The 70347-nt window shown below is 43.7% G+C and overlaps 4 protein-coding genes and 2 long non-coding RNA genes across 10 annotated transcripts in view; 3 read left to right on the forward strand and 3 right to left on the reverse strand.

The window, feature by feature from the left end:
- Positions 1 to 4230: 4230 nt before the first annotated feature.
- On the reverse strand, positions 4231 to 6090 carry LOC115253172 (MYCBP-associated protein-like). Of its 3 annotated transcripts, XM_029850183.1 has the most exons (6): positions 5923 to 6089; positions 5665 to 5758; positions 5012 to 5334; positions 4753 to 4940; positions 4544 to 4666; positions 4231 to 4469 (listed from the first exon to the last, which is right to left on the reverse strand). In XM_029850183.1, exons 2-6 carry the CDS (start codon positions 5739 to 5741, stop codon positions 4308 to 4310), a joined length of 873 nt encoding a protein of 290 aa, XP_029706043.1. In that variant the 5' UTR covers positions 5742 to 5758; positions 5923 to 6089; the 3' UTR covers positions 4231 to 4307. The 3 variants fall into 3 exon arrangements, with proteins under 3 accessions (XP_029706043.1, XP_029706042.1, XP_029706044.1); XM_029850182.1 differs by having other exon boundaries at positions 5665 to 6090; XM_029850184.1 differs by lacking the exon at positions 5923 to 6089 and having other exon boundaries at positions 4232 to 4469; positions 5416 to 5752.
- A 20678-nt stretch (positions 6091 to 26768) lies between these two features.
- On the reverse strand, positions 26769 to 29013 carry LOC115253169 (MYCBP-associated protein-like). Its single transcript, XM_029850179.1, has 6 exons — positions 28799 to 29013; positions 28542 to 28635; positions 28079 to 28211; positions 27371 to 27823; positions 27162 to 27284; positions 26769 to 27087 (listed from the first exon to the last, which is right to left on the reverse strand). The coding sequence occupies exons 2-6, from the start codon at positions 28616 to 28618 to the stop codon at positions 26926 to 26928; spliced, it is 948 nt and encodes a 315-aa protein (XP_029706039.1). The 5' UTR covers positions 28619 to 28635; positions 28799 to 29013; the 3' UTR covers positions 26769 to 26925.
- An 8472-nt stretch (positions 29014 to 37485) lies between these two features.
- LOC115253171 (MYCBP-associated protein-like) lies at positions 37486 to 46148 on the reverse strand. Its single transcript, XM_029850181.1, has 8 exons — positions 45972 to 46148; positions 45714 to 45807; positions 45251 to 45383; positions 44803 to 44995; positions 44544 to 44731; positions 44335 to 44457; positions 44079 to 44260; positions 37486 to 37530 (listed from the first exon to the last, which is right to left on the reverse strand). The coding sequence occupies exons 2-7, from the start codon at positions 45788 to 45790 to the stop codon at positions 44099 to 44101; spliced, it is 876 nt and encodes a 291-aa protein (XP_029706041.1). The 5' UTR covers positions 45791 to 45807; positions 45972 to 46148; the 3' UTR covers positions 37486 to 37530; positions 44079 to 44098.
- A 4138-nt stretch (positions 46149 to 50286) lies between these two features.
- LOC115253173 (uncharacterized) lies at positions 50287 to 55208 on the forward strand. The gene is made up of 2 exons (XM_029850189.1): positions 50287 to 51737; positions 55166 to 55208. The coding sequence occupies exon 1, from the start codon at positions 50422 to 50424 to the stop codon at positions 51223 to 51225; it is 804 nt and encodes a 267-aa protein (XP_029706049.1). The 5' UTR covers positions 50287 to 50421; the 3' UTR covers positions 51226 to 51737; positions 55166 to 55208.
- A 3712-nt stretch (positions 55209 to 58920) lies between these two features.
- On the forward strand, positions 58921 to 61245 carry LOC115253177 (uncharacterized). Its single transcript, XR_003891453.1, has 2 exons — positions 58921 to 59523; positions 59633 to 61245. It is a non-coding gene; the product is annotated as an uncharacterized lncRNA (long non-coding RNA).
- Positions 61246 to 61432: 187 nt separating this feature from the next.
- The window catches only part of LOC115253176 (uncharacterized), an 11413-nt gene continuing 2498 nt past the window's right edge, over positions 61433 to 70347 (forward strand). Inside the window, exons 1-6 of one of the 3 annotated variants that reach the window (XR_003891451.1) lie at positions 61433 to 62256; positions 62862 to 62963; positions 63080 to 63223; positions 63304 to 63486; positions 63819 to 63904; positions 69970 to 70062. This is a non-coding gene — a long non-coding RNA (uncharacterized lncRNA). The remainder of the gene's footprint in view (positions 62257 to 62861; positions 62964 to 63079; positions 63224 to 63303; positions 63487 to 63818; positions 63905 to 69969; positions 70063 to 70347) is intronic. The other 2 variants (XR_003891452.1, XR_003891450.1) reach the window with 2 other exon arrangements.

Genomic DNA, 70347 nt, shown 5'->3' on the forward strand with positions numbered 1-70347 from the left:
TGTTATTTTAGACTAAGTGGCTGCAGTTTATCCAAGACCAGCTGTGATTCTGTGGCCTCAGCTCTGAAGTCCAACCTCTCCCATCTGAGGGTTCTGAACCTGAGCGCCAACACGTTGCAGGATTCAGGAGTGAAGCGGCTCTGTTCTGGACTGGAGAGTCCAAACTGTAAACTGGAGACGCTCAGGTCAGTCTTCATTTTTCTACCTATATACCAGCTGCTAAGATGGTGAAGTGAGGCTGTTCTCAACACTGCTGTGATGCACGACATTAAAAAAATTCCTTGTAATATCGTGAATTCAGGTCTGACCCAACTAAGAACTAATGTAGGTTTAGTACTGACGCAGATAACATGCAGACCTGCACCGTATAACCTTATCCTGCATTTTTCAGATTGATTGACTGCAGGTTATCAGAGATCAGCTGTGGCTCTCTGGCTTCGGCGCTGAGGTCCAATCCCTCCCATCTCAGAGAACTGGACCTGAGTCAGAACCTGCTGCAGGATTCAGGAGTGAAGCTGCTCTGTGGTTTTCTCCACTTTCCAAACTGCCGACTGGAAACTCTGAGGTAAACACCATTCTCAAAAATGTCCATTATTCCATCCGAGGGTCCTCACACTTTCTGAGTGTGTGTGTTGTGCCCAGTTCCTTCAGGAGGGAGGGCCACACGGGGACCACTTATTCATGATAAATTGATTTAAGGACAATGAAAAAGCCCACAGATGGTAACCAAAATTAGACAAAACTACGTGAGGGTGCCTGGTAGACTCCAGCCAACGAGGAGGGAGATGGTGAGGGAGACAGGAAGTCATCTAAGACAGGTTGTGCCTTTAAAGATGAGCCACAGGTGAGATGGATCTCCATGATGAGATGGGAGGGAAAGAGGTGGGGAGAACCTGGGAAGAGTGAGGGCCATAACAATATATATTCTCCTTTGGAACAGTGCAAACCTGAGAGGTTGGAATTGTGGTAATTACATATTACGATCATTTTTTAACCTGTAACTAAATTTAATATTTACAGATCATGCCTTTGATTAACGTTTCAGATTAATACTGGTTTCACTTATAACCTTATAAAAGTTTCCCTTCTGTATTTAGATTAAGGCGCTGCAGGTTATCAAAGATCAGTTGTGACTCTCTGGCCTCGGCGCTGAGGTCCAATCCCTCCCATCTCAGAGAACTGGACCTCAGCTTCAACAATCTGCAGGATTCAGGAGTGAAGCTGCTGTCTGATCTCGTAGAGAATCCACACTATGGGCTGGAGACATTGAGACAGTAGCTGGTTGAAGCCAGTCAACTCCCGCTCATCTGCCGTCTACTCCGTCCATAGATGAAAAATTCAGTTTTTAAAAAGCGGTGGTGGACTTTCAGGAGATCAGTCGATGGTCGACAAAGCAGAAGCAGCTTCGCCTTGAAGTTAAAATAGTTCCTGGTATCATCGGTGTTGTGTGTATATTTAATAACACAATCTCAAGTTGTTTATTTTAAATAAAAGTACACCGTGAGGTCACCTGATAACAAACCAAACTAATTGGGGACTAAACTAATTTTTGTTGCAAGAACTTTGGCTCTTCAGAAATTTCTATGTTGGCTTCCACAGATTGTGCATCCACTAAAAACTCAGTGTTTTTGAGGAACTACCAGGAGTGGCTGGAGTGGAGGCCAATGACGCTATAGCTACATATAGGTACATATAGATCACTGCTATCCTCAACCCAAAAGACCACCAGTTGGCGCAGCAATACTAAAGATAGGAGGTTGTTGTCGTTGCGCAGACGCGGCGTGATATCACGCACAAACGTGCCCTATGTTCTATATACCGTATTTTCGCGACCATAGGTACTGATACTGATGTGTGTATGTCTGTGTGTTATAGTGGAAAAATCACATGTTCATATATCCTCTTTCATATGTTATTAAGTCACATGTTCATATATCCTCTTTCATATGTTATTAAGTCACATGTTCATATATCCTCTTTCATATGTTATTAAGTCACATGTTCATATATCCTCTTTCATATGTTATTAAGTCACATGTTCATATATCCTCTTTCATATGTTATTAAGTCACATGTTCAAATATCCTCTTTCATATGTTATTAAGTCACATGTTCATATATCCTCTTTCATGTCTTATTAAGTCACATGTTCATATATCCTCTTTCATATGTTATTAAGTCACATGTTCATATACCCTCTTTCATATGGTATTAAGTCACATGTTCATATATCCTCTTTCATATGTTATTAAGTCACATGTTCATATATCCTCTTTCAAATGTTATTTGTTGTGGTTCGGTTTCTGGTCGGCACTCGGACTTCTCACCTCCTCCCCTACCTGCAGGAACGGCATTCAGGGGGGGCCGATCTCCGAAGAGCGCTGAGCCTCCAGCGCACCTGCAGCTCGTTACGCCTAAATCAGGAAGACAATAGTTAACAGCAAACGAATTAATTAAAATAAAAAGAATAAGCTTAGAATAAGCAAGGGATTGCGCAGTACACAGTCACAGATTCTCAATTTAATTTTTATGCGCTTTTTTGTGATCTTAGATTTGATATTTTCTTAATTTGAAACTTTACTGTGTTTGCTTATGTGTTTATCTGCTTTGTGTTATGTAGCTGAGGATCAAAACATTTTTACATGTACATTTTGGCAAAAGTGAAAAATACATTTGCGTAATGCTAATAGTTTAATATCATACTGTCGAAATATTTGCATGAGGAAGTTTATGTAATGACTACATTTTGGGTAGAAATAAAGTTGATGAGTCCTTATATTTTCTGTTAAGTTTAAATGTGTTTTTTTTTTTTTACTCTTTATTTGCGTATTTGAATTAAACTTGAACGCAGTTGTCGGCTCCTTTGTTTACTTCCGGTTACTGTCGCTAGTTTCCGGTTTCGTGAGCTAACTCTCGCTAGCTTGTCACTGACGGTGGTTGTCAGCGCAGCATCAGCGAGTCTCCAGCCCGGACGCGGCTGCCTGGACAAGGTGAGCTGGATGACCCGGAGAAGCGTCCTTTTAGTCCGTTTTTGCGAGGATGACAGAAACGGGAACCTTTGGGCAGGTCCTGTGAAGTTGGACACGTCGGTGATTGAGAAGTGGAAGGAAAACGACCCTTAAATAGCTTTTTAGGACTTAAATGACAGATATCACAGAAAAAGAGCTCATCAATAACTGTAAATGAGCCAGACTTGCTGGTCAAACCAGGCTTTTGCAGGAAATCTGGCCTCGTTTTAAGTTTTTTAAATGCATTTCTTTAAACTCTTAGAACACAGAGGAACTCTTGTATTGGGGGCAGAAAAGGTACATTTTTATCTGGTAAAATTCAGTCAAAAGAGCACTAAAAGCATGAATAAACTGAATCATGTAGATTCTAATGACATAAGCTGGAGCTCCTACAGTTACAGCCCATAATGAGGCTGCAACTGTTTCTGTCAAAGTTAACTTTTATACAGTTTACATTCTGCAGATTTCTGTCAAATTTCAATGCAAACATTCACGTTAATCGATATAATAGAAATCTGTTACACATCATGGATCAGTCAGTAATCTTGGACAACAGCAACGTTTAATCCTGGATCACTGCTCAATATATTTAAATGAACAAAGACAGCTGACACTGATTTAAGACAGAATTTGTGCATTTCGATGATCACATTCATTGGATTTTTAACCACTGATGGAAACATATTGATTCATTTAAATCAGGGGTGTCAAAGTCAAATGGACGGAGGGCCAAATAAAAATGTAGCTCCAAGCCGAGGGCCAGACTGATCGAATGTTCATTGAAAAATTTTAAAATGACCGGATATAGTCTAGTGCAGGGTTCACCAACCTTTTTGAAACCGAGAGCTACTTCCTGGGTACTGAATAATGTGAAGGGCGACCAGTTTGATACACACTTCTGAAATAGCCAATTTGCTCAATTTACCTTTAACTAAATGTCATTATTAATACCGTATTGGCCTGAATATAAGACGGTGTTTTTTGCATTGAAATAAGACTGAAAAAGAGGGGGTCGTCTTATAATCAGGGTCGTCTTATATTCGGGCCAATACGGTGGATCCAGTCCATTAGGGCCTCAGTCCGACTGGGAGCTCAGGACGAAGCTAATGCTGGTGCACAACTGGACCTTACTGGTCTGACAATGTTCAAAATCATTTTAAAATACATTAAATATATCAGTCGGTGCACAATGAATTTGACACGGTTTCTGCTTTATCGGTTGAATGAGTGACATTGAATAATTTATTGATCTGATCAAGTGTTGCTCTTTGTTTCCTTCGCAACAGGAAAAAATACATTTCACATTGGAGATGTGGAACCAGAGAAGGATCCAAACGCTGCGGAATAGGCTTCCTCCTCAAATGGGGTGAAATCCGTAAATGTCTGGTCATCGGCAAAGTCGCGGCCCAGGCTTTGGTCGGCCGGGTCCATTTCCCCACTTTCTTGTCTTTCTCGCTCCTCCTGTGAGGGATGAAGGTGAAGAGTGAGAATAGAAGAAATTCTGCTGAGCCAAGAGAACTTGTTGACCACCTCACCTCGGGGCTTCCCATTAAAAACTCTACGAGGGAGCTGGATCTCTCTCGGGTCTGGACCCCCTCCAGGATCTTATACACCATCGACCGGCAGAACTTTTCCGTCACTGTCTTTTCCAGCCTTGTCTGTTTGTGCGACAAGAACGGGGTGAAAATGGACCGGCGGGATGGGAAAAACCCTGAAAGGCTCAAAGGCTTTGATCATACGACACCTCCAGGTGGCGCCGGAGCTCTGCCGTCCTGTCCTCGGACACAGCGAAGCCCATGAGCGTCACCTGCACCGAGGCCCCCTGCAACAGCACCGGGTTGGTTTGGAGCTGCCACGACTCCGTGTGGAGGCCCGGCACCCCGGATTTAAACATCAGGTCTATTTGTTGGGTGACGCCCGGAAGGATCACACCTGTGACGGGAGGACACGGCATGACGGGGGGACGGGGGGACTCAGGACGCCTGGTCGGGGGCCGCACGTACCTGAGGACTGGTTGAAGTAGAAGCAGCTGCGCCTTCTGTGTGAGAGCAGGTGCGACAGGCTGGAGGAGACGTCCAGCTGCTGCCAGCTGTAGAAGATGGACGTGTTGCCCTCGTTGCGCAGCTCCAGGAGGGATGAGGCCACTTCTCCCGGCGAGGCTCCAAAGAAGATGGTGGAGTTGATCCCCACGTCACTCAGGGTGGCGTGCGCGGCCCGGACCTGGTAGTTGGTTGAGTTTCCTGTCCATTGAGCCAGTTGACCGCAGAACCTCAGGGCTGGAACTGGAGGGTCGGTCTGAGCACCATGACACTGCGCTGGTGGATCCCTGTGGAAGTCAAAGGAACCGGTGCTGACGTCTGTACTTTTGAGGAGTTGTTGCATGGGAATTTTCTAGTTTTGCCCTCACTGATTGTGTTTCATTGTGTTTGAGGAGGGAGCAGAAGGTGCTGATTCTTTAGATTAGCCGGGTTCTGGATGGGGTGTCGGTCAGGACACATCAATGAGAAGAGTTCAGTGGGTTCTAGTTCTACAGTTGCTGCTGCGGCTGAAGGCAATGCGTACCAGCAACATCAGTTGTAATAGAATCTAACGCGCTTGTAATGTCTGTTGCTTTCCATCAAAGCTTCTTTGATCTTTCATCCCTGAAAAACCTCACCTGGATTGTTTGGTAGAACCAAGAACCTCCAGCCCACCGCTGTCCAGTACTGAAGAGGAGCTACAGGAGTGGTCCATGTTCGGTCCTAAACCACCTGATAAAAGCACAATCAAGTCAATGCAAACACATTTTGGCCACAAAATTGTAGAAATGTTACATATTTACGTCCCTCTTTGAGGTCTATGAAGCCCGAGACGCGCAGATTACGGCCTCATTTTGAATAGGGCAGCGCTGAGTTGGAGCTTTATCACTTCATACCTGGATGAAGATGATTCGGTAACTCAGTTTCGTTCAAAACGCCCCAGAAATCGAACGCGACTCGCGTCAGAGCGCCGCGCTCAGCGTCCGTTTACCCGTAACTATGGCAACGGAGCGTGGAAAACCCAAAGCAGGAACCGCTACTGCAGTTTATCCCTACCAACCAGGAACAGAAATAAAAACTATTACACACACACACACACACACAGCCCTGGTGTCCCAGGTTGGCCTGCTGGATTACGGCGGTGTGTCGCTGCGCCCCCTGCCGGTTGGCTCCCGCAACTGCTATCGGGGGAGGGAGTTGAGGCGTGCGGGCTGCAGCCAATTAACCAGGTAAACTGCTGCGGTTTTAGTGCCGTTTTCCTGTTACTGCTCATGTTGGCTTCGTTTCTTTTAAGGCTTCTCATAGGCCGCTGTTTGCCCTGTCGTGCCTCTTGGTTTCGTTGGTTTTCTTTTCTGCTGGTGTGTTTTTAATTCTGCGTTTCTCAGACATTTCGGTGGTTCGGTTGCGTTTAACTTACACCCTGACCTGCCCGCGGAGCCTTCTGACCCGTAGGTTAGTACGGCAGTTATTGCGGAAGCCCAATGAGCTTGTACATAGACATGTGGTTGTTTTTGGTTTGACCGGTTTGCATTAGTATCGTTAGTATTTACGGGTGCAGTGACCTTTGTCACCACTAGTGGGCGGACTTTCCCTCTCTATTTAGCTGCAGCCCTGCGGTTTGGACTTTACATCCCTTTCCCGAGCTATACACACTTTCTTTATCAAGAAGTAAATAATTAATTCATTGTGTATTTATCTGTGCCTCAGATGGTGAGGAAAAAGTAGTCTTTAGATGCAAGTCCTCAGGTGATGAGTAGCTTCCTCAAGATCTGCCACTTGCACCTTTGCTGGTTTTGCCACCTGCCAGGTCGTTGACTTAAGTGACCATTTTCTTCCACGGAGCCTCCGTGTTGGCAGTGCAGCATATCTCATATCCTCAGAGGATTTCTGCAGTTTCCCCCCTGTTTATCACCAGCTCGTAAGAGTCTGCCACCTTCTTCCTTTCTTGGAATGGACTCTAAATCTGTGGTCTCCGGTGGTTCAGCAGCAGCCCCTCCATGGTCTTCATCACATGTGGCATTTAGCAGACTGGGAGACTATAAGATGGTTTCCACAGACCCTCTGATTCAGCATGATGTGCTGCAGAAGCCCATTGCACCGACTCTCAGGAGTCGAGCGAAACTCCATCTGGACCTGCTGCTTTGGGATGAGGCCTCCTCAGCTACAAGTAGTTTCACAAAGCTGTTATTGATGGCCTAAACATGTTTCCACCCTCGAAGCGATGAGGCTGAAGGACCATTTACTAGCGATGGCTGTTAAAGGGTAGATGTTCAGATGAGCTCATCTCCAGGCGCCTGGTTCCGTCTCTCTTCCTAGTGATCCTGCTGGTTTTCCTGTCGCTGCTTTAAAAGTCTGCAGTGAAATTTTTTTTCTTTTTAATTTGGAAGACAAAATGTTCAACATGATAATTTTTGAAGAGATGAAAATACGACACTAGAGGTCAGAAGGTTGGGCGGAAGTTTTCTTGTCTTGTGGAAGGATGAAACCTTTTAACTCTGACAGTTCAAAGCTGAAGAATGAGATGATCCTCCCCAAAGGGATGGCGAGGTCCAGACAATAAACCTGAGTGTTTTTGTGTCCGATTATTAACATGTTCCATGCTTTTCCTTCTGCAACAGTTCATCACACCTGCTCAGTGAAACCTCGGCGTAAAGGAGGTGAAGCCGTGCCTCAGTGACTCTACTTTGGTGTTTTAGAAACTAACAGTTATTAGATGAATATACAGTGCGCACGTACGCACAAACGTGTGTATAAACACTTAATACACGTGTGTGCGTGGATGTAGACTTTTTAGTACTTTGGGTTCATATACTTTTTAGTATTTTGCAGATTCGTGTCTGTATATAAACCAGATCCTCCTGTAATAAAGAACTAAAGGCTGACTGTTGTCACGTGACCTGTCTCTGTCTGTTCCATGATGGAACCTGCCTGGAACATCTGGTCTACAGAGAAAGCAAAACAGCTCACAGAACTGGCCCAGTTTAGACCCAAAAATGACAATAAATAATGAAAATGTGTGACACAGTAGAAAAATGGACGAACTTTCTATTGGTCATTGACAGTTTCACTCATCGTCATCAGAATGCATCAAAAATATTTAAACCAACAAACTACACACAGAACCGCAAAGTTTAGAGCTTAAAGGGAGCGACAGGTGAAGATTTAAAGCTCAACGCAGCTGAAGAAGTTCCAAAAAGGAGAAATATCATGTGGTGCTTTACCGCCACCCGGTGGACACGCGTGGAACTGCAGACAATAGTTAAACGCGCTCCGAGACATTCTGACCTCGGCTGCTCCTCCTGGACTCCAGGGCTGCAGAAATATGCTGCTTTTACAAGTCTTTCAAAATCTGTGAAGCATCATAAATCTTATTTAGTTAACTAGGTTGAATAATGGTGGGGAATGGTGTCCGAAAAGCGTCTTTATTTTAAAGTGAACAAGAACAGTTCCGCGTTCACAGAGAGGCGAAGAGACCTCGAGAGAGTCCAAAACAAGTCCGCAAGGAAAACTAATAGTCAAGCCACAGAAGTCAGGGTTTGGCGATGAGGCCGAAAACACTCCGCCGCTGGTAGACGGGAGTTCTGTCCTTAAATCTAACGGCAGATTGAAGAGAGACCGCAGGTGCGTGTGTCTGCGGGGCCAGCTGCGGCTGATGAGCGGCTCCTCCACGCCCCCTGCAGGTAGACACCAGCAACAACGTTCCCAGAAACTGGGAACCCAACAAACGAGTTTTTCAAAGTATTCCTTTCAGACTAAGCAGGGAGACTGAAGACCGACAAGGTGAGTAAACGAAGAGCATTATTGAAAAGAATTGACATTTGTGTTTGGAGATAAAATCAAGATTTGAATCAACTAGACGTTATATTTAGTTTTAGCACAAAACATCATTATACATTATAAATGAATCGGTCTTATTTAACTTTCTTATAGTCTGGCTTTAGTTATAGTTGAATAGTCTTTCTAAGTGAAGTTTAGTTTATGTTTCTGCTCTTTGCTACTGATCCTAAAAGAACTTTAAACCCTCCCAGAATGCTTCAATGGTAGTAATATATACGCCATAAAGCTGTTGATTAGGTAAGTATTCTGTTCAGACGAAGCTGGAAGAGCGACATTTTTGTGACAGGTGAAAAGCTCTGAGAGTTATTAGAGTTGTTCAACAGTCCAGGTTACAGCTGGATATTTTGTTATTACCTGTCAAACAAAATCCAATCGTGTGCAAATTAACATCTCTGAGCCGGACCAATTTAAGACAATAAACTTTCAAAATAACTAAATAAATAAATCCACACAGGATCACAGGACACCAACAGGATTTTTGGTTAATGTTGCACGTTTTCTCACAGTGGTTTATTGTTCTATGTTGTGGAACCACTGTGAAAGAAATGCAGGAGTGGGTGTCATTTCTTTCATCTATTTTAAATAGAGCAGTGATCTTGGAGAACTTGGATTATAATAATTTATTGGCTGAGCTGAAGACAGTCCTTTCACCATGTTGGCCTGTGGAAAACCAGTGTTGTCGGGCCCGATGGACCAGCGTCCCCGTCGTTGCCGGACCACCGTTGGTTTTTTGGGATCAAAGTCGGGGCGTTTCCGGTATCCGGTTCTCTCACGCCTCATGACTACAACATGTTGCTGCAAGTGCAGAGACGTTTGCTCTGGAAAGAACTTTAGAGCACATTCAGTGCTGCAGGATGAGGGGCTGGAAAAGGTGCCAGTTCTTTTCTCACTGCAGGGAACAGTTAAAAAAGCAGCTTAAACTCTGAAAACATGAAAATTATACATATACATCATTGATTTATTGATTCAGTTGTTATTCAGAATGTATTAGAAATGTTCTTGTTTGATAAAAATGCAGTGAATTGGGATTATTTAACTACAACCTCTACAGATTATTTACCTTCATCACAGTCTCATCACTATTTCTGATGTTTCCTCAGGATGGACGAGGACAGAGCAGAGTCCACAGTGCCCAGCTGTGTGTCCCTGAAGAGTGACTGGTCCAAAGATAGACCAATAACCTTCAGAAGTTCAGACAAAATGTAAGTAAACTAAAGCGTGATGATGTGTTTGTGTGGCACCCTTTAAACTTCGGTATTGGACCTCAAGGCTCACCTTTAAAGTAAGGTTTTCTGAACCACAACTCTGCCTTAGAACATTTCACAACCATACAAAACATCATTTTGTGGGTATTAGCCTCCACTATCGTGAAAAATGAAATTCATCAGGTCCTTAAAATGAAACGTTGCACCAATATGTCAGGTGTTCGCTCCCATTAACTCCCATGTTAATTTTAGTGTGGTAAATCTTTTAAAACTGAAAATTGCTTCTGTTTTTAACTGGTCATTTCTCCTACATGGGTTAACATCATCTCACAAAAATTCAAAGGCATATATTTTAAAGTTTCCCAACAATATCCATCATTGCAGAGTGCTCCAGCTCTCCATTTAGATACGGATGGGTAAGACACGGCAGGTCTGTGCAGCTTGTTCTGCCACACTGTTCCACCACATGTCATGAAAATTCATTAAAAAGTCTATTTATAAGGCTCCTGGTTCTAATAAACCCATAGACAACAATATCAGTCATTTCTAAATGGTTGAAATAAGCTTTTGAATACGTGTGACCTCTGTGCTATTTAATGATCAGTTTCAGAGACCAGACTACTGTATTTGGAGCATAAATGTAGAACTTTTGTTCTATTGTATGAGTTTATGTTCCTGGACACTTTTATTTTTAACATACATTCACAATGAAGAAAAGCCACTAAACACTTAGGTCAAATACACTTTTCTCCAACTAAACGAGCTTGTTAGAACGTAAATAACTTTATATTTTTTGCTCAGTGTTCATTCAATCTTCAACTGTCAGAGCAAACTGAAAGTAGAAGTGAACGCAGCCTTTCTTAGGCGTTGCTAACGCCCAGTAGACATGTATAACCACATATTCCATGTTTGACAGGCATAAACGGTCTGCTTCCATTGGAGATTCCTCCTGTCCCAAGGGTGAAAAGAAACGGAGAACTGAACTGCAGACCGCCGACCTGAACAACAGCGTCTCACGTAAGCTCGTACATTTGTATTTATAAGATACTTTTGGGTCGGAATAAAGGAACAACTTGTGTATTTACAATGTGCAAGAGAAGATCCAGAGAGCACTTGTTTGGTTCCACTGGAACCAAACCCTCTGAAGACCTTCCTAAATGCTTAGACAGTATTTAGCAGCATTTAGTCATTTAGTTCTGGAAAGTGTTAAAGAGTTGAAGGCAGGTGACCTTTACAGGACAATAGGTCTGCTGAGTATGATGTGTTTGGAGAAGGTTTGATGTGTTTTTCTAAATATCATCCAGCTTTTACCAGCTGTTTAGTCAAAGCAAACTCTTGGAAGACATGGAAATGGTTGTTATATACTAAATTACATTGAAACCCAAAGAAATTAAAGAATAGGTGTACATAAGAAGACATAACATTTAAAAGTGACAGTAAGATGGGTCATTACCCGACTGTTGCTTCTATCATTCAAACATGACAGAATATTTTCCAGTTGAGGACATCTGTGTTACTGCTGTAGATGACAATTGTAAAAGGATTTAAAAGATTGTTTATTTTAGAGGGTGGTGAACTGCAGGAGGTGATAGAAGGCCATAAGATCAGTCTGAAGAGAAGATGTGAACATGTGACTGAAGGAACTAATGAAGCAGGAAGTGGAACCCTGCTGAACAAGATCTACACTGAGCTCTACATCACTGAGGGACAAAGTGAGGAGGTGGACACACAGCATGAGGTGAGACAGCTTGAGAGAACCTCCAAGAAGAACATCCAGGACACCCCAATCAAGTGCCAGGACGTCTTCAAAGTCTTATCTGAGCAACAGAGACACATCAGAGTGGTTCTGACCAACGGTGTCGCCGGCGTTGGAAAAACCTTCTCAGTGCAGAAGTTCAGTCTGGACTGGGCAGAAGGTTTGGAGAACCAAGACATCAGTCTGGTGCTTCCGCTCTCATGGAGGGAGCTGAACTTGATCAGAGATGAGCAGCACAGTCTTCTCTCACTGCTTCATGTTTTCCATCCAACATTACAGAAGATCAGAGCAGAAGATCTGACTGTCTGGAAACTTCTGTTCATCTTTGATGGCCTGGATGAAAGCAGATTTTCACTGGATTTCAACATGCATCAGGTCATCTCTGATGTCACACAAGTATCGTCAGTTGAGGTGCTCCTGGTGAACCTCATCCAGGGGAACCTGCTTCCCTCAGCTCTCATCTGGATCACCTCCAGACCTGCAGCAGCCTATCAGATTCCTCCCTCGTGTGTTGACAGGATCACAGAAGTACGAGGCTTCACTGACTCCCAGAAGGAGGAGTACTTCAGGAGGAGGTTCAGTGATGAAGATCTGTCCAAGAGAATCATCTCACACATCAAGGCCTCCAGGAGCCTCCACATCATGTGTCTGATCCCAGTTTTCTGCTGGATCACTGCTATAGTTCTGGAGGACATGATGACCAGAGACCAGAGAGGAGAGCTGCCCAAAACCCTGACTGACCTCTACTCACACTTCCTGAGGGTTCAGATAAAGAGGAAGAAGCAGAAGTATGGAGGAAAGCAGAGACCAGGGAAACTGACTGAGGCTGACAAAGAACTCCTTCTGAAGTTGGGTCGGCTGGCGTTTGAACATCTGGAGAAAGGAAACATCATGTTCTACTCAGAAGACCTGGAGCGATGTGGACTGGACGTCTCCGAGGTGTCGGTGTACTCAGGAGTTTGTACAGAGATCTTCAAAAGAGAGAGTGTGATCTTCCAGAAATCAGTCTACTGCTTTGTTCATCTGAGCATTCAGGAGTTTCTGGCTGCCGTCTACATGTTCCACTGTTACACCATCAAGAATGAAAGGATTACGGAGTCTTTCCCAAAATATTCAAAATCAAACCCCTTTTTCCGGTTTGCTGGGTTGTTAAATAACGATCCAGTCACATCTCTTGATGTCTTCCTCAGGAGAGCACTAAGGAAATCTCTCAAAAGTAAAAATGGCCACCTGGACTTGTTTGTTCGCTTCCTTCATGGTCTCTCTCTGGAGTCCAATCAGAGGATCCTGGGTGGACTGTTGGATCAGAGGAACAGCCACCCAGAAACCATCCAGAAGGTCCTCAACAAGCTGAAGGAGGTGAACAGTGATAAAATCTCCCCAGACAGAAGCATCAACATCTTCCACTGTCTGATGGAGATGAAGGATCAGTCAGTCCATCAGGAGATCCAAGAGTTCCTGAAGTCAGAGAAGAAATCAGAGAGGAGACTGTCAGAGATCCACTGTTCAGCTCTGGCCTACCTGCTGCAGATGTCAGAGGAGGTTCTGGATGAGCTGAACCTGCAGCAGTACAACACCTCAGTGGAGGGACGACGTCGCCTGATTCCAGCTGTGAGGAACTGCAGGAAGGTCGTGTAAGTAAAGATTTTTGGGGCCGGACATCGGCATTTAAATCAACCGAGTCGATCATGTCAGGTAGCAATACCCCCTCCAGTGGTCATTCCTTCAATTCTTTATTTCCATTGCAGCGTCCATAAATTAAAAAAGAAAAACAATGAATTCAGAAATGTTCAACACTGGCTGGATATAAGTTCAAAGTTCAATCCAGACAAACCAACATAAGGCAGGAATAATAGGAGCCACAAGTTAACTGACTATCATGAAATTACTGTCATGTCATTAAATAACTTTTGTTTGTTTGTATACATCGTATTCAAACAACAGAAAAACACATTTTAACTAATGACACGTGACTTTTTTGCTTCATTTGTTCAACGTAAAAACAGCCGGCCTCGTTGGTTTAAATGGGTGTTTTAGGTCTTTGTGGCGGTTCCGTTTGGAGCCTTTATGTGACCCACAAAGTTGTTTGACCCTTTCCACACCCGTTAGGTGGCAACTTCATCACTAGCAACAAAAGGTGCAGTGAAAATGATTTGAAGGAAAACAGGCAGATATAACAGAAGCTGAGGGCAATCGATGCAACCAGAGACTCTGATGTCATCGATCGGATCGCTGAATTAAGACTTGACGCACGATCGTACAAATTGTATGAAATGCAAAATATCCAAAGAGCCGATAGAGAGATAAAAAGATACACGTTTCTTTAAACCATTTGCTATAATCATTTTAAATATTGAGTAATTATGAGCTGTTCTAAAATAAGTCAAATGTTAAGAATAATTCAGTTGCATTTCAGATCTGATGGTCGTTCAAACTGTTGCTCTACGGTGTTGAATTTAGCTTTTCCAGGAAATGAGCTACATTTGTGTTGAGGTAGATTCTCAGATAAGTTGATTAGAAATCCCAAAGTTTGACTCACTATTTTTGTTTCATACACAACAGACTGTCTGATAGTTTTCTTTCAAAGAGTCATTGGGAAGTTGTGGCCTCAGCAATGACATCAAACCCTTCTCATCTACGGGAGCTGAGCTTAAGCAAGAACAAAAGCCTGAGAGATGCTGGAGTAAAGTTACTGTCTTCTGCAATGATGCATCCAAACTGCAGACTGGAGACGCTCAGGTCAGGAGGCCTCTGTTGGTCTTTTCTACATTTCTTTACATTTTCTGCTTTTCTCTTCACTTTCAGATTTAGAAATGTGTTTTTATTTGCCCCATTTATTCCTTATCCAGACTGAGCAGCTGCAGTTTATCAGAGATCAGCTGTGACTCTCTGGCCTCGGCGCTGAGGTCCAATCCCTCCCATCTGAGGGTTCTGGAGCTGAGTCAGAACCAGCTGAAGGATCCAGCAGTGAAGCAGCTCTGTGGTTTTCTCCAGGATCCTCTCTGTAAGCTGGAGACGCTCAGGTCAGCTTTCTTTTATCTTCGACATAACAACTAAACAATAAAAGGCTTCAACATAAACTCCATTGACTTTTGGAGAAGAGAAGTGTAGTATGAATTTAAATGAGCCATTGAAAGACAATTTTATAGATACTTTTTAACTATGTTGTTGCTGTAATATCCCAGTTTATCAGTGGGGGGGGCAGAGCTCTCCTGACTCCAAGGGCCCTGATTAAATAATGAAATAAAATGAAATAATGATTTTGAGCAAGTGTAATATGACTTTTCCTCCAATAAGAGATCATTTCTTGCCATGATTCCTTATCCAGCCTGAGTGACTGCAGTTTATCAGAGATCAGCTGTGACTCTCTGGCCTCGGCACTGAGGTCCAATCCCTCCCATCTGAGGGTTCTGGACCTGAGTTGGAACCAGCTGAAGGATCCAGCAGTGAAGCTGCTCTGTGGTTTTCTCCAGGATCCTCTCTGTAAGCTGGAGACTCTCAGGTATGCAGTAAATTAAATACTGAAATGAAAAAGACTGAAAGCTGATCTGGTTTATGGTGGCAGAAGGAACTGCCGGCTTTTATGAACCAACACTAAATGATGACTGTGTGTGCAAGAACTGTAAAATGGCATCTTTTATCTGTCATTCAGATTAAAGTACTGCAGTTTATCAGAGACCAGCTGTGACTCTCTGGCCTCGGCGCTGAGGTCCAATCCCTCCCATCTGAGGGTTCTGGAGCTGAGTCCGAACCAGCTGAAGGATTCAGGATCACTCCTGCTGCTCTGTGGTTTTCTGCAGGATCCTCTCTGTAAGCTGGAGACTCTCAGGTCAGTCAGAGATGATCCAGTACTTTCCCAGGTGTAACTAGTTAGACAATAACTGTTTACATGTTTGATCTTTGTTATAAACGTAGTGTTACAGTTCTCGGAAAAAAGACCGCAGAGGACAGATTTGCAGTATTAAATTGGTTGTGGAAATCTGTCCCATGTGAGGATGGTCATCAATGACTAGAAAGGAAGTATCAGTTGTAGATTTGTCTTGTTTTATTTTAGGCTGGCCACAAAACCGCCCAAACATTCATACAAATCAAAAATGGTTCTTCCTGTCTTTTAAAGATCAGAAGGAAAACTAGAAAACCCCAAAAGAAAGCTGCTGCAGTGTGCCATGCCCCTTCTCTACTGAGAAAACCCATCCCAAAAAAGAGAAAAGCCCAAGTGTGAAGTGAGCACCCTGTTAAACCTTGGTACCGAAAGCCTGCAATCGTTCTCATCTTAGGTGGCTTCATTCCAGCCAGAAGCCCAAACCTGCCTCCCTCTTAAAGGGGCAGCAGGTCAGTCCAACCACAGAAACCAATGTTTTCTGGCAGCATTGAGCTTGCAGTGGGGCAATCAAACACACTGTGGGGTGGCTCTCTTTCTTTTCTCACCTGGAGAACAAGTGACACCAGCTGCCAATCATTGTTGGAGAAATGTGCAGTCAGGGGAACTATGCGTCCAGACTATAGCCACCCTTCCAGCATCCAGCAGTGTCTAAAACCTTTGATTTGGTTTCACCAGAGAGTGTAGGGATTGCAGGGTCGGTGCAGCATCGCCCACAAGCTATCAGGAGTGGGTCGCTTTGTCCCAACTCCTGACAAGAGTTGAGTGCTATTGAGAAATGTGGTCTCACAAACTTGGAAGGTATTTTGACCCACACACACTTTACATACGGTGTAGATCTTGTCCAACCGCCCTGAAAGAACCCAAAATACGAACATACGGCAGATAAGCCGGTGCAGGACGAGAGGTTTGTTTCTTGTAAGCTGTGTTTTGCTCTGGTACATGTTGATTTTTATTTGTCTTCTCTCAAAATAATTGTTATTTTAGACTAAGAGGCTGCAGTTTATCAGAGACCAGCTGTGATTCTGTGGCCTCAGCTCTGAAGTCCAACCTCTCCCATATGAGGGTTCTGGACCTGAGCTCCAACACGTTCCAGGATTCAGGAGTGAAGCGGCTCTGTTCTGGACTGGAGAGTCCAAACTGTAAACTGGAGACGCTCAGGTCAGTCTTCATTTTTCTACTTATATACCAGCTGCTAAGATGGTGAAGTGAGGCTGTTCTCAATCCTGCTGTGATGCACGACATTAAAAAAATTCCTTGTAATATCGTGAATTCAGGTCTGACCCAACTAAGAACTAACGTAGGTTTAGTACTGACGCAGATAACATGCAGACCTGCACCGTATAACCTTATCCTGCATTTTTTAGTTTGCGTTACTGCAGTTTATCAGAGATCAGCTGTGACTCTCTGGCCTCGGCGCTGAGGTCCAATCCCTCCCATCTCAGAGAACTGGACCTGAGTTGGAACCAGCTGCAGGATTCAGGAGTGAAGCTGCTCTGTGGTTTTCTCCACTTTCCAAACTGCCGACTGGAAACTCTGAGGTAAACACCATTCTCAAAAATGTCCATTATTCCATCCGAGGGTCCTCACACTTTCTGAGTGTGTGTGTTGTGCCCAGTTCCTTCAGGAGGGAGGGCCACACGGTGACCACTTATTCATGATAAATTGATTTAAGGACAATGAAAAAGCCGACAGATGGTCACCAAAATTAGACAAAACTAGGTGAGGGTGCCTGGTAGACACCAGCCAACGAGGAGGGAGATGGTGAGGGAGACAGGAAGTCATCTAAGACAGGTTGTGCCTTTAAAGATGAGCCACAGGTGAGATGGATCTCCATGATGAGATGGGAGGGAAAGAGGTGGGGAGAACCTGGGAAGAGTGAGGGCCATAACAATATATATTCTCCTCTGGAACAGTGCAAACCTGAGAGGTTGGAATTGTGGTAATTACATATTACTATCATTTTTTAACCTGTAACTAAATTAAATATTTACAGATCATGCCTTTGATTAACCTTTCAGATTAATACTGGTTTCACTTATAACCTTATAAAAGTTTCCCTTCTTTATTTAGATTAAAGTGCTGCAGCTTATCAAAGATCAGCTGTGACTCTCTGGCCTCAGCGCTGAGGTCCAATCCCTCCCATCTCAGAGAACTGGACCTGAGTCAGAACCAGCTGAAGGAGCCAGGAGTGAAGCTGCTGTCTGATCTCGTAGAGAATCCACACTATGGGCTGGAGACATTGAGACAGTAGCTGGTTGAAGCCAGTCAACTCCCGCTCATCTGCCATCTACTCCGTCCATAGATGAAAAATTCAGTTTTTAAAAAGCGGTGGTGGACTTTCAGGAGATCAGTCGATGGTCGACAAAGCAGAAGCAGCTTCGCCTTGAAGTTAAAATAGTTCCTGGTATCATCGGTGTTGTGTGTATATTTAATAACACAATCTCAAGTTGTTTATTTTAAATAAAAGAACACCGTGAGGTCACCTGATAACAAACCAAACTAATTGGGGACTAAACTAATTTTTGTTGCAAGAACTTTGGCTCTTTAGAAATTTCTATGTTGGCTTCCACAGATTGTGCATCCACTAAAAACTCAGTGTTTTTGAGGAACTACCAGGAGTGGCTGGAGTGGAGGCCAATGACACTATAGCTACATATAGGTACATATAGATCACTGCTATCTTCAACCCAAAAGACCACCAGTTGGCGTAGCAATACTAAAGATAGGAGGTTGTGGTCGTTGCGCAGACACGGAGTGATATCACGCACAAACATGCCCTATGTTCTATATACCGTATTTTCGCGACCATAGGTACTGATACTGATGTGTGTATTGTTGAGTATTGTCTTTATCTTGTTGTTATGTGTTTCACCATATGTTCCTGTCTTCCCTTAGAAGTTAGGCAAGGTAGACTAAATGTAATTAAGAACAGAGACATTTGCAGGATTGTTGTTTGATCTACTGTTATCTCAGGAGCCAGTCAGGCAGGGGGTGTCAAACACTCATTGTAAACAGGACATCAGGGGGTTGATGATGATCACATTTGCATGAAGAATGGGATCTGGCCACCTGGGAAAACAATGGAAGAGAAGAACTCTACCAACACCAAAGGGACTGGAGGAAGAGGACGGGGACATCTCAGCGGGGGATTGCATGGACATTGTGAATTTGCATGTGTGTGACTATAAAGGACTGGGCCAAGGGATAGTTAGGTTGTCAGACTTCGTGCCCTGACGATTAACTCTGTTGTTGTTAGGGTTATGAACTGGCCCGGAGCTCTGTAATATTTGTATCTGGAATTGGTTCTATTGTCAAATACATTTTGAAATTGGTACTTTACTTCTCGAAGTCTTCATTCAACGAACACGCGGATCGGCAGCTACATACAGGAGGTATTGCGATCCAACAATTTGGTGACCCCGACGTGATGAAGAGAGAAGTCATCTGAGGCAAAGAATTCAACAACGGTCACTTCGGAGGACAACTGACGACAAAGGGATCCCTAATAAAAAGGTAAGCAGACACCTGTTTAATCAAGCTCTGCATATTGGCAATTTCCAAAAATTTGTCGTCACTGTCAATTGAAGTTTCCTAGTTATAAATTCCAGATACAAATATAAAAATATTGAAACGACTGCAGGAATTACGGTTAGAGTCCGGAAGTACTGTTGAAAAAACAGGGAAATACGGTTAGAGGCCGGAAGTACTGTTGAAAAAACAGGGAAATACGGTTAGAGGCCGGAAGTACTGTTGAAAAACAGGGAATTACGGTTAGAGGCCGGAAGTACTGTTGAAAAAACAGGGAAATACGGTTAGAGGCCGGAAGTACTGTTGAAAAAACAGGGAAATACGGTTAGAGGCCGGAAGTACTGTTGAAAAAACAGGGAAATACGGTTAGAGGCCGGAAGTACTGTTGAAAAAACAGGGAAATACGGTTAGAGTCCGGAAGTACTGTTGAAAAACAGGGAATAGACGGTTAGAGTAAACCGTAACTAGTACAGTGCTGTATTGCTGTATGCAGTGCACTGTATATCAAAAAGATTTGGGTTGGGACTCGGAGCGTAGTTGACGGGACGGACACTCCCGACGCCCGAGATTTGTGTTTTTGTGTGGGTTGGAAAAGTGCCAGAGTGAACGTGAATTAAAAGGCTCTTTGTCCTTGGGAATTAACCCCCAGAGTGGAACCGGATCAAAGACGTTTGATCTAGAAGCTTGTTTCACTGAGGCATTGAGTTGACCGTTGGAGTCATTCACATTCAATCTCACTTGGGAGCATAGTTAAAGATGGAACTGGAATGTGGCAAAGCGTGTAGGGATCAGGGAGAATGTTCTCCCTATCCTCGGTCTGTGGAAGAACAGTGGAAGTGGACTCTTGATCAGGTGGTGAGTGGCATGAAAGAAGAGGACAGGGAGAGAGAATTGGGTGCAATAAAAAAGTTGTGGAAGGAAGCTCAAAAGCAGAAGATTCTTCCCTCTCCAGAGGTGAAGGTTAACTTAACTGAAGCATTGTGTAAGTGGGAGTCAGAAATTCATACTATATTACAGGATCATCTTGATAATCCAAAATTAGGGTTTATAACAGGGAAATCATGGCAAAAACAGGGTAAGGAGCTAGAAGATAGGCGTCGAAGGATACATGTTGTGGCTGTGGCATGTGCAGCGGTGCACAATTGCAGATCTAAAGGGGTTACACGAGTGCCTAATGTCGAGAAGCCTCCATTAGAAGATTTAAATCAGACATTGACACTTAACACCACTCTTTACCCATCATTACCTACTACTACTTCCCCACCCCCATATCAATTGCCAGTTTTGACTAATAACAGTGGTCAGTTAGGTGTGGACAGAGATGAAGAACTGCAGGAGTTACGTGAAACAGTGTGGGAACTTTGGAGACAGGTCAGCAGGATTAAACAGGGACAGGAAGAGATGGAGATAAGTTAGGAAAAAATGAATTTAGAGAGGAAGCTCAGGTGGTTCGCCCTAAAACCTCACAACAAACTAAATTTAAAAAACAGGATAGTCAGAAATCTACATTAGATATTTTTAAAACTTCTAGCAATCAAATAAAACAAGTAAAAAGAGTTGATCCCTCAGGAGGATTTGCCAGGGCTGACTGCAGGGAGGAGAAGGTAAAATTGATTTATGGCAGTGATAAAGAAGAGAGTGAGTGTGAGTATAGAGGTGAACCATTGACAGGAGGCGGGTCAAATACGAATACACACGCGGAGTAAGGGGCCCGTTTCAGTTCCAGGCCCCTCTGATACAGAAAAGAGGAGGACAGGAACCGGTATATGTTCCATTTGCAATTACAGACATCAATTGTTTAGTGGATAAGATGCCCCCACCCGCAGAGGGAGGCGGCAAGTGGATGTCCAGCCTTTTTAGTTTAACACAGAGCATTGTGCATGCAGCTGGCATTAGGAGACTTTAGAGGAATGGATGTGTGCCACAAGGTGCCATCCGGGCTCAGATAATTTGCACACCACTTTATTCCGTCAGGCCATAACTTTAGGACTTCCACAATCAGTAAAAGAAGCTATGGAAGGAAATCCTGACCTCCCAGGTAGCACAGCGGAAGTCTGGGAGAGACATTTCTCTCACCACATTAACATATATAAAGCTAAACAACAGGGAAAGAAAGAGGGGGTGATGACAGCGCAGGAACAGCTCCTAAAAATACAGTTAGATGAAGCACTGAAAAAGCTTAATGATAAACAAAAGGAAGAGAAACAGATGGTTCAGCAGTTTCCTCGGCAGGTGCAGCCAGATCAGTTATGTCCGCAACAAGATTTTGCTCCGATAAACCCGTATTGGGCCAGTCCAAGGGGAGGCATGTGTGGGAGACACGGCAGGCAGGGATACGGCTTGATAGGCGGGTACTTAGGCCGAGATCAGTGTCACGCCTGCAAAGGGTATGGTCATTGGCAAAGGGACTGTCCATATCACAACTACCCGGAGGTACCAGGCAGTGTTCCACCATCTCATGGAATTTATCACCGGAGCCGATCTCATCTGACACCATCGAGCTTGTGGGGTTCTCAGGGAGACTGGAGAGACTGCCGTTTTCTGTGCCATTAGTGACTCTTTTGCCGAACAGACTGTGTTGCACCCTTTTTTTTGATTTCACCGCATTGCCATATCAACCTGTTGGGACGAGATCTCCTTGTGAGGACAGGAGCAGCAATTCTGTGTGGAGACAAAGGTCTTGTGGTGCAATTTCCTAATGGACGGAAACTGAACTGCTGTATTTCACACCAAGGTGTGAAGGGACAAATGCTGATGAGTCCGACACCCTCTCCAGAACAGGGGGTGTGGGCCGACATTTATGGGGAAGAACTTGAGCCAGAGACCTCACCTGGTTGTCGATGCTAAGTCCTTTTGCCCCGCCAGTTGATCCCTATCATGTCACCCTATTTTACGACCGTGGGAATAATGAGGTCTATCAGGATGCGTTTAGAGAAAAGTTATAAGGAAATTTCTGGATGATTACATCACCGTGTTTGTGTGTTGGGCCTGAAGGTGTGGCTGCACAGGTTGACCGTACTGCTGAACAGAATGATTGGTATAAGAGACTGTAAAGGAAATGTTGTCATTTCTGGGTCTCGCAAGCTATAATAGACATTTTATTCCTGCATTTTCAGAAAAGTCTACGCCCCTACGTACAATGGTGAATGAACAGGGAATGCGTGATTTGACGGCCCGGTTAACATGGACAACTGAGGGAGAGAAAGCATTCATTGTACTTAAACAGGCATTCAGCACAGCTGCACATTTGGCAGTTCCAGATTATAAAGATACTTTCTTTTTGGATGTTTCTGAAGGAGAACATACAGTAAATGGTGTTCTCTTTCAGAAAAAAGGGGGTGACAGGAAAGTATAAATGGATGCAAGTATAATACTGGACCCCATTGAAAACAGGCAGCCACCATGTGTAAGGCATGTGGCAGGGGTAGCAATTTTTTACAAGAAACAGCACATTTAGTGATGGGTCACGCTCTGACGGTACTTACAACACATAGCGTGGTATCACTGGTCAGCTCAGCAGCATTCACCATGACCTCACTTAGACAGACCAGGATGGACAAAATTTTAACTGCACCACACATAACACACACACACATGAAGGGATAAATATGGCAGGGTTTAACACAGCATCAGGCTCACCTATAAAACATGAAGTAGAGATGAGGCAACTGACACAGGCACTCATGGAGCCAGCGGAGGTCGCAGTTGTAAAATGCAAAGGTCACAGCAGGGAGAACTCTTTAGAGGGAAAAGGTAATGAGGCGGCAGATCAGGCAGCAAAGAAGGCGGCAGGTTATAAACCAAGTTACAGTTTGTTGTTGGTAGAGAAAACGGTTCATGAAATGCTTTCAAGATACGACAGGGAAAGACTTAGTTGTGATCAAGAAGAAGCTCCTCCACATGAAAAAACTGATTGGAAGGAAAAGGGGGGCTGTGAAAGTTGAAGGAATTTGGCGGGCCCAGACGGCAGACCTGTTCTCCCGCCCGGTCTGTTAGATGCCGTTCTGGAAGAGGCCCACGGCCTGAGAACACTGCGGGAAACCACGAATGATGCAGAGAATGTTCAATATGCCCACAATTTAACGTAAAATCAACAATTCGACCATATGAGGGAAAGTTTCCAGTTGCCCCAATGGCAGGGCAAGAAAATTATAGATTTCACTGATATGATAGACAGGGTCAATGGGTTCCAATACCTCTTGGTCGCAGTGGATGCATACACTGGCTGGCCTGAGGCGGTTCCCGTAAAAGTAGAAGAGGCAAAAAGCGTTATTAAATTTTTGATTAATCCGGCACATGGTTTCCCAAACAAATTAGATTTGACAACGGAACTCATTTTAAGAATAGAGATTTACAATCCATAGGCCAGCCCAGCACTTTTATGAAATGTAGATTTTATTTTGTTCAACTAAAAACGAATCTCTAAGTTCTCTCCCAACAGGCAACCTCTGTAACCAGTCAGTAAGGATCCAGGAATTTCACACACAGCTGAGTGGGTTCTTCTGAGAGTCATCAAGCAAAGTGGTCAGAGCACAGGTGGACGGGCCACTTTGAAGTTGCAGAGCGAACATTACTTGTTAACCCTAACATACTAACACCCTAACACATTAACCCTAACACTGGTATTATTGGAATCAATGTACCCCAGCAGGTAATTCACAGAGAACGCTTGGACGGATCGAGGAACATCTAAAGACGATGGCACCATGATTAAACGTCTATTATTCTTCATTACATCAAGAGGAGTTGTCAATGAATTGTTTGTATTGGCCTAGCTTAGGCTAGGCCAAAAGGGGGATTGTTGAGTATTGTCTTTATCTTGTTGTTATGTGTTTCACCATATGTTCCTGTCTTCCCTTAGAAGTTAGGCAAGGTAGACTAAATGTAATTAAGAACAGAGACATTTGCAGGATTGTTGTTTGATCTACTGTTATCTCAGGAGCCAGTCAGGCAGGGGGTGTCAAACACTCATTGTAAACAGGACATCAGGGAGTTGATGATGATCACATTTGCATGAAGAATGGGATCTGGCCACCTGGGAAAACAATGGAAGAGAAGAACTCTACCAACACCAAAGGGACTGGAGGAAGAGGACGGGGACATCTCAGCGGGGGATTGCATGGACATTGTGAATTTGCATGTGTGTGACTATAAAGGACTGGGCCAAGGGATAGTTAGGTTGTCAGACTTCATGCCCTGACGATTAACTCTGTTGTTGCTAGGGTTATGAACTGGCCCGGAGCTCTGTAATATTTGTATCTGGAATTGGTTCTATTGTCAAATACATTTTGAAATTGGTACTTTTCTTCTCGAAGTCTTCATTCAACGAACATGCGGATCGGCAGCTACATACAGGAGGTATTGCGATCCAACAGTATGTCTGTGTGTTATAGTGGAAAAATCACATGTTCATATATCCTCTTTCATATGTTATTAAGTCACAGGTCCATATATCCTCTTTCATATGTTATTAAGTCATATGTTCATACATCCTCTTTCAAATGTTATTAAGTCAAATGTTCATATATCCTCTTTCATATGTTATTAAGTCAAATGTTCATATATCCTCTTTCATATGTTATTAAGTCACATGTTCATATATCCAATAAAGTACTATAAAGTTACTATAAAGTTCAATAAAGTACTCTTGAATCTTGAATATCCTCTTTCAAATGTTATTTGTTGTGGTTCGGTTTCTGGTCGGCACTCGGACTTCTCACCTCCTCCCCTACCTGCAGGAGCGGCATTCAGGGCGGGCCGATCTCCGAAGAGGGCTGAGCCTCCAGCGCACCTGCAGCTCGTTACGCCTAAATCAGGAAGACAATAGTTAACAGCAAACGAAATAATTAAAATAAAAAGAATAAGCTTAGAATAAGCAAGGGGTTGCGCAGTACACAGTCACAGATTCTAAATTTAATTTTTATGCGCCTTTTTGTGATCTTTGATATTTTCTTAATTTGAAACTTTACTGTGTTTGCTTATGTGATTATCTGCTTTGTGTTATGTGACTGAGGATCAAAACATTTTTACATGTACATTTTGGCAAAAGTTAAAAATACATTTGTGTAATGCTAATAGTTTAATATCATACTGTCGAAATATTTGCATGAGGAAGTTTATGTAATGACTACATTTTGGGTAGAAATAAAGTTGATGAGTCCTTATATTTTCTGTTAAGTTTAAATGTATTTTTTATTTTACTCTTTATTTGCATATTTGAATGAAACTTGAACGCAGATGTCTGCTCCTTTGTTTACTTCCGGTACCTGTCGCTAATTTCCGGTCCCGTGAGCTAACTCTCGCTAGCTTGTCACTGACGGTGGTTGTCAGCGCAGCATCAGCGAGTCTCCAGCCCGGACGCGGCTGCCTGGACAAGGTGAGCTGGATGACCCGGAGAAGCGTCCTTTTAGTCCGTTTTTGCGAGGATGACAGAAACGGGAACCTTTGGGCAGGTCCTGTGAAGTTGGACACGTCGGTGATTGAGAAGTGGAAGGAAAACGACCCTTAAATAGCTTTTTAGGACTTAAATGACAGATATCAGAGAAAAAGAGCTCATCAATAACTGTAAATGAGCCAGACTTGCTGGTCAAACCAGGCTTTTGTAGGAAATCTGGCCTCGTTTTAAGTTTTTTAAATGCATTTCTTTAAACTCTTAGAACACAGAGGAACTCTTGTATTGGGGGCAGAAAAGGTACATTTTTATCTGGTAAAATTCAGTCAAAAGAGCACTAAAAGCATGAATAAACTGAATCATGTAGATTCTAATGACATAAGCTGGAGCTCCTACAGGTACAGCCCATAATGAGACTGCAACTGTTTCTGTGAAAGTGAACTTTTATACAGTTTACATTCTGCAGATTTCTGTCAAATTCCAATGCAAACATTCACGTTAATCGATATAATAGAAATCTGTTACATCATGGATCAGTCAGTAATCTTGGACAACAGCAACGTTTAATCCTGGATCACTGCTCAATATATTTAAATGAACAAAGACAGCTGATACTGATTTAAGACAGAATTTGTGCATTTTGATGATCACATTCATTGGATTTTTAACCACTGATGGAAACATATTGATTCATTTAAATCAGGGGTGTCAAAGTCAAATGGACAGAGGGCCAAATAAAAAATGTAGCTCCAAGCCGAGGGCCAGACTGATCGAATGCTCATTGAAAAATTTTAAAATGACCGCATATAGTCTAGTGCAGGGGTCACCAACCTTTTTGAAACCGAGAGCTACTTCCTGGGTACTGAATAATGTGAAGGGCGACCAGTTTGATACACACTTCTGAAATTTGCTCAATTTACCTTTAACTAAATGTAATTATTAATACCGTATTGGCCCGAATATAAGACGGTGTTTTTTGCATTGAAATAAGACTGAAAAAGAGGGGGTCGTCTTATAATCAGGGTCGTCTTATATTCGGGCCAGTACGGTGGATCCAGTCCATTCGGGCCTCAGTCCGACCGGGAGCTTAGGACGAAGCTAATGCTGGTGCACAACTGGACCTTACTGGTCTGACAATGTTCAAAATCATTTTAAAATACATTAAATATATCAGTCGGTGCACAATGAATTTGACACGGTTCTGCTTTATCGGTTGAATGAGTGACATTGAATAATTTATTGATCTAATCAAGTGTTACTCTTTGTTTCCAGCACCTTCGCAACAGGAAAAAATACATTTCACATTGGAGATGTGGAACCAGAGAAGGATCCAAACGCTGCGGAATAGGCTTCCTCCTCAAATGGGGTGAAATCCGTAAATGTCTGGTCATCGGCGAAGTCGCGGCCCAGGCTTTGGTCGGCCGGGTCCATTTCCCCACTTTCTTGTCTTTCTCGCTCCTCCTGTGAGGGATGAAGGTGAAGAGTGAGAATAGAAGAAATTCTGCTGAGCCAAGAGAACTTGTTGACCACCTCACCTCGGGGCTTCCCATTAAAAACTCTACGAGGGAGCTGGATCTCTCTCGGGTCTGGACCCCCTCCAGGATCTTATACACCATCGACCGGCAGAACTTTTCCGTCACTGTCTTTTCCAGCCTTGTCTGTTTGTGCGACAAGAACGGGGTGAAAATGGACCGGCGGGATGGGAAAAACCCTGAAAGGCTGAAAGGCTTTGATCATACGACACCTCCAGGTGGCGCCGGAGCTCTGCCGTCCTGTCCTCGGACACAGCGAAGCCCATGAGCGTCACCTGCACCGAGGCCCCCTGCAACAACACCGGGTTGGTTTGGAGCTGCCACGACTCCGTGTGGAGGCCCGGCACCCCGGATTTAAACATCAGGTCTATTTGTTGGGTGACGCCCGGAAGGATCACACCTGTGACGGGAGGACACGGCATGACGGGGGGGACGGGGGGACTCAGGACGCCTGGTTGGGGGCCGCACGTACCTGAGGACTGGTTGAAGTAGAAGCAGCTGCGCCTTCTGTGTGAGAGCAGGTGCGACAGGCTGGAGGAGACGTCCAGCTGCTGCCAGCTGTAGAAGATGGACGTGTTGCCCTCGTTGCGCAGGTCCAGGCGGGATGAGGCCACTTCTCCCGGCGAGGCTTCAAAGAAGATGGTGGAGTTGATCCCCACGTCCCCCTTCCACACAGACAAAAGCCCTTCGATTATATTTAACTTATTATGTGGATCGCTCCTGTTTAGCAATAAGATGTATTTAACATTTAACAGACAGAACCGGACTATATTTACAACCTGCCGCACGCTTCAGTGCTGTTGCTAAACTTTGGACATTTCTTAGTCCTGATGGGTTTGAGTCCATTTGGAACGGACCAACTTTGCACAGCGGACATTCATCGAGGTGGAACTAGTTTAAAGAGACGGTCTAAAGCTCACGACAAGGGTGGCGTGGGCGGCCCGGACCTGGTAGTTGGTTGAGTTTCCTGTCCATTGAGCCAGTTGACCGCAGAACCTCAGGGCTGGAACTGGAGGGTCGGTCTGAGCACCATGACACTGCGCTGGTGGATCCCTGTGGAAGTCAAAGGAATCAGTGCTGACGTCTGTACTTTTGAGGAATTGTTGCATGGGAATTTTCTAGTTTTGCCCTCACTGATTGTGTTTCATTGTGTTTGAGGAGGGAGCAGAAGGTGCTGATTCTTTAGATTAGCCGGGTTCTGGATGGGGTGTCGGTCAGGACACATCAATGTGAAGAGTTCAGTGGGTTCTAGTTCTATAGTTGCTGCTGCGGCTGAAGGCAATGCGTACCAGCAACATCAGTTGTAATAGAATCTAACGCGCTTGTAATGTCTGTTGCTTTCCATCAAAGCTTCTTTGATCTTTCATCCCTGAAAAACCTCACCTGGATTGTTTGGTAGAACCAAGAACCTCCAGCCCACCGCTGTCCAGTACTGACGAGGAGCTACAGGAGTGGTCCATGTTCGGTCCTAAACCACCTGATAAAGGAAAATCAAGTCAATGCAAGCACATTTTGGCCACAAAATTGTAGAAATGTTACATATTTACGTCCCTCTTTGAGGTCTATGAAGCCCGAGACGCGCAGATTACAGCCTCATTTTGAACAGGGCAGCGCTGAGTTGGAGCTTTATCACTTCATACCTGGATGAAGATGATTCGGTAACTCAGTTTCGTTCAAAACGCCCCAGAAATCGAACGCGACTCGCGTCAGAGCGCCGCGCTCAGCGTCCGTTTACCCGTAACTATGGCAACGGAGCGTGGAAAACCCAAAGCAGGAACCGCTACTGCAGTTTATCCCTACCAACCAGGAACAGAAATAAAAACTATTACACACACACACACACACACACACACAGCCCTGGTGTCCCAGGTTGGCCTGCTGGATTACGGCGGTGTGTCGCTGCGCCCCCTGCCGGTTGGCTCCCGCAACTGCTATCGGGGGAGGGAGTTGAGGCGTGCGGGCTGCAGCCAATTAACCAGGTAAACTGCTGCGGTTTTAGTGCCGTTTTCCTGTTACTGCTCATGTTGGCTTCGTTTCTTTTAAGGCTTCTCATAGGCCGCTGTTTGCCCTGTCGTGCCTCTTGGTTTCGTTGGTTTTCTTTTCTGCTGGTGTGTTTTTAATTCTGCGTTTCTCAGACATTTCGTAAACAGTGGTTCGGTTGCGTTTAACTTACACCCTGACCTGCCCGCGGAGCCTTCTGACCCGTAGGTTAGTACGGCAGTTATTGCGGAAGCCCAATGAGCTTGTACATAGACATGTGGTTGTTTTTTATTTGACCGGTTTGCATTAGTATCGTTAGTATTTAAGGGTGCAGTGACCTTTGTCACCACTAGTGGGCGGACTTTCCCTCTATTTCGCTGCAGCCCTGCGGTTTGGACTTTACATCCCTTTCCCGAGCTATGCACACTTTAAAAAAAAAAAATCTTTATCAAGAAGTAAATAATTAATTCATTGTGTAGTTATCTGTGCCTCAGATGGTGAGGAAAAAGTAGTCTTTAGATGCAAGTCCTCAGGTGATGAGTAGCTTCCTCAAGATCTGCCACTTGCACCTTTGCTGGTTTTGCCACCTGCCAGGTCGTTGACTTAAGTGACCATTTTCTTCCACGGAGCCTCCGTGTTGGCAGTGCAGCATATCTCATATCCTCAGAGGATTTCTGCAGTTTCCACCCTGTTTATCACCAGCTCGTAAGAGTCTGCCACCTTCTTCCTTTCTTGGAATGGACTCTAAATCTGTGGTCTCCGGTGGTTCAGCAGCAGCCCCTCCCTGGTCTTCATCACATGTGGCATTTAGCAGACTGGGAGACTATAAGATGGTTTCCACAGACCCTCTGATTCAGCATGATGTGCTGCAGAAGCCCATTGCACCGACTCTCAGGAGTCGAGCGAAAATCCATCTGGACCTGCTGCTTTGGGATGAGGCCTCCTCAGCTACAGGTAGTTTCACAAAGCTGTTATTGACGGCCTAAACACGTTTCCACCCTCGAAGCGATGAGGCTGAAGGACCATTTACTAGCGATGGCTGTTAAAGGGTAGATGTTCAGATGAGCTCATCTCCAGGCGCCTGGTTCCGTCTCTCTTCCTAGTGATCCTGCTGGTTTTCCTGTCGCTGCTTTAAAAGTCTGCAGTGAAATTTTTTTTCTTTTTCATTTGGAAGACAAAATGTTCAACATGATAATTTTTGAAGAGATGAAAATACGACACTAGAGGTCAGAAGGTATATTAACCAGATCCTCCTGTAATAAAGAACTAAAGGCTGACTGTTGTCACGTGACCTGTATCCGTCTGTCCCATGATGGAACCTGCCTGGAACATCTGGTCCACAGAAAAAGCAAAACAGCTCACAGAACTGGCCCAGTTTAGACCCAAAAATGACAATAAATAATGAAAATGTGTGACACAGTAGAAAAATGGACGAACTTTCTATTGGTCATTGACAGTTTCACTCATCGTCATCAGAATGCATCAAAAATATTTAAACCAACAAACTACACACAGAACCGCAAAGTTTAGAGCTTAAAGGGAGCGACAGGTGAAGATTTAAAGCTCAACGCAGCTGAAGAAGTTCCAAAAAGGAGAAATATCATGTGGTGCTTTACCGCCGCTCGGTGGACACGCGTGGAACTGCAGACAATAGTTAAACGCGCTCCGACACATTCTGACCTCTGCTGCTCCTCCTGGACTCCAGGGCTGCAGAAATATGCTGCTTTTACAAGTCTTTCAAAATCTGTGAGGCATCATAAATCTTATTTATTTAGCTTGGTTGAATAATGGTGGGGAATGGTGTCCGAAAAGCGTCTTTATTTTAAAGTGAACAAGAACAGTTCGGTCCGCGTTCACAGAGAGGCGGAGAGACCTCGAGAGAGTCCAAAACAAGTCCGCAAGGAAAACTCTCAAAAATAGTCAAGCCACAGAAGTCAGGGTTTGGCGATGAGGCCGAAAACACTCCGCCGCTGGCAGACGGGAGTTCTGTCCTTAAATCTAACGGGAGATTGAAGAGAGACCGCAGGTGCGTGTGTCTGCGGGGCCAGCTGTGGCTGATGAGCGGCTCCTCCACGCCCCCTGCAGGTAGACACCGGCAACAACGTTCCCAGAAACTGGGAACCCAACAAACGAGTTTTTAAAAGTATTCCTTTCAGACTAAGCAGGGAGACTGAAGACCGACAAGGTGAGTAAACGAAGAGCATTATTGAAAAGAATTGACATTTGTGTTTGGAGATAAAATCAAGATTTGAATCAACTAGACGTTATATTTAGTTTTAGCACAAAATATCATTATACATTATAAATGAATCGGTCTTATTTAACTTTCTTATAGTCTGGCTTTAGTTATAGTTGAATAGTCTTTCTAAGTGAAGTTTAGTTTATGTTTCTGCTCTTTGCTACTGATCCTAAAAGAACTTTAAACCCTCCCAGAATGCTTTAATGGTAGTAATATATACGCCATAAAGCTGTTGATTAGGTTTTAAAAGTGAAAGTGAAAGTATTCTCTTCAGACAAAGCTGGAAGAGCGACATTTTTGTGACAGGTGAAACGCTCTTAGAGTTATTAGAGTTGTTCAACAGTCCAGGTTACAGCTGGATATTTTGTTATTACCTGTCAAACAACATCTAATCGTGTGCAAATTAACATCTCTCAGCTGGACCAATTTAAGACAATAAACTTTCAAAATAACTAAATAAATAAATCCACACAGGATCACAGGACACCAACAGGATTTTTGGTTCATGTTGCACATTTTCTCACAGTGGTTTATTGTTCTATGTTGTGGAACCACTGTGAAAGAAATGCAGGAGTGGGTGTCATTTCTTTCATCTATTTTAAATAGAGCAGTGATCTTGGAGAACTTGGATTATAGAAATAATTGAAGAGGGGAACAAATGAGGGGAGTTAAAAAGTCCTGACTAGTATGTTTATGTAGCACCAAATAATTTATTGGCTGAGCTGAAGACAGTCCTTTCACCATGTTGGCCTGTGGAAAACCAGTGTTGTCGGGCCCGATGGACCAGCGTCCCCGTCGTTGCCGGACCACCGTTGGCCACCAGTTGGGTTTTGGGATCAAAGTCGGGGCGTTTCCTGTATCCGGTTCTCCTCACGGATCCATGACTACAACATGTTGCTGCAAGTGCAGAGACGTTTGCTCTGGAAAGAACTTTAGAGCACATTCAGTGCTGCAGGATGAGGGGCTGGAAAAGGTGCCAGTTCTTTTCTCACTGCAGGGAACAGTTAAAAAAGCAGCTTAAACTCTGAAAACATGAAAATTATACATATACATCATTGATTTAGTGATTCAGTTGTTATCCAGAATGGATTAGAAATGTTCCTGTTTGATAAAAATGCAGTGAATTTGGATTATTTAACTACAACCTCTCCAGATTATTTACCTTCATCACAGTCTCATCACTATTTCTGACGTTTCCTCAGGATGGACGAGGACAGAGCAGAGTCCACAGTGCCCAGCTGTGTGTCCCTGAAGAGTGACCGGTCCAAAGATAAAGTGCTAAACTTCAGAAGTTCAGACAAAATGTAAGAAAAGTAAAGCGTGATGATGTGTTTGTGTGCCAGCTGTTAGTCACATTAACAGCAGCAGGTTGTGAGTTTATTATTGGAGATGTTTAACACTTAAACCTCAGACAGTCATATAGTTACATACTTACTGTGAATATTGTTGATTAGAAACAAGAATCGATGAATTCAGACATAAATGCTGGAACAATATTGAGTCTTGATCAGGTTCTTTCATCCTATAAATCAAAGGACTAATAGAGATGTGTTTCATAGTGAGAGGGGGGAGCACATCCTATCAAACTGGGACCAGTCGGCTCCACCAGGAGAGTCCTCTTGTTCACAATCTGGAAGCAGATCTGGAGATGCTGAAATGAAGCCCAAACAAAGTAAAACTGTTCAATATAAAATTGAACTTGTGATGTCATGAATTTGTAGTTGTGTTGATGATTTATGATAGATGGAAATCATTGGTTTACTTATTTTCAGGAGGTGATCTGCAGGGGGTGATAGAAGGACATAAGATCAGTCTGAAGAGAAGATGTGAACATGTGACTGAAGGAACTAATGAAGCAGGAAGTGGAACCCTGCTGAACAAGATCTACACTGAGCTCTACATCACTGAGGGACAAAGTGAGGAGGTGGACACACAACATGAGGTGAGACAGCTTGAGAGAACCTCCAAGAAGAACATCCAGGACACTCCAATCAAGTGCCAGGACATCTTCAAAGTCTTATCTGAGCAACAGAGACACATCAGAGTGGTTCTGACCAACGGTGTCGCCGGCGTTGGAAAAACCTTCTCAGTGCAGAAGTTCAGTCTGGACTGGGCAGAAGGTTTGGAGAACCAAGACATCAGTCTGGTGCTCCCACTCTCATGCAGGGAGCTGAACTTGATCAGAGATGAGCAGCACAGTCTTCTCTCACTGCTTCATGTTTTCCATCCAACATTACAGAAGATCAGAGCAGAAGATCTGACTGTCTGGAAACTTCTGTTCATCTTTGATGGCCTGGATGAAAGCAGATTTTCACTGGATTTCAACAAGCATCAGGTCATCTCTGATGTCACACAAGTATCGTCAGTTGAGGTGCTCCTGGTGAACCTCATCCAGGGGAACCTGCTTCCCTCAGCTCTCATCTGGATCACCTCCAGACCTGCAGCAGCCTATCAGATTCCTCCCTCGTGTGTTGACAGGATCACAGAAGTACGAGGCTTCACTGACTCCCAGAAGGAGGAGTACTTCAGGAGGAGGTTCAGTGATGAAGATCTGTCCAAGAGAATCATCTCACACATCAAGGCCTCCAGGAGCCTCCACATCATGTGTCTGATCCCAGTTTTCTGCTGGATCACTGCTATAGTTCTGGAGGACATGATGACCAGAGACCAGAGAGGAGAGCTGCCCAAAACCCTGACTGACCTCTACTCACACTTCCTGAGGGTTCAGATAAAGAGGAAGAAGCAGAAGTATGGAGGAAAGCAGAGACCAGAGGAACTGACTGAGGCGGACAAAGAACTCCTTCTGAAGTTGGGTCGACTGGCGTTTGAACATCTGGAGAAAGGAAACATCATGTTCTACTCTGAAGACCTGGAGCGATGTGGACTGGACATCTCCGAGGTGTCGGTGTACTCAGGAGTTTGTACAGAGATCTTCAAAAGAGAGAGTGTGATCTTCCAGAAATCAGTCTACTGCTTTGTTCATCTGAGCATTCAGGAGTTTCTGGCTGCCGTCTACATGTTCCACTGTTACACCAGGAAAGACACAGCGGTTATAAATCAGTTCCTAAAATATTCGAAACCAAACCGTTTTTCCAGGTTTGCTGGGTTGTTTACAAATAACGATCCATTCACATCTCTTGATGACTTCCTCAGGAGAGCACTAATGAAATCTCTCAAAAGTAAAAATGGCCACCTGGACTTGTTTGTTCCCTTCCTTCATGGTCTCTCTCTGGAGTCCAATCAGAGGATCTTGGGTGGACTGTTGGATCAGATGGAGAACCACCCAGAAACCATCCAGAAGGTCCTCAAAAACCTGAAGGAGGTGAACAGTGATGAAATCTCCCCAGACAGAAGCATCAACATCTTCCACTGTCTGATGGAGATGAAGGATCAGTCAGTCCATCAGGAGATCCAAGAGTTCCTGAAGTCAGAGAAGAAATCAGAGAGGAGACTGTCAGAGATCCACTGTTCAGCTCTGGCCTACCTGCTGCAGATGTCAGAGGAGGTTCTGGATGAGCTGAACCTGCAGCAGTACAACGCCTCAGATGAGGGACGACGTCGCCTGATTCCAGCTGTGAGGAACTGCAGGAAGGTCGAGTAAGTAAAGATTTTTGGGGCCAGACATCAGCGTTTAAATCAACCGAGTCGATCATGTCAGGTATCAATACCCCCTCCAGTGGTCATTCCTTCAATTCTTTATTTCCATTGCAGCGTCCATAAATTATAAAACAAACAAACAATTCATTCAGAAATGTTCAACACTGGCTTGATATAAGTTCAAAGTTCAATCCAGACAAACCAACATAAGGCAGGAATAATAGGAGCCACAAGTTAACTTACTATCATGAAATTACTGTCATGTAATTAAATAACTTTTGTTTGTTTGTATACATCGTATTCAAACAACAGAAAAACACATTTTAACTAATGACACGTGACTATTTTGCTTCATTTGTTCAACGTAAAAACAGCCGGCCTCGTTGGTTTAAATGGGTGTTTTAGGTCTTTGTGGCGGTTACGTTTGGAGCCTTTATGTGACCCACAAAGTTGTTTGACCCTTTCCACACCCGTTAGGTGGCAACTTCATCACTAGCAACAAAAGGTGCAGTGAAAATGATTTGAAGGAAAACAGGCAGATGTAACAAAAGCTGACGGCAATCAATGCAACCAGAGACTCTGATGTCATCGATCGGATCGCTGAATTAAGACTTGACGCACGATCGTACAAATTGTATGAGATGCAAAATATCCAAAGAGCCGATAGATAAAAAGATGCACGTTTCTTTAAACCATTTGCTATAATCATTTTAAATATTGAGTAATTATGAGCTGTTCTAAAATAAGACAAATGTTAAGAATGATTCAGTTGCATTTCAGATCTGATGGTCGTTCAAACTGTTGCTCTACGGCAGGGGTGGGGAACCTTTTTCATATCGAGGGCCATTTCAATTTTTATAAAGTCCTCCGAGGGCCATACTATTACGAACACATAGCTAGGGATGCAAAAAAAGACAAAAAAAAGTCTATAACCACTGTGTTACTAAGTCTCATGATTGCTGCATTTGAGTTTGAATTATTTATTTAACACACATGCATATAAAATCACCAAAAAAAATAGAATAAAATGACAAACAAGTAAAATATGTTTTCATGATCATACAAAACAATAAAAAAAGAGGTGCAGAGTTGAGGCAAGAGACCCGTAAGGGCCTGTTCGAGGCCTCTACTCACAAAAACTGCAATACAACAAGATAATCAAGAAAAGAAATTAAAAGAAAGAAAGATAAAGACAATAATAATAACAACTAGAAAGCACTCGGAGAGCGCAGACCTCCGCCAAGCGCAACAATTCCTGGCATATTGTGATTTCCACCATAAATATTAGTCCCACATATACTTTGACTACATATTTAGATTCCTTGACCATAAAAACATACCGTTAGCCACTGGAATCATAACAATATATGTCTTAGTTAAGTAGTTATTCACGAAAAGAAATTCACACTTTGAAACAATTTTACGTTGTCCGGCGCGAGCGCCTCAGCGGCGGCTACGAGGCACGTTCACGTGAGGTTTCAGCTTCGTGGCTATTAATTCACTCATCACAAAACTTGCACGCGTAATATTCTCTCTGTCGGTACATGGTCGTGTGAAAGCTGCTTGTTGAGCCTCCAAACTCCGACGAAGAGCGTTAATTTTATCCAAACGCATCTGTCCTTTCAACTCGTCGAGTTTAGCGTGTTTCGCTACGCATTTTTCGTCCGTGTCAATCAGTCCAGCCCACTACGTACATCACATGCTGTGTTCACTGACCCTGACCTTGACTCGGACTTAACATAACCGTCTGTTTTATCTCAGAAAACGGGAAAATATTTCCTCTTGTTACGAAAGAAATTTCAGGATACGAAAGGCAAAAATACGCTACCGCTGCTACTCGCAGCTCGCGGAGTTTAGCGAACGGTCCCACTTTATAATTGCACATATAAAATATAAAAATCTTATTGCGTTGCGGGCCGGTAGAAATGGTTTCGTAGGCCGTATACGGCCCGGAGGCCGGGGGTTCCCCACCCCTGCTCTACGGTGTTGAATTTAGCTTTTCCAGGAAATGAGCTACATTTGTGTTGAGGTAGATTCTCAGATAAGTTGATTAGAAATCCCAAAGTTTGACTCACTATTTTTGTTTCATACACAACAGACTGCCTGATAGTTTTCTTTCAACGAGTCATTGGGAAGTTGTGGCCTCAGCAATGACGTCAAACCCTTCTCATCTACGGGAGCTGAGCTTAAGCAAGAACAAAAGCCTGGCAGATGCCGTAAAGTTACTGTCTTCTGCAATGATGCATCCAAACTGCAGACTGGAGACGCTCAGGTCAGGAGGCCTCTGTTGGTCTTTTCTAAATTTCTTGACATTTTCTGCTTTTCTCTTCACTTTCAGATTTAGAAATGTGTTTTTATTTGCCCCATTTATTGGTTTTCCAGGCTGTGGTGCTGCAGGTTATCAGAGATCAGCTGTGACTCTCTGGCCTCGGCGCTGAGGTCCAATCCCTCCCATCTGAGGGTTCTGGAGCTGAGTCAGAACCAGCTGAAGGATCCAGCAGTAAAGCAGCTCTGTGGTTTTCTCCAGGATCCTCTCTGTAAGCTGGAGACTCTCAGGTCAGCTTTCTTTTATCTTCGACATAACAACTAAACAATAAAAGGCTTCAAGATAAACTCCATTGACTTTTGGAGAAGAGAAGTGTAGTATGAATTTAAATGAGCCATTGAAAGTCAATTTTATAGATACTTTTTAACTATGTTGTTGCTGTAATATCCCAGTTTATCAGTGGGGGGCCAGAGCTCTCCTGACTCCAAGGGCCCTGATGAAATAATGAAATAAAATGAAATAATGATTTTGAGCAAGTGTAATATGACTTTTCCTCCAATAAGAGATCATTTCTTGCCATGATTCCTTATCCAGACTGAGTGACTGCAGTTTATCAGAGATCAGCTGTGAATCTCTGGCCTCGGCGCTGAGGTCCAATCCCTCCCATCTGAGGGTTCTGGAGCTGAGTGGGAACCAGCTGAAGGATCCAGCAGTGAAGCTGCTCTGTGGTTTTCTCCAGGATCCTCTCTGTAAGCTGGAGACGCTCAGGTCAGGAGGCCTCTGTTGGTCTTTTCTAAATTTCTTTACATTTTCTGCTTTTCTCTTCATTTTCATATTTAGAAATGTGTTTTTATTTGCCCCATTTATTCCTTTTCCAGGTTGCATTACTGCAGTTTATCAGAGATCAGCTGTGACTCTCTGGCCTCGGCGCTGAGGTCCAATCCCTCCCATCTGAGGGTTCTGGAGCTGAGTCAGAACCAGCTGAAGGATCCAGGAGTGAAGCTGCTCTGTGGTTTTCTCCAGGATCCTCTCTGTAAGCTGGAGACTCTCAGGTATGCAGTAAATTAAATACTGAAATGAAAAAGACTGAAAGCTGATCTGGTTTATGGTGGCAGAAGGAACTGCCGGCTTTTCTAAACCAACACTAAATGATGACTGTGTGTGCAAGAACTGTAAAATGGCATCTTTTATCTGTCATTCAGATTAAAGTACTGCAGTTTATCAGAGATCAGCTGTGACTTCCTGGGCTCGGCGCTGAGGTCCAATCCCTCCCATCTGAGGGTTCTGGAGCTGAGTCAGAACCAGCTGAAGGATCCAGGAGTGAAGCTGCTCTGTGGTTTTCTGCAGGATCCTCTCTGTGAGCTGGAGACTCTCAGGTCAGTCAGAGATGATCCAGTACTTTCCCAGGTGTAACTAGTTAGACAATAACTGTTTACATGTTTGATCTTTGTTATAACGGAGTGTTACAGTTCTCGGAAAAAAGACCACACGGACAGATTTGCAGTATTAAATTGGTTGTGGAAATCTGCCCCATGTGAGGATGGTCATCAATGACTAGAAAGGAAGTATCAGTTGTAGATTTGTCTTGTTTTATTTTAGGCTGGCCACAAAACCGCCCAAACATTCAGGTAAATCAAAAATGGTTCTTCCTGTCTTTTAAAGATCAGAAGGAAAACTAGAAAACCCAAAAAGAAAGCTGCTGCAGTGTGCCATGCCCCTTCTCTACTGAGAAAAGCCATCCCAAAAAAGAGAAAAGCCCAAGTGTGAAGTGAGCACCCTGTTAAACCTTGGTACCGAAAGCCTGCAATCGTTCTCATCTGAGGTGGCTTCATTCCAGCCAGAAGCCCAAACCTGCCTCCCTCTTAAAGGGGCAGCAGATCAGTCCAACCACAGAAACCTTCATGAAGATCTGAAGCTTTCAGCATCCACAATTGTTGCACCTCACTTCGATTGGAGTCCAAATCAGAAGTCAACAAGTTGATTCTACACCGATTCTACACAATGCAACCATTTTAAGAATGTTTCCATGCATAAGTTTTCACAAATTTTTATATAAATCTGTTTGTTCATCGCCTCCTTCTTTTGTAATGATCATTAAAGAAAATGACCTTATTTGAGTTTTTCTCCTCACAAATATGACTTTCTATGAACGATGCAATAAATGCAGCTTGCAATCTAAGACAATATGGAAGTAAGTGTATATAATAGTAGTGGAAGTAGTTCATAAAATAATACATTTTCTCTTCTAATCGAATCTCTCTATGTTATAAAAGAAAAACCTGCAATTAGTCAACAAAATCTTAGAGATCAACCAAAAATCCTAATTTTATATAATATAATATAAAACAGTAGAGAAAACTCTTTCTGCAGAGACACTGGTGGCAGGAATGCAGAAGTATCACCTGCTCAACTTGGAAGGTGGAGCATAAACCACCAGCTGAGAAGGTCCTCAGCGAGAGGAAGTGGTGGAGAACCATGAAACTTGCTAAGCTCCACTTCAGCTCCAGAGACGGGCTGAGCTGGAGCTGTGGCACCAGGTATCGCCCAGAAGAGCCTCCAACAAACAAGCTCTTCTCTTGGGAGGAGAGGGCTTTGAATCTCAGCTCAGTGTGCTTGTCTCTAGTAGGTCGCAGCTGCACCTTTTCCTGAGCTCCTTGTTGATGACCTGAGGGGAATTGATGCTCCTGCAATGTTTTCTGGCAGCACTGAGCTTGCAGTGGGGCAATCAAACACACTGTGGGGTGTCTCTCTTTCCTTTTCTCACCTGGAGAACAAGTGACACCAGCTGCCAATCATTGTTGGAGAAATGTGCAGTCAGGGGAACTCTGCGTCCAGACTATAGCCACCCTTCCAGCATCCAGCAGTGTCTAAAACCTTTGATTTGGTTTCACCAGAGAGTGTAGGGATTGCAGGGTCGGTGCAGCATCACCCACACGCTATCAGGAGTGGGTCGCTTTGTCCCAACTCCTGACAAGAGTTGAGTGCTATTGAGAAATGTGGTCTCACAAACTTGGAAGGTATTTTGACCTACACACACTTTACATACGGTGTAGATCTTGTCCAACCGACCTCACAGAACCCAAAATACGAACATACGGCAGATAAGCCGGTGCAGGACGAGAGATTTGTTGCTTGTAAGCTGTGTTTTGCTCTGGTACATGTTGATTTTTATTTGTCTTCTCTCAAAATAATTGTTATTTTAGACTAAGAGGCTGCAGTTTATCAGAGACCAGCTGTGATTCTGTGGCCTCAGCTCTGAAGTCCAACCTCTCCCATCTGAGGGTTCTGGACCTGAGCGCCAACACGTTGCAGGATTCAGGAGTGAAGCGGCTCTGTTCTGGACTGGAGAGTCCAAACTGTAAACTGGAGACGCTCAGGTCAGTCTTCATTTTTCTACCTATATACCAGCTGCTAAGATGGTGAAGTGAGGCTGTTCTCAACACTGCTGTGATGCACGACATTAAAAAAATTCCTTGTAATATCGTGAATTCAGGTCTGACCCAACTAAGAACTAACGTAGGTTTAGTACTGACGCAGATAACATGCAGACCTGCACCGTATAACCTTATCCTGCATTTTTCAGATTGCGTTACTGCTGGTTATCAGAGATCAGCTGTGACTCTCTGACCTCGGCGCTGAGGTCCAATCCCTCCCATCTCAGAGAACTGGACCTGAGTTGGAACCAGCTGCAGGATTCAGGAGTGAAGCTGCTCTGTGGTTTTCTCCACTTTCCAAACTGCCGACTGGAAACTCTGAGGTAAACACCATTCTCAAAAATGTCCATTATTCCATCCGAGGGTCCTCACACTTTCTGAGTGTGTGTGTTGTGCCCAGTTCCTTCAGGAGGGAGGGCCACACGGTGACCACTTATTCATGATAAATTGATTTAAGGACAATGAAAAAGCTGACAGATGGTAACCAAAATTAGACAAAACTAGGTGAGGGTGCCTGGTAGACACCAGCCAACAAGGAGGGAGATGGTGAGGGAGACAGGAAGTCATCTAAGACAGGTTGTGCCTTTAAAGATGAGCCACAGGTGAGATGGATCTCCATGATGAGATGGGAGGGAAAGAGGTGGGAGAACCTGGGAAGAGTGAGGGCCATAACAATATATATTCTCCTTTGGGACAGTGCAAACCTGAGAGGTTGGAATTGTGGTAATTACATATTACTATCATTTTTCATCCTGTAACTAAATTAAATATTTACAGATCATGCCTTTGATTAACGTTTCAGATTAATACTGGTTTCACTTATAACCTTATAAAAGTTTCCCTTCTTTATTTAGATTAGAGCGCTGCAGTTTATCAGAGATCAGCTGTGACTCTCTGGCCTCGGCGCTGAGGTCCAATCCCTCCCATCTCAGAGAACTGGACCTGAGTCAGAACCAGCTGCAGGATTCAGGAGTGAAGCTGCTGTCTGATCTCGTAGAGAATCCACACTATGGGCTGGAGACATTGAGACGGTAGCTGGTTGAAGCCAGTCTCATGTTCATATATCCTCTTTCATATGTTATTGAGTCACATGTTCATATATCCTCTTTCATATGTTATTAAGTCTCATGTTCATATATCCTCTTTCATATGTTATTAAGTCATATGTTCATATATTCTCTTTCCTATGTTATTAAGTCACATGTTCATATATCCTCTTTCAAATGTTATTAAGTCAAATGTTCATATATCCTCTTTCATATGTTATTAAGTCAAATGTTCATATATCCTCTTCCATATGTTATTAAGTCAAATGTTCATATATTCTCTTTCATATGTTATTAAGTCACATGTTCATTTATCCTCTTTCATATGTTATTAAGTCACATGGTCATATATCCAATAAAGTACTATAAAGTTACTATAAAGTTCAATAAAGTACTCTTGAATCTTGAATATCCTCTTTCAAATGTTATTTGTTGTGGTTCGGTTTCTGGTTGGCACTAGGACTTCTCACCTCCTCCCCTACCTGCAGGAACGGCATTCAGGGGGGGCCGATCGCCGAAGAGCGCTGACCCTCCAGTGCACCTGCAGCTCGTTACGCCTAAATCAGGAAGACAATAGTTAACAGCAAACGAAATAATTAAAATAAAAAGAATAAGCTTAGAATAAGCAAGGGATTGCGCAGTACACAGTCACAGATTCTCAATTTAATTTTTATGCGCTTTTTTGTGATCTTAGATTTGATATTTTCTTAATTTGAAACTTTACTGTGTTTTCTTATGTGTTTATTTGCTTTGTGTTATGTGGCTGAGGATCAAAACATTTTTACATGTACATTTTGGCAAAAGTTAAAAATACATTTGTGTAATGCTAATAGTTTAATATCATACTGTCGAAATATTTGCATGAGGAAGTTTATGTAATGACAGAAACTACATTTTGGGTAGAAATAAAGTTGGTGAGTCCTTATATTTTCTGTTAAGTTTAAATTTTTTATTTTATTTTACTCTTTATTTGCATATTTGAATGAAACTTGAACGCAGTTGTCGGCTCCTTTGTTTACTTCCGGTTACTGTCGCTAATTTCCGGTCTCGTGAGCTAACTCTCGCTAGCTTGTCACTGACGGTGGTTGTCAGCGCAGCATCAGCGAGTCTCCAGCCCGGACGCGGCTGCCTGGACAAGGTGAGCTGGATGACCCGGAGAAGCGTCCTTTTAGTCCGTTTTTGCGAGGATGACAGAAACGGGAACCTTTGGGCAGGTCCTGTGAAGTTGGACACGTCGGTGATTGAGAAGTGGAAGGAAAACGACCCTTAAATAGCTTTTTAGGACCTAAATGACAGATATCACAGAAACAGAGCTCATCAATAATTGTAAATGAGCCAGACTTGCTGGTCAAACCAGGCTTTTGTAGGAAATCTGGCATCGTTTTAAGTTTTTTAAATGCATTTCTTTAAACTCTTAGAACACAGAGGAACTCTTGTATTGGGGGCCGAAAAGGTACATTTTTATCTGGTAAAATTCAGTCAAAAGAGCACTAAAAGCATGAATAAACTGAATCATGTAGATTCTAATGACATAAGCTGGAGCTCCTACAGTTACAGCCCATAATGAGGCTGCAACTGTTTCTGTGAAAGTGAACTTTTATACAGTTTACATTCTGCAGATTTCTGTCAAATTTCAATGCAAACATTCACGTTAATCGATATAATAGAAATCTGTTACACATCATGGATCAGTCAGTAATCTTGGACAACAGCAACGTTTAATCCTGGATCACTGCTCGATATATTTAAATGAACAAAGACAGCTGATACTGATTTAAGGCAGAATTTGTGCATTTTGATGATCACATTCATCGGATTTTTAACCACTGATGGAAACATATTGATTCATTTAAATCAGGGGTGTCAAAGTCAAATGGACGGAGGGCCAAATAAAAATGTAGCTCCAAGCCGAGGGCCAGACTGATCGAATGTTCATTTAAAAATTTTAAAATGACGAGTGCAGGGGTCACCAACCTTTTTGAAACCGAGAGCTACTTCCTGGGTACTGAATAATGTGAAGGGCGACCAGTTTGATACACACTTCTGAAATAGCCAATTTGCTCAATTTACCTTTAACTAAATGTCATTATTAATACCGTATTGGCCCGAATATAAGACGGTCCAATACGGTAGATCCAGTCCATTAGGGCCTCAGTCCGACCGGGAGCTTAGGACGAAGCTAATGCTGGTGCACAACTGGACCTTACTGGTCTGACAATGTTCAAAATAAATTAAAAATACAGTAAATATCAGTCGGTGCACAATGAATTTGACACGGTTCTGCTTTATCGGTTGAATGAGTGACATTGAATAATTTATTGATCTGATCAAGTGTTACTCTTTGTTTCCAGCACCTTCGCAACAGGAAAAAATACATTTCACATTGGAGATGTGGAACCAGAGAAGGATCCAAACGCTGCGGAATAGGCTTCCTCCTCAAATGGGGTGAAATCCGTAAATGTCTGGTCACCGGCGAAGTCGCGGCCCAGGCTTTGGTCGGCCGGGTCCATTTCCCCACTGTCTTGTCTTTCTCGCTCCTCCTGTGAGGGATGAAGGTGAAGAGTGAGAATAGAAGAAATTCTGCTGAGCCAAGAGAACTTGTTGACCACCTCACCTCGGGGCTTCCCATTAAAAACTCTACGAGGGAGCTGGATCTCTCTCGGGTCTGGACCCCCTCCAGGATCTTATACACCATCGACCGGCAGAACTTTTCCGTCACTGTCTTTTCCAGCCTTGTCTGTTTGTGCGACAAGAACGGGGTGAAAATGGACCGGCGGGATGGGAAAAACCCTGAAAGGCTCAAAGGCTTTGATCATACGACACCTCCAGGTGGCGCCGGAGCTCTGCCGTCCTGTCCTCGGACACAGCGAACCCCATGAGCGTCACCTGCACCGAGGCCCCCTGCAACAGCACCGGGTTGGTGTGGAGCTGCCACGACTCCGTGTGGAGGCCCGGCACCCCGGATTTAAACATCAGGTCTATTTGTTGGGTGACGCCCGGAAGGATCACACCTGTGACGGGAGGACACGGCATGACGGGGGGACGGGGGGACTCAGGACGCCTGGTCGGGGGCCGCACGTACCTGAGGACTGGTTGAAGTAGAAGCAGCTGCGCCTTCTGTGTGAGAGCAGGTGCGACAGGCTGGAGGAGACGTCCAGCTGCTGCCAGCTGTAGAAGATGGACGTGTTGCCCTCGTTGCGCAGCTCCAGGCGGGATGAGGCCACTTCTCCCGGCGAGGCTTCAAAGAAGATGGTGGAGTTGATCCCCACGTCCCCCTTCCACACAGACAAAAGCCCTTCGATCATATTTAACTTATTATGTGGATCGCTCCTGTTTAGCAATAAGATGTATTTAACATTTAACAGACAGAACCGGACTATATTTACAACCTGCCGCACGCTTCAGTGCTGTTGCTAAGCTTTGGACGTTTCTTAGTCCTGATGGGTTTGAGTCCATTTGGAACGTACCAACTTTGCACAGCGGACATTCATCGAGGTGGAACTAGTTTAAAGAGACGGTCTAAAGCTCACGACAAGGGTGGCGTGCGCGGCCCGGACCTGGTAGTTGGTTGAGTTTCCTGTCCATTGAGCCAGTTCACCACAGAACCTCAGGGCTGGAACTGGAGGGTCGGTCTGAACACCATGACACTGCGCTGGTGGATCCCTGTGGAAGTCAAAGGAACCGGTGCTGACGTCTGTACTTTTGAGGAGTTGTTGCATGGGAATTTTCTAGTTTTGCCCTCACTGATTGTGTTTCATTGTGTTTGAGGAGGGAGCAGAAGGTGCTGATTCTTTAGATTAGCCGGGTTCTGGATGGGGTGTCGGTCAGGACACATCAATGTGAAGAGTTCAGTGGGTTCTAGTTCTATAGTTGCTGCTGCGGCTGAAGGCAATGCGTACCAGCAACATCAGTTGTAATAGAATCTAAGGCGCTTGTAATGTCTGTTGCTTTCCATCAAAGCTTCTTTGATCTTTCATCCCTGAAAAACCTCACCTGGATTGTTTGGTAGAACCAAGAACCTCCAGCCCACCGCTGTCCAGTACTGAAGAGGAGCTACAGGAGTGGTCCATGTTCGGTCCTAAACCACCTGATAAACGCACAATCAAGTCAATGCAAACTCATTTTGGCCACAAAATTGTAGAAATGTTACATATTTACGTCCCTCTTTGAGGTCTATGAAGCCCGAGACGCGCAGATTACGGCCTCATTTTGAACAGGGCAGCGCTGAGTTGGAGCTTTATCACTTCATACCTGGATGAAGATGATTCGGTAACTCAGTTTCGTTCAAAACGCCCCAGAAATCGAACGCGACTCGCGTCAGAGCGCCGCGCTCAGCGTCCGTTTACCCGTAACTATGGCAACGGAGCGTGGAAAACCCAAAGCAGGAACCGCTACTGCAGTTTATCCCTACCAACCAGGAACAGAAATAAAAACTATTACACACACACACACACACACACACACACAGCCCTGGTGTCCCAGGTTGGCCTGCTGGATTACGGCGGTGTGTCTCTGCGCCCCCTGCCGGTTGGCTCCCGCAACTGCTATCGGGGGAGGGAGTTGAGGCGTGCGGGCTGCAGCCAATTAACCAGGTAAACTGCTGCGGTTTTAGTGCCGTTTGCCTGTTACTGCTCATGTTGGCTTCGTTTCTTTTAAGGCTTCTCGTAGGCCGCTGTTTGCCCTGTCGTGCCTCTTGGTTTCGTTGGTTTTCTTTTCTGCTGGTGTGTTTTTAATTCTGCGTTTCTCACACATTTCGTAAACAGTGGTTCGGTTGCGTTTAACTTACACCCTGACCTGCCCGCGGAGCCTTCTGACCCGTAGGTTAGTACGGCAGTTATTGCGGAGGCCCAATGAGCTTGTACATAGACATGTGGTTGTTTTTTATTTGACCGGTTTGCATTAGTATCGTTAGTATTTAAGGGTGCAGTGACCTTTGTCACCACTAGTGGGCGGACTTTCCCTCTATTTCGCTGCAGCCCTGCGGTTTGGACTTTACATCCCTTTCCCGAGCTATGCACACTTTAAAAAAAAAAATCTTTATCAAGAAGTAAATAATTAATTCATTGTGTATTTATCTGTGCCTCAGATGGTGAGGAAAAAGTAGTCTTTAGATGCAAGTCCTCAGGTGATGAGTAGCTTCCTCAAGATCTGCCACTTGCACCTTTGCTGATTTTGCCACCTGCCAGGTCGTTGACTTAAGTGACCATTTTCTTCCACGGAGCCTCCGTGTTGGCAGTGCAGCATATCTCATATCCTCAGAGGATTTCTGCAGTTTCCACCCTGTTTATCACCAGCTCGTAAGAATCTGCCACCTTCTTCCTTTCTTGGAATGGACTCTAAATCTGTGGTCTCCGGTGGTTCAGCAGCAGCCCCTCCATGGTCTTCATCACATGTGGCATTTAGCAGACTGGGAGACTATAAGATGGTTTCCACAGACCCTCTGATTCAGCATGATGTGCTGCAGAAGCCCATTGCACCGACTCTCAGGAGTCGAGCGAAACTCCATCTGGACCTGCTGCTTTGGGATGAGGCCTCCTCAGCTACAGGTAGTTTCACAAAGCTGTTATTGACGGCCTAAACATGTTTCCACCCTCGAAGTGATGAGGCTGAAGGACCATTTACTAGCGATGGCTGTTAAAGGGTAGATGTTCAGATGAGCTCATCTCCAGGCGCCTGGTTCCGTCTCTCTTCCTAGTGATCCTGCTGGTTTTCCTGTCGCTGCTTTAAAAGTCTGCAGTGAAATTTTTTTTCTTTTTCATTTGGAAGACAAAATGTTCAACATGATAATTTTTGAAGAGATGAAAATACGACACTAGAGGTCAGAAGGTTGGGCGGAAGTTTTCTTGTCTTGTGGAAGGATGAAACCTTTTAACTCTGACAGTTCAAAGCTGAAGAATGAGATGATCCTCCCCAAAGGGATGGCGAGGTCCAGACAATAAACCTGAGTGTTTTTGTGTCCGATTATTAACATGTTCCATGCTTTTCCTTCTGCAACAGTTCATCACACCTGCTCAGTGAAACCTCGGTGTAAAGGAGGTGAAGCCGTGCCTCAGTGACTCTACTTTGGTGTTTTAGAAACTAACAGTTATTAGATGAATATACAGTGTGCACGTACGCGCAAACGTGTGTATAAACACTTAATACACGTGTGTGCGTGTATGTAGACTTTTTAGTACTTTTGGTTCATATACTTTTTAGTATTTTGCAGATTCGTGTCTGTATATAAACCAGATCCTCCTGTAATAAAGAACTAAAGGCTGACTGTTGTCACGTGACCTGTATCCGTCTGTCCCATGATGGAACCTGCCTGGAACATCTGGTCCACAGAAAAAGCAAAACAGCTCACAGAACTGGCCCAGTTTAGACCCAAAAATGACAATAAATAATGAAAATGTGTGACACAGTAGAAAAATGGACGAACTTTCTATTGGTCATTGACAGTTTCACTCATCGTCATCAGAATGCATCAAAAATATTTAAACCAACAAACTACACACAGAACCGCAAAGTTTAGAGCTTAAAGGGAGCGACAGGTGAAGATTTAAAGCTCAACGCAGCTGAAGAAGTTCCAAAAAGGAGAAATATCATGTGGTGCTTTACCGCCACCGGGTGGACACGCGTGGAACTGCAGACAATGTTTAAACGCGCTCCGACACATTCTGACCTCTGGTGCTCCTCCTGGACTCCAGGGCTGCAGAAATATGCTGCTTTTACAAGTCTTTCAAAATCTGTGAAGCATCATAAATCTTATTTAGTTAACTAGGTTGAATAATGGTGGAGAATGGTGTCCGAAAAGCGTCTTTATTTTAAAGTGAACAAGAACAGTTCGGTCCGCGTTCACAGAGAGGCGGAGAGACCTCGAGAGAGTCCAAAACAAGTCCGCGAGGAAACTAATAGTCAAGCCACAGAAGTCAGGGTTTGGCGATGAGGCCGAAAACACTCCGCCGCTGGCAGACGGGAGTTCTGTCCTTAAATCTAACGGGAGATTGAAGAGAGACCGCAGGTGCGTGTGTCTGCGGGGCCAGCTGTGGCTGATGAGCGGCTCCTCCACGCCCCCTGCAGGTAGACACCAGCAACAACGGTCCCAGAAACTGGGAACTAAGGATGTGCGATACCACACTTTTGGGATTCGATACGATACCGATACCTTTTCTTGTATTTTCATCGATATCGATACCAATACCGTTCATTTCTTACTGGCAATTTTTGTCAGTCAAAATATTATTACATTTAAGACAAATCACATGACAAATACAGACCATTTATATCCATCCATCCATCCATTCTCTACCGCTTATCCGGGGTCGGGTCGCGGGGGCAGCAGCCAAAGGAGAGAAGCCCAGACTTCCCTCTCCCCAGCTATTATGGTCAATTGATTACTAGGATTTCCTTATCCTTTAAACCTGCATAAGACAGTTGTTCCATGAGAAAATTAATTAGAACAATGTCTGACACCATCACACCTTTAGTGCACTTGAGGTATGTCATCACACTTTACTGAAGTCTCAGATTGCTGTTCAGAAAAAGTATCATATTCACATTTTCTGCTTTAAGACGATTGCGTCTCTGGGTGATTATTTCCTCCGGCTCTGCCTTATGCTGACTGTGTCGGCTCGGCGGGCGATGTTGCACGTTGATGCTCATTCGCTATCTCCTGTCACGTGACATGGGCCAGCTCAATACGCCGCCAGGTATAGGTGTGTCCCGGCACATATTAATTTAAGTAATTAATCTAAAACGGCGGAAAGTGATGCATACACCCCCAATTTTTTTTAGTTAGTATCAATATTTATAAAAGAAAATCGATACCAAATGAGTAGCTATCGATATATCGATACCACGGGATCGATCCGCCCATCCTTACTGGGAACCCAACAAACGAGTTGACAAGTACAGTATTCCTTTCAGACTAAGCAGGGAGACTGAAGACCGACAAGGTGAGTAAACGAAGAGCATTATGGAAAAGAATTGACATTTGTGTTTGGAGATAAAATCAAGATTTGAATCAACTAGACGTTATATTTAGTTTTAGCACAAAACATCATTATACATTATAAATGAATCGGTCTTATTTAACTTTCTTATAGTCTGGCTTTAGTTATAGTTGAATAGTCTTTCTAAGTGAAGTTTAGTTTATGTTTCTGCTCTTTGCTACTGATCCTAAAAGAACTTTAAACCCTCCCAGAATGCTTTAATGGTAGTAATATATACGACATAAAGCTGTTGATTAGGTTTTAAAGGTGAAAGTGAAAGTATTCTCTTCAGACGAAGCAGGAAGATAATAAATCCACACAGGATCACAGGACACCAACAGGATGTTTGGTTAATGTTGCAGGTTTTCTCACAGTGGTTTATTGTTCTATGTTGTGGAACCACTGTGAAAGAAATGCAGGAGTGGGTGTCATTTCTTTCATCTATTTTAAATAGAGCAGTGATCTTGGAGAACTTGGATTATAGAAATAATTGAAGAGGGGAACAAATGAGGGAAGTTAAAAAGTCCTGACTAGTATGTTTATGTAGCACCAAATAATTTATTGGCTGAGCTGAAGACAGTCCTTTCACCATGTTGGCCTGTGGAAAACCAGTGTTGTCGGGCCGATGGACCAGTGTTAAACTGTTGCAGAATGTCTGCTACTGTTCTTGAACGTGCCCTCATGCTGACACCAGTGCACCAGGTGAAGCAAATCATAATAAATGACTGATGGCTTTCCTTTGTGCCAGTTTCTCCCAGTCAAAAAAAGACCACAATTGTGTCGTCTCTTACTATGTTTACCCGGTTATCCAGCTCTTTATGATGGGTGTGCCAACAGGTTATGGGCCCAGGAAAGAGATTGGAAGCCGATGGAATCGTTTATGTTTTAATGGAGACGAGAAAAATTATGAGTTATGGGAAACTAAGTTCCTTGGCCAGCTACGTTTGCTCGGGCTCAAGAAAACCATCCTCCATGAGCCAGATGAGGGTGTGGATGGTGCAGAAGAAGATGCCGAGAAAAACGAAGAAGCGTATGCTGAGTTAATCCAGCTGTTGGACGACAAGAGTTTGTCTCTTGTGATGAGGGATGCGGCTGATGATGGTAGGAGAGCGCTCCAGATACTGAGGGACCACTACGATGGAAAGGGGAAGCCCCGTGTGATTAATCTGTATGCTGAACTTACATCCCTCCAAAAGGCTGTCAATGAGAGCGTTACAGATTATATCATACGGGCAGAGACTGCAATTACCGCACTGAGGAATGCGGGAGAGACTTTAAGTGATGATTTGCTGATCACAATGATATTAAAGGGCTTGCCAGATGTTTTTCAGCCATTTACCATTCATGTGGCCCAGAGTGATGAGAAATTGACCTTCGCTGAGTTCAAGACAAAGTTGCGGAGCTATGAGAGCACCGAAAAGTTCAGGACTGCGTCCACAGATGAGGACAGCGTCATGAGAGTGAGGGGAAGATCTGGCGGGGACGTGAGACTGACCTGCTACAGCTGTGGCCAGAGGGCCATAAAGCAATAGAGTGTCCTGCTGCGGGCCAGCGCAGAGTACAGAGACAATGGTGCAGTTTTTGTAAGAGCTCCACGCACAAAGAGGTGAACTGCAGGCGGAGGAGGAGAGACAAGGTCAAGCAGGCGGTGGATGAGGACGACCACACGTTTGCATTCAAGGTGGGCCAGGTGGATGGAGATCCTGTCAGCAGACCACAGAAGAGAGGGCTTATGGTCGACACGGGGGCCACATCCCACATCATGACAGACATCACAAAGTTCAAGGACTTTCAAGGAATTTCAAGCCTCAAAAGCACATCCTGGAGTTGGCGGACGGTGTGAGGACCAGCGGAGTCGCACTGAAGAGGGGTGCGGCCAAGGTTCGTCTGATCGACAGGAGAGGATGCACAGTGGACACGATGTTGATGGGGGCATTATATGTCCCATCATATCCCCAGGACATTTTTTCTGTCAAGGCAGCAACTGCCAGAGGAGCGACTGTCATCTTCAAGGAGGGACAGAACGAGCTCATCCATAAAGACGGTATGACATTTGGGATTCAAGTGTATGATGGGCTGTATTATTTAAACACTGCTGAGCCTATAGATGAAAGTAATGATGAAGATGGATGTCATGGATGCTATGATTTGCAAACATGGCATGAAATTTTGGGACACTAATTATGAAGATGTGTTGAAGTTGGAAAGTGTCACAGAAGGGATGAAAATTAAAGGTAAATCTGATAAGTCGAACCTGAAATGTGAGGTCTGTATGCAAGGGAAATATGCTCAGAGCAGGAACAGAGAACCAGATGAGAGAGCAACCACACCACTTGCACTTGTACATACAGATTCGGCTGGCCCTATAGAACCAGCAGCAAAAGATGGGTTCAGGTACTCTTTGGCATTCACTGATGACTATTCAGGTGCAATTTTTGTATATTTTTTGAAAGCCAAGAGTGACACAGTCAGAGCTACAGAAATGTTTATTGCTGATGTTGCACCTTATGGGAAAATCAAGTGTATTAGATCTGATAATGGCACTGAGTTTACATCAAAAGAGTTTCAGTCACTAATCAGTAAAAATGCCATTAGACATGAAAACTCAGCCCCTTATTCCCCCCATCAAAATGGGACAGCTGAGAGAAACTGGAGAACACTGTTTGAAATGGCAAGATGTATGTTGATTGAGAGTAACCTGCCAAAAGAACTCTGGACATATGCAGTTCAGACTGCTGCAGCTGTCCGCAATAGATGTTACAACAAGCGGACAGGACAGACTCCATACTACATGCTGACTGGGAAAGTGCCTGATCTGTCAAGAATGAAATGTTTTGGGTCAGTATGTTATGCATACAAATATAACAAAAGGAAGCTTGACTCACAATCTGAAAGGGGGATTTTTGTTGGTTACGACAAGAATAGTCCGGCATATCTAATCTTCTACCCTGAAACAGGGAGAGTACTCAAAAACAGGTTGGTAAAGTTTATCAGCAAATGTGTGAATGAGTGTCGGACTCAGACAGACCAGGAGACTGAATACATCCTGCATAGCGCGAGGGGTGAAACCACTTTTCCAAAAAATGATGTAGTGACACCAATCACACAGGAAATTAAAGCTGAGATTTGTGACACAGACACCACTACAGGTGAGGGTGAGAGTGTTAAAAATGCCCGATATCCAAAGAGGGAGAGGAGACCACCTAAGTGCTATAATGATTATGAATGCAAGATAAAATGTGATGATGATGATGATGGTCAAGGGTTAACTGTTGACTATTGTTACCAGGTTATGTCAGATGCACCTCAAACTTTGCAGGAAGCCATGAGCTCACCAAAATCAAATTTGTGGGTTAAAGCTATGAAAAATGAAATGGACTCTCTGTAAGAAAATGAGACATTTACACTAACCACATTGCCAGAAGGTAAACATGCAGTGGGGGGAAGATGGGTTTACACTGTAAAAGAAAATCCGGATGAGACAAAAACATACAAAGCCAGGTATGTAGCAAAGGGTTATAGTCAAGTTGCAGGGATTGATTATAATGAAAGCTTTTCTCCAACTGCTAGTATGACATCTGTGCGCAGTCTGATGCAGCTCGCAGTGCAGCATGGCTTAGAATTGCACCAGATGGATGTTAAAACTGCATACCTGCATGCTCCTATTGATTGGGAAGTGTACATGGAGCAGCCTGATGGGTTTGAAGTTAAGTCAGAGATGGATGAGAAACTAGTCTGTAAACTTAATAGATCATTGTATGGTCTGAAGCAGTCGGGACGAAATTGGAACAAAATGCTTCACGATTTTCTTTGTGAAAATGGTTACAGTCAAAACCCGGCTGACCATTGTGTTTATAGTAGACAGACTGCAAATGAGAGGGTTATATTGTTAATCTGGGTTGATGACCTTATCGTTGCTGCTAATGACAATCAAACTGTGAAAAATGTAAAAGAAATGTTGCAAAATTTAGAATGAAAGATCTTGGTGAACTCAAACATTTCTTGGGTATTGATTTTGTGCAAAGAGGAGGTGAAATAAAGATGAGTCAAAAAAGGTACATTACAAAGATTTTGGAGAGGTTTGAAATGATCAACTGTAAACCTAGATTTACTCCATGTGAAAACAAACTGAAATATCGTGAGGTTGTTGGCAGTTTGCTTTGTCATGATATGTACAAGACCAGATCTAAGTTGGATTGTAAGCAAACTGTCACAATACCTGTCTGAACCAAAAGAACCACATTGGGTAACAGCAAAACATGTGTTGAGATATTTGAAGGGAACTGTAAATCAGGAATTGTGTTTCAAAAGAAGTGATGTAAATCTTAAACTTGTGGCATATAGTGATGCAGATTGGGCAGAAGACCAGAATGACAGGAAAAGTACAACTGGGTACTGTTTTAGTTTGTCTGAGACCGGGCCTGTTATTTCCTGGAAGTCAAGGAAACAGCCCACAGTTGCTTTATCCACATGTGAGGCAGAGTACATGGCCCTGGCAGCAACAACTCAGGAAAGCATGTATCTCGTACAGCTGTGAAATGGAATGGACTGTGACAGTGAATATGCACCAGGGACAGTTTTTGAGGACAATCAGGGTGCTATTGCTTTGTCGAAAAATCCGGTATTGTGTCAGAGATGTAAACATGTGGACATCAAATATCATTTTGTTCGGTCTGCTCTCAGTGATGGGAAAATCTGCATTGAATATTGCCCAACTGTTGACATGGTGGCAAATGTATTAACTAAACCTGTAACAAGAGTCAGGAAGGATAAGTTTGTGTTTTTTATGTTTGGGAGGAAGTGAAATGTATGTCATGTTACTGTAGATCTTGCTGTCAGTATCAGATCAAGTGGGGGTGTTAAACTGTTGCAGAATGTCTGCTTCTGTTCTTGAACGTGCCCTCATGCTGACACCAGTGCACCAGGTGAAGCAAATCATAATAAATGACTGATGGCTTTCCTTTGTGCCAGTTTCTCCCCAGTCAAAAAAAGACCACAATTGTCTCATCTCTTACTATGTGTACCCGGTTATCCAGCTCTTTATGATGGCTGCGCCAACAACCAGCGTCCCCGTCGTTGCCGGACCACCGTTGGTTTTTTGGGATCAAAGTGGGGGCGTTTCCTGTATCCGGTTCTCCTCACGGATCCATGACTACAACATGTTGCTGCAAGTGCAGAGATGTTTGCTTCTGGAAAGAACCTTAGAGCACATTCAGTGCTACAGGATGAGGGGCTGGAAAAGGTGCCAGTTCTTTTCTCACTGCAGGGAACAGTTAAAAAAAGCAGCTTAAACTCTGAAAACGTGAAAATTATACAGATACATCATTGATTTATTGATTCAGTTGTTAGCCAGAATGTATTAGAAATGTTCCTGTTTGATAAAAATGCAGTGAATTGGGATTATTTAACTACAACCTCTACAGATTATTTACCTTCATCACAGTCTCATCACTATTTCTGATGTTTCCTCAGGATGGACGAGGACAGAGCAGAGTCCACAGTGCCCAGCTGTGTGTCCCTGAAGAGTGACCACTCCAAACATGGACTAATAGACTTCAGAAGTTCAGACAAAATGTAAGAAAACTAAAGCGTGATGATGTGTTTGTGTGCCAGCTGTTAGTCACATTAACAGCAGCAGGTTGTGAGTTTATTTTTGGAGATGTTTAACACTTAAACCTCAGACAGTCATATAGTTACATACTTGATGTGAATATTGTTGATTAGAAACAAGGATCATGTTTAAAACTGAAAGATGAATTCAGACATAAATGCTGGAACAATATTGAGTCTTGATCAGGTTCTTTCATCCTATAAATCAAAGGACTAATAGAGATGTGTTTCATAGTGAGAGGGGGGAGCACATCCTATCAAACTGGGACCAGTCAGCTCCACCAGGAGAGTCCTCTTGTTCACGATCTGGAAGCAGATCTGGAGATGCTGAAATGAAGCCCAAACAAAGTAAAATTCTTCAATATAAAATTGAACTTGTGATGTCATGAATTTGTAGTTGTGTTGATGATTTATGATAGATGGAAATCATTGGTTTACTTATTTTCAGGAGGTGATCTGCAGGAGGTGATAGAAGGTCATAAGATCAGTCTGAAGAGAAGATGTAAACATGTGACTGAAGGAACTCATGAAGCAGGAAGTGGAACCCTGCTGAACAAGATCTACACTGAGCTCTACATCACTGAGGGACAAAGTGAGGAGGTGGACACACAACATGAGGTGAGACAGCTTGAGAGAACCTCCCAGAAGAACATCCAGGACACTCCAATCAAGTGCCAGGACATCTTCAAAGTCTTATCTGAGCAACAGAGACACATCAGAGTGGTTCTGACCAACGGTGTCGCCGGCGTTGGAAAAACCTTCTCAGTGCAGAAGTTCAGTCTGGACTGGGCAGAAGGTTTGGAGAACCAAGACATCAGTCTGGTGCTTCCACTCTCATGCAGGGAGCTGAACTTGATCAGAGATGAGCAGCACAGTCTTCTCTCACTGCTTCATGTTTTCCATCCAACATTACAGAAGATCAGAGCAGAAGATCTGACTGTCTGGAAACTTCTGTTCATCTTTGATGGCCTGGATGAAAGCAGATTTTCACTGGATTTCAACAAGCATCAGGTCATCTCTGATGTCACACAAGTATCGTCCGTTGAGGTGCTCCTGGTGAACCTCATCCAGGGGAACCTGCTTCCCTCAGCTCTCATCTGGATCACCTCCAGACCTGCAGCAGCCTATCAGATTCCTCCCTCGTGTGTTGACAGGATCACAGAAGTACGAGGCTTCACTGACTCCCAGAAGGAGGAGTACTTCAGGAGGAGGTTCAGTGATGAAGATCTGTCCAAGAGAATCATCTCACACATCAAGGCCTCCAGGAGCCTCCACATCATGTGTCTGATCCCAGTTTTCTGCTGGATCACTGCTATAGTTCTGACCAGAGACCAGAGAGGAGAGCTGCCCAAAACCCTGACTGACCTCTACTCACACTTCCTGATGGTTCAGATAAAGAGGAAGAAGCAGAAGTATGGAGGAGAGCAGAGACCAGAGGAACTGACTGAGGCTGATAAAGAACTCCTTCTGAAGTTGGGTCGGCTGGCGTTTGAACATCTGGAGAAAGGAAACATCATGTTCTACTCTGAAGACCTGGAGCAATGTGGACTGGACATCTCCGAAGTGTCGGTGTACTCAGGAGGCTCTTCAGAAGTTTCTATGTTGGCTTCCACAGATTGTGCATCCACTAAAAACTCAGTGTTTTTGAGGAACTACCAGGAGTGGCTGGAGTGGAGGCCAATGACGCTATAGCTACATATAGGTACATATAGATCACTGCTATCCTCAACCCAAAAGACCACCAGTTGGCGCAGCAATACTAAAGATAGGAGGTTGTGGTTGTTGCACAGACGCGGAGTGATATCACGCACAAATGTGCCCTATGTTCTATATACCGTATTTTCGCAACCATAGGTACTGATACTGATGTGTGTATGTCTGTGTGTGATAGTGGAAAAATCACATGTTCATATATCCTCTTTCATATGTTATTAAGTCACATGTTCATATATCCTCTTTCATATGTTATTAAGTCACATGTTCATATATCCTCTTTCATATGTTATTAAGTCACATGTTCATATATCCTCTTTCATATCTTATGAAGTCACATGTTCATATATCCTCTTTCATATCTTATTAAGTCATATGTTCATATATCCTCTTTCATATGTTATTAAGTCACATGTTCATATATCCTCTTTCATATGTTATTAAGTCACATGTTCATATATCCTCTTTCAAATGTTATTTGTTGTGGTTCGGTTTCTGGTCGGTACTCGGACTTCTCACCTCCCCCCCTACCTGCAGGAACGGCATTCATTTTTGTGATGTTAGATTTGATATTTTCTTAATTTGAAACGTTACTGTGTTTGCTTATGTGTTTATCTGCTTTGTGTTATGTGACTGAGGATCAAAACATTTTTACATGTACATTTTGGCAAAAGTTAAAAATACATTTGTGTAATGCTAATAGTTTAATATCATCTTGTCGAAATATTTGCATGAGGAAGTTTATGTAATGACCGAAACTACATTTTGGGTAGAAATAAAGTTGATGAGCCCTTATATTTTCTGTTAAGTTTAAATGTATTTTTTATTTTACTCTTTATTTGCATATTTGAATGAAACTTGAACGCAGTTGTCTGCTCCTTTGTTTACTTCCGGTTACTGTCGCTAATTTCCGGTCTCGTGAGCTAACTCTCGCTAGCTTGTCACTGACGGTGGTTGTCAGCGCAGCATCAGCGAGTCTCCAGCCCGGACGCGGCTGCCTGGACAAGGTGAGCTGGATGACCCGGAGAAGCGTCCTTTTAGTCCGTTTTTGCGAGGATGACAGAAACGGGAACCTTTGGGCAGGTCCTGTGAAGTTGGACACGTCGGTGATTGAGAAGTGGTAGGAAAACGACCCTTAAATAGCTTTTTAGGACTTAAATGACAGATATCACAGAAAAAGAGCTCATCAATAACTGTAAATGAGCCAGACTTGCTGGTCAAACCAGGCTTTTGTAGGAAATCTGGCCTCGTTTTAAGTTTTTTAAATGCATTTCTTTAAACTCTTAGAACACAGAGGATTTTATCTGGTAAAATTCAGTCAAAAGAGCGTTAAAAGCATGAATAAACTGATTCATGGAGATTCTAATGACGTAAGCTTGAGCTCCTACAGTTACAGCCCATAATGAGGCTGCAACTGTTTCTGTCAAAGTGAACTTTTATACAGTTTACATTCTGCAGATTTCTGTCAAATTTCAATGCAAACATTCACGTTAATCGATATAATAGAAATCTGTTACATCATGGATCAGTCAGTAATCTTGGATAACAGCAACGTTTAATCCTGGATCACTGCTCGATATATTTAAATGAACAAAGACGGCTGATACTGATTTAAGACAGAATTTGTGCATTTTGATGATCACCTTCATTGGATTTTTAACCACTGATGGAAACATATTGATTCATTTAAATCAGGGGTGTCAAAGTCAAATGGACGGAGGGCCAAATAAAAATGTGGCTCCAAGCCGAGGGCCAGACTGATCGAATGTTCATTTAAAAATTTTAAAATGACGAGTGCAGGGGTCACCAACCTTTTTGAAACCGAGACTTACTTCCTGGGTACTGAATAATGTGAAGGGCGACCAGTTTGATACACACTTCTGAAATAGCCAATTTGCTCAATTTACCTTTAACTAAATGTCATTATTAATACCGTATTGGCCCGAATATAAGACAGTGTTTTTTGCATTGAAATAAGACTGAAAAAGAGGGGGTCGTCTTATAATCAGGGTCGTCTTATATTCGGTCCAATACGGTGGATCCAGTCCATTAGGGCCTCAGTCCAACCGGGATTTCCTAAAACACAAGCTCAGGACGAAGCTAATGCTGGTGCACAACTGGACCTTACTGGTCTGACAATGTTCAAAATCATTTTAAAATACATTAAATATATCAGTCACAATGAATTTGACACGGTTCTGCTTTATCGGTTGAATGAGTGACATTGAATAATTTATTGATCTGATCAAGTGTTACTCTTTGTTTCCTTCGCAACAGGAAAAAATACATTTCACATTGGAGATGTGGAACCAGAGAAGGATCCAAACGCTGCGGAATAGGCTTCCTCCTCAAATGGGGTGAAATCCGTAAATGTCTGGTCATCGGCGAAGTCGCGGCCCAGGCTTTGGTCGGCCGGGTCCATTTCCCCACTTTCTTGTCTTTCTCGCTCCTCCTGTGAGGGATGGAGGTGAAGAGTGAGAATAGAAGAAATTCTGCTGAGCTTTGAGGTTTGGACTTTACATCCCTTTCCCGAGTTATGCACACTTTTTAAAAAAAAATCTTTATCAAGAAGTACCGGTAAATAATTAATTCATTGTGTATTTATCTGTGCCTCAGATGGTGAGGAAAAAGTAGTCTTTAGATGCAAGTCCTCAGGTGATGAGTAGCTTCCTCAAGATCTGCCACTTGCACCTTTGCTGGTTTTGCCACCTGCCAGGTCGTTGACTTAAGTGACCATTTTCTTCCACGGAGCCTCCGTGTTGGCAGTGCAGCATATCTCATATCCTCAGGATTTCTGCAGTTTCCACCCTGTTTATCACCAGCTCGTAAGAGTCTGCCACCTTCTTCCTTTCTTGGAATGGACTCTAAATCTGTGGTCTCCGGTGGTTCAGCAGCAGCCCCTCCATGGTCTTCATCACATGTGGCATTTAGCAGACTGGGAGACTATAAGATGGTTTCCACAGACCCTCTGATTCAGCATGATGTGCTGCAGAAGCCCATTGCACCGACTCTCAGGAGTCGAGCGAAACTCCATCTGGACCTGCTGCTTTGGGATGAGGCCTCCTCAGCTACAGGTAGTTTCACAAAGCTGTTATTGACGGCCTAAACACATTTCCACCCTCGAAGTGATGAGGCTGAAGGACCATTTACTAGCGATGGCTGTTAAAGGGTAGATGTTCAGATGAGCTCATCTCCAGGCGCCTGGTTCCGTCTCTCTTCCTAGTGATCCTGCTGGTTTTCCTGTCGCTGCTTTAAAAGTCTGCAGTGAAACTAGTTGTATGGTAAAACACAGCTGTGAAAATGCTGGAGTTCTTTCCATCTGCTTTTATCTTTATCTTATCTTAAAAGAAGCATTAAAATCGTTTTTACTGCTGGGCTCAAACCTAATTTTTGTTTCAACTCTGCCAAAAATCAAGATTAACCAATTATTAAAAGGTTAAGGTGACAAGGAAACTCTAAAATCAGCTGATGGCGAAAAAATAAATGCATATGAAATTTATTTCGTTGTTGGAAACGGACGAGTTCGTCAGCCGTGGCTGTGCGGTCCTGTGACGTCATCGATTCGGCAGTTGCGCTGTCATGTGACCAGTTGACCGCTAGAGGGCAGACTTGGTAAAGCAAACTGGTTTTCTGGCGTTTCCACGCCATTTTCTCAAAAATCTAATTAAAGTTTAAAATGAGAACTTATCTCAAACGTTTGTCTGCGTTCATCTTCATGCGACTATATATATTTAACATTTTCCTCCCATTTTAAGTTGCTTTTTCCCGTTTTCTGCACTCTGCAACACCCCCCACCCCCCAAATTTGAATTGCATTACAACGAACTCTTGAAAACGGATCCAAAAGATAAAAAGACTGACTCTAATCTTCAAAACGTGATCCAAAACTCAAAATGTAATCACAGATTTACAAACCTTCATTTCTGCAGCTTCACGCACCGTACAAAGGACGTGTTTGTCTAATATGCATGTAATTGTGGGGCCGTGTTTGTCTCTTTATATTTATTTGGGCCTAAGCATGTAATAATGTCAACAACCTTCCTCAAATTTTCATTTCAGTGAGCATAAAATTATATTTAACAGCATCTTAAATTGAGTTTATTAAATCCAGAACGTCAACAATTTTAGGCTGTTGCGATTATACTGTAAATTTGTCTATTGTGCGACGATTTCCAGTCATGTCAGACTAATAAGAGTAAAGTAAAAAGACTTCTTCTCTGCCTTTTTTTACAATGCATCGCCGCTTTTCTTCACAAGTAACAGAATGTGCCGTCTCCACCTCCCGTGCAGGATCTGCTTTGATGCCAGTGACCTGCAAAGCAAAGGTCAAAATAATAAATGTAGGCTCAATTGGAGGGTGCCGGGGGGGTGGGGGGGGTTGTTGTGGGGCAGATTTTTGGACAAGCGCGCGCTAAAAACAATAATGAATTCATACAGTCAGACGGCGCCAAAGAAAAAAGCAGCATGGAGCCGCTTCCCATGAAAATGTTAATGGGACTGAGCCCTTCTCCTCCCTCACACAATAACCCTAAAAATGATCTCCTGCCTCTTGGGCTGAATCGCCTCCGCGGATTTAAACTAAACTCTAAACTGCTACCGAGTCCTTTTCACAGCGGGAGGCCTCAGACTTCCAAACGGGCTCAGATCTCTGAGGAAAATCTCTGCCTGCTGACCTTTGACCTTTAAGTTGGGAGGCATTGGAAATATACCAGTCCTGATGCCTTCAAATCAACTGCCGATAAAATTAAATGTTTAATCAATTATTAAAGGTCCATTATCCATCCTATAGAAACTACATAAGCTTTTAATACCTTTACATCTAAATTTGTTTATGAATGCATGTGATCTACAATTAAAGAGCTGTTTATTTGGATGTAATGAGAACTAAAGGTTGAGACAATTTAATAAATGTATATATGTGCGTATATATATTTGTACTTGTGTTGAGATGAGTAAGTTATTTCAATATTAAATACTGCAGGAAATGTTAGAAACACTGATCGTATGAAGGCTGAAATAAATGGAGAAATTAAGGTTCTGGTTGCCCTGGAACGCGTGAGAAGACGCGCGTGCACGCTGGGCAGTTGGTTGCCTTCGTCGGGAGGCGAGAGGAGGAAGAGGGGGAGGAAGAGGCCGCCTCCACGCACAGAGGTCCCGTCAGTCGCGCACCAACCGCCACTGCCGTCCACGTCGCGTCCGCGTCTCCATCCACCCGCGCACGGAGGCGCGCAGGAAGCCACGGTGAGTCCGCGCTTTCTCCGCGCGTCTTTTCTTTACTGGACCGTCGAATCTGCTTCAGTTATTTAGGAATTCAGCTCAAATATGAAGCGCCACAGCAGCAGGTGTGCGCACGCACGGCAAGTGCACGTTGAAGAACACGTTGCAGGTTTTTTTTTTTTTTTTTAAACGACCCCTAAAAACCTGCCGACACAAGCTGCCTGTTTGAACGCAGCACAAAAAAGCTTCAGAACTTCGTTTTCATTATTCAGTTAATTATTTCAACATTAATTAATCTGCTGCGCGTGGAACTTTGTCGGTGTTTGATCCTGGAAGAATAATTACCTCCTGTCCAGCCGCTTCGCGCAGTCTGACATCAAGAATTCACTTTTTTTTTTTTTTAAATCAAAAAATAAATAAATAATCGAATAACATTTTCATCAGACGTTAAACGACGTCATTGGTTCCTGTGGGATGTAAAGGTGAGCAGATGGTTCCGGGGACCACTGACAGACGGGTGCGATCATTATTTCTATGAGCAGCTAATTAGTCACGTTAATTCTGGCGTTTATGATCTTCACTGCCTCGTGTTGCATTTAAGAACCCTCAGATTCTCCTCTTTATTCCAGTGGTGTTGAAGATGTTCCTGCCAGCTTCTCCTTCCCTGATCCTGAGGAGTTCTGCAGGATTCAGGCATATTTGAACGTTTGAGGCACGATGGAGTCACATGGGTAAGTTATTATGCATAAGTTTGTACTTATTGTTGTCATTTCCGTTGTCAATTATGCCAATTTCCAAATACTTTTGGATTAAGTGGCACTTCGATGATGCTTCTGTCCTGTTTCAGGAGGGTCCCTCCAGATTCAGAGGTTACGTAAGTGACATGAGCATGTGTCCGTGATCCTAGTACTCAAAATAGTTGATGTCAGATCTATCATGAGGTCTGATCAGGTGACCAGCGGTCTGAACAGGTGACCAGCGGTCTGAACAGGTGACCAGCGGTCTGAACAGGTGACCAGCGGTCTGATCAGGTGACCAGCGGTCTGATCAGGTGACCAGCGGTATGAACAGGTGACCAGCGGTCTGATCAGGTGACCAGCGGTATGAACACACGTCCTGTGTCTCCACAGTATCGCTGCCTGTTCCTAAACAGGAGCATTTCTACGATCACCAGAGTGGTTCCGGTTACCTGGAACGGAGCTTAAACTGTCCAGCGACACTTGAAGATCAAGGAATCCAAGGCTGCTTTTCCAGGTGGCTGTTTGCTTAATTTTCACCTTCTGTTCCCATTAAATCCTGGAGAGCCGTCGCTATGCTGACGATGGTCAGGGACAGTGGAGACTAGAGTTCATGCGTCTTTTGGGCCTTTTTATATGTTCTGTGAGATCTGCCCAAAGTGTAATTAGTAATTTGGTCATTTAACCTAGAAATGTGATGTTATCTGGGAATTCCCAGGATAGTTGAGTCCGTTTAAAAGGAACGTGTCATCAGTTTATCTGGTTATCACGTGGCAGTGCGTATTGAGTTTTGAATATGACACATTTCACTGGTTCATCTCCTTGTGCAACTTCTTCCCGTTCCTCCAGACCACCGTGCTGATGTCGGAGCCAGAATTCTTCACGGCGCTGTTGGAGGAGGAACACATCTTGGACTGTCCCGTTACACCTGCAAGGTGAGCCTGGATGATGTTTTTAATGCACATACTCTGGTTACACATGGACGGTATTGGTTCTCATCCTATCGGCCATTTTGAGTTTGAGCCGATGTTGTCGTTGGAGCCTCCTGGGACTGTCGATGCACACGGTCCCGTCGAGATAAAGGAAATCTGGACCTGTGCGGCTCTATTATTGCTCAAGCCTCAGGAGTTCCTGGTCTTTAGTTGGTTGAGTGGAGGAACTGCTTCACGATATCCAGGTTAATGCAAAAGGAGTGTTTGTCATCAGGGAAAGTGAGGATTGTTTCGACCAGAAAATCCACTTTCATGTCTCAACACAGAACCCAAAAGGACAAAACACTTGGAAGAAAAGATTTGAACCCTTGGAATATTTTCCTGGTGTGCGATTTGCAGCGATATAAATTATGCCTCCTAATTTAACAAGAACATGCTCTTCAGATCCAGCTGTACTACGATGGTTTTGATGGTCTATTATCTTGAGAAATCTCCCACCTTAAACTCAATTCTGTGAGCGAACGTTCACCTCGTAGCTTTATTCTATTCAGGGGACTTGAAGTTTGGGTTTGATCCTGTTTTGAAGCCACTTGCTGATGATATTAAGGTTTTGGAGGCTGAAGGAACGCAGGTGCCTTTTTCAGCCGTGCCCTCGGAAGGTAGAGTTTAAGTTACTGGTGGCAACTTTGCATGGCCTCGTTGGTTCTGTTCAAGCATTTTTGTGTTTCAGTGCTTGATCAAAAAGTCCATATCCCCAATCTCATTGTGAGAGAATCGAGAGCTTTAATTATGGCTAAAAACTGGGGCTAAAACTCCATTACTGAAGTCTTGGTCACTGGTTTAGCTGAATATCGGGTTGGGCTGTATGTTCAGGTGGTAAAAAGAGCGATGCCTTTGTTCAAAAAGATCCTCTGTCTAATTGTTAGTGATGACAAGGCCGATCCTTTAACGTCTGAAGTCTCTACGTTGTATTTTGATGAACACTTGAATGCCGTTCGTGTCGGCGAGAACAGACGTCCACACAATGATTTCTGCTTACTCATTGTCCCAAACTTTGATTTTGAATGATTATTTCACGCCGAGCTCAGTTGTTAATTGTTGATGTGGCGTTTTAATGTACGCTGCAATTAAAAAATCTAGTGTATTGTTGCGTTATCTTGTGTGTTTGGCAACTGAAGGCGGTACATTAATGGGAGGGGGCATTGGCTGGTCACAGCATTCTACACCCTGTTTATGCACTCATTAGGGTCACTCATAGTGTAATTTTAAAGTCATTTTTTTATGTTGTAATATAACTAAGTGTTGAAAAATGAACCCTTTCCAAAGTGTTAATTTTACACTTAATATTGTGGACACATAGACACTCTTCTAGTGTTGGATTTAACACCTTTGGTGTGAATTCAACACTGGTTTTGCTGCGTCCCAAGTCCCGAGCCCACGACTATAAATACCCGACAGAAGCTAACGCCTGTTAGCATTTAGCACCTTTCACTTTCTGATTTCCTGTCTGTGGTAATAAGATGTCCCCATCCTCCTTCTCCTCCTCCTCATCACTGGGTTTCGTCGAGCACTTTTTGGGACATTTCCTGGCTCTCTCCTGCAGTCGTGTGTGTTTATGTTCTCTTTATTACATGACTTCCTTGTTCAGGGTCTGTTTGAAATGTTTGAAATACAATTCAGCCGTTCAGAAACTGTCCCGGAAGAAAAAGTGACCGGAGTCCTATTTCTGGTCAGGCAAAGATGAGGACAGCTGCCCAGTGAGTCGGCGCTTCCTTTAATTAGAGCTCAGCGTGATTAAACTGTGATTCAAGGCTTCAGTGTGTGTGTGTGTGTGTGTGTGTGTGTGTGTGTGTGTGCACCCAATGCTGTCTTTGAACTGCTGGAATCAGAATTGGATTTGGATCTTTTTGTTTTTAATTCCGATCATTTCTGTCCAAAATTTTTTTTAAAGCACGTTTTTATGTTGCCAAAACCTGGTTTCAATAGAACCATTTTTAAAAGCTCAAAAAGACGTATTTGAGTCTCCAGTTTCATGAATTTTGCTTACAGACAAAAATAAAGTTACTTGTTGAACCGTCAATTTGTGCTTAACTGCTGTAATCAATTCTATTTCTATATTTAATTACTAGTTATGATTTATCAGTATTTATCCCTATTTTAGTTCAGTGAACTTCAAGTTCTATTTACTCCATATTTCATTTTAAAGGAAGAGAATAAGAAAAATCCATATTTTAATTCATTTTTTGAATTTCAGTCATCTCTTGTGTACATGGAGACACAACACCTGAAAAGACACACACACACACACACACACACACACACACAGATGTAAAAAAAAAACACACCCACATTAGAGGCACAACTGGTTTCAACGTGCACAGTAGATTTAAGTGTGTAGCAGCAGCTGCTTCATTTACAGGCACATAAATGCAACAAACCCAGTAAATTTACGCTCACAAACACATCTAACTTTCTCTTTTTTGTTAATTCAGTCTGAATCAGAAATGATACAAGAGTTCCAACAGCTTGAGCGATAAAGTTTACAGGACACCATCCTGAGATGTCTTTAAATTTCAAACAAAACTAAATTAATTTCAGATTTGGTTCAAAAGTCATGCGGACACGAAGAGCGTCTCAAGTGCCAGCGGACATAAACTCAAAATGACGTTTAAGCCCTGAATGCAACATGACTACCAACATCCGCCGACGATGTCATACTTTTTAATCAAAGAAAAATGAGTTAAAGATGAGACAAAAACATGAGTGAGGATAAGTGGGCTCAATAAAAAATTATCTTACACACACACACACACCTTCTCACATCTCTACATTTGTGTGGACTTTTAAAGACAATACATCATCCAGTTGCTTAAACCAAAACCATCCTAACTCAACCCTAAACCAATACTAAACTTAAAACCATGTCTTAACCCTCAAACAGACCTCTGAGGTTGTGGGACCCAGCAAAATGGCCTCACTTAGCTGGTAGAATGATAATTTTAGTCCTCAATATGTAACGAATGTGAGGACACACAAACACACAGGTTATTTTGCACCTCATTGTGTATAAATATTATAAATTATCCAGCGTGTGTGTTTGATTAAAAATGTGTATTTCACAGAAATGTGAATGTTTATCTTATTAAATTACACCTCGTTTTACCCCGAGGGGGCTTTTCTCATCATTGTTGCTAGGTGACGCGCTCGGCTTTGCGAGCTGAATAACGTGATAAAAAATATTTAGGGACGTTTAGGGATCCCGCGCTTCACGTGGGGCTGAAAATGTTGCCACAGGAAGTGGCGTGAGCTCAGAGGAGCACGTGTTGGTCGTCCAGCACGTCTCACGAGCTGGGGCCTTTTAAACGGTCGCCGTAGCAGCTGTCACCAGTCATCTCTGGTCCTCCCTGTGTTTTCCTTCACTTGTTCGGCCACTGGAGCCAAAATAAACAAACCGGTCCAGGAATGTCCCACGATAAAGATAGATGTTCTCCTTTTTGCTTATTCCATTCAATCGCAATATAAAATCAAAATAGGTCCACAAGGGTTCATTTACTTTCTTTCCTTATTCATCATCCCACAGATCAAATGTATTTAATGGCCTTCAAAGCTCCCCAGTATATTTCAGACCTGCTTTTCTCAGTGGCTCCCAGAACATCGGGAAAAGGGGAAAAGCGCTGAAGTTGTCTCCGACCGTCGACGAGCAATATTTAAAAGTCGACAGTGAGAGTTCGCAACGGTATAGAAATGGACAGGAAGCCAGATGAGCGAAGGAGCAGATGACAGGCGTCTGGGTCTGGGAAGGGAGAGCAGTGGGGGTGAGGGGCTCTGGGCAGGGGAGGAGGAGGAGGAGGAGGAGGGTGAATCCAGGCTGACCTCTGTGTCTGTGTGTGTTGTTGTGTGTCTCAGTGGGTTTCCTCTGCGCTGGCGCCAGCTGGAAATGCCTCCACTAAGCAGAGGCACTACACACATCATCCTCCATTCACCCCCTTTCAGCCCCTTTTTGATGAGAGTAACACTATACACGCCCGGCGCGCCTCACGGAGCCCATCACGCTGCTGTTTAAAGGGCAACGGCGGCAAAAAAAACCCCGGCTCGGCGAGTGTACGGGCGCGTTGTCACCCACCTTCGTCTTCCTGCAGAGCAAATCAAGGGAAGGATAATTGAAGGGGTTTAGTAGCTGAAGCGATGTTCTTAGTCCTGGAGGTTTCCTGAGGTGTACTGCCACCTAGGGGTCATCTCTGGTAGCATCCGGAACGTCGTCCCCTTTAGCTACAGTTTTGACAAACACTCGCTTTCTTAAACGCTCCGAGAGCCACAACAAATGCAGGTACAGAGACGTGTTAATGTTTATCTTTCCTCTTTATGAGGTTTAGCTTCCTAACGACCTTTCTGGAATGACTCAACGTCCATGAAATCGGTCATTAGTCTGTTATCATGCTTTGATGTTGCTTTCACACAACAACAAACCTTCTGGGGGATGAGGTGGAAGGTCTGAATCTGCAGCCCAGACGTGCCTCAAGGCAGGAAAACCTACCCGCTTCGCTTTGCTGGGCTTTCGCTGGCTTTGTTCTATTACAGATCAGAAATACCATGATTATTGATGATTGGATCATTTTTGCCACATCCAAGTCCAACCTAAAATCCTAATGAAGCAAACGGCACAATGGAAGTAGATTTCACACACACACACACACACACACACACACACACACACACACACACACACACACACACACACAGGTTATTGCCATCTTCTCCAGCAGGGATGCAGAAAAGCCCTTTTAGGCCACAGCACGTCCATCTCTGAGCTTCAAGTTCGGAGCCTCTAAATTAGGTTTAACGTGTGTTTTGGTTTGCAAATTATCGAACTTAAGAGCTTCACGGCGAGTGGGTTTGAGCGAGCTTCAGAGGCGCTCGAGATGCTCGTTTCTGAATTGGCCACAATGAGAAAAATGTGCTCTGAACGTGTCAAACAAACCAAAGTGGGATTTTTTTTTATTTCAAAATAAAGCCTTTAATTTGTTAGCCGACAAGGTCTTTAAACGCAACCAGATGTGCGACTGTTTTTTGTCCTGCGATAATCACGGGTTTTATGAAGATGAGCGTCTGCGAACGTCCCGTTGATGCTAATCGCTGTTAATTAAACCACGAAGATGTTAAAGAGGCTCCACCAACCAAAAGTAAAGCACTTCCCACCACATTTGTGTATTATTAGGCATGTGTGTGAATGTGTGCAACTACCGGTTTTTGTGTACATGTGGGATTTCCAGGATTATATCATAGCGTTAAGAGTAATTTCCCCTCTGCGGGATTAATGAAGTATCCCTCTTCTTCTTCTTTACACAGTGACTTACCTGATTAAGCAAAAGCTGCCTGCTAGCAAGGCTAGAACACGTTGTACTGGTTTAAATGTGGTGTTCTCTTGGTTATCTGCTTCAACTCACTGTTTAGTGTTTCACAGCTCCTTCCAGCTCTGTTTATGCATCTCTGACTGCATGTTTGCTGCTTTATTTTTGCTCGTATCTCTTCTTCTTCTTCGCTAGATTATCCTGACCCCGCGGGAAGGGATGAAGACGCGGCTATTTCCATTATTTAAAGTTTTTGTTACTTTTAGACTCAAATCCAGCCGGCAGAATAAATAGTTTGAGGAGAGGACGACCGCGTCACGTTTGATCAGGAACGCTGTAAAATGCACCGGCGGAGTGTTTATCGGAGCCACAGCCTCCTGTAGCGCTTAATCACAAACAAATGTTTGGGGCAGGATTCTGGTGGACAGTGCGCCAAGAAGGCGAATTGGATTTCTGCTCAGAGTGCGGCATTCTGGGTAATTACAGAAATGGACGTCAGCGTTTTCGACCTCGCTGATGGGAAATTTACAGTAATCTGCCAAAATCTGTAGAGATGAAGAGGTTTGGGGGGGAGGGGGGAGTGTAAATATCAAGGTGTCCTGTAAAGACTGACAGCAGTGCTGAGCGCCATCTAGTGGCTGACTGCAGTAGTTCAAAAGCTCCTCCACTTTGTCATTTAAAAAGTTTTTTTTTTTCCAGTGTTGTCTTTTGTTTTCGCAGGTTTACAGTGAAACCACGGAGTTGACGGGAGCACGGACGACACGACCGCCGTGAACTGCTCGGGCAGCGTTCCCACCGCCAGCCTCAGAAGTGGTGAGCGTGCGTTCGTGAGCTCCGCCCTGTCGATATCATACCGAGAACACTGGTTTTGGAAAGGGTGTGAAGCTACGCAGCAGCGTTTCCCGCTGCTGGATAATCCCTGATTACGCAACAGGGCCATCTGGACCTTCCTATTAGATGATAAATGACACGAGAGCTGCGTCTTTATTAAAGGAGCGAGAACCTCGGCGTGGATTTAAAGCGTGATTCATGTCACTGGGGAGAGCACGAGAGCCCCAGGAGCATTTGAGTCTCTTCAGAAACCAAAAACCGGACATA

The sequence above is a fragment of the Takifugu rubripes genome, chromosome 17, assembly GCF_901000725.2.
Source record: "Takifugu rubripes chromosome 17, fTakRub1.2, whole genome shotgun sequence".
NCBI classification, from domain to species: Eukaryota; Metazoa; Chordata; class Actinopteri; order Tetraodontiformes; family Tetraodontidae; genus Takifugu; species Takifugu rubripes.

Excerpts from the sequence above, each read along its gene's own strand:
- LOC115253173 (XM_029850189.1), top strand. The coding sequence starts at position 50,422 with ATGGCTTTCCTTTGTGCCAGTTTCTCCCAGTCAAAAAAAGACCACAAT.
- LOC115253171 (XM_029850181.1), bottom strand. The coding sequence starts at position 45,790 with ATGGACCACTCCTGTAGCTCCTCTTCAGTACTGGACAGCGGTGGGCTG. Across the intron at positions 44,996-45,250 it reads CCGCGCACGCCACCCTTGTC|GGGGACGTGGGGATCAACTC; the intron begins GTGAGCTTTAGA and ends TCTGTGTGGAAG. Across the intron at positions 44,261-44,334 it reads TTTTAATGGGAAGCCCCGAG|GAGGAGCGAGAAAGACAAGA; the intron begins GTGAGGTGGTCA and ends CATCCCTCACAG.
- LOC115253169 (XM_029850179.1), bottom strand. The coding sequence starts at position 28,618 with ATGGACCACTCCTGTAGCTCCTCGTCAGTACTGGACAGCGGTGGGCTG. Across the intron at positions 27,824-28,078 it reads CCGCCCACGCCACCCTTGTC|GGGGACGTGGGGATCAACTC; the intron begins GTGAGCTTTAGA and ends TCTGTGTGGAAG. Across the intron at positions 27,088-27,161 it reads TTTTAATGGGAAGCCCCGAG|GAGGAGCGAGAAAGACAAGA; the intron begins GTGAGGTGGTCA and ends CATCCCTCACAG.
- LOC115253172 (XM_029850182.1), bottom strand. The coding sequence starts at position 5,741 with ATGGACCACTCCTGTAGCTCCTCTTCAGTACTGGACAGCGGTGGGCTG. Across the intron at positions 5,335-5,664 it reads GGTTCTACCAAACAATCCAG|GGATCCACCAGCGCAGTGTC; the intron begins GTGAGGTTTTTC and ends TGACTTCCACAG. Across the intron at positions 4,667-4,752 it reads AGCTCCGGCGCCACCTGGAG|ACAAGGCTGGAAAAGACAGT; the intron begins GTGTCGTATGAT and ends TCGCACAAACAG.